Genomic DNA, 72,089 nt, shown 5'->3' with positions numbered 1-72,089 from the left:
GCCAACGTTTTCACCTGTATCTTCTTCTAAGAATGACAGATTTTTGTTTAAATATACTGTTAGATCCACTTGACCCTTCTGGTCTTGGGAATTTATAGGACTTGTAGGTACACCAAGAAACTGAGGTACCCAGAGCCAATAACTGAGCTGCATCCTGCAATGGTTTTTCATTGTGTACTGGGTATATAGCAATTCATTTCATCAAATAGGAAGAGTGAAAAATAGGTATCGAGGACACCTAAGTATTTCCAAAATGGGAACAAAATATAGAGTTTAGAAGCAGTGGCTATTTGCGTATCTCCGATATTGTGGGTACCCATACAAGCATGAGAATTATAGGACATTTTTCAAAGTGACTTTTTCTTTTACACATTGTTTTACATTGAGAAGACAGAAATGCATAGAAAGTAAATAGGTAATAACAGTTGCTCTACAAGTCTATGTACCTCTAAGTCTCCCAATACGAATGGTACATCACTTGTGTGGGTAGGCCTAGTGCACGCGACAGGAATAGACCCAAAACGCGAGGGAACCATTCCATCATGAGCAATGAAAGGGTTAAGTATTAAGTAACTGATATGATTCTGAGTGACTTGAGTGACCGGACCTCGTTGTGGACCTTTTTCCTTAATCCTAAACAGGCCTTCCATGAGAGGTAACATGACCTGCTGGTTCTTTGGGATGCTGACTGAGGGTACTCCACGGGATGCAGCTTCAAACTCCATACTCCCTGGGCCTCCCACTTCATGCCCTCATCATGCAGGTTGGGAGCAGAGGAGGGTGTGCTGCAGAACTGGGTAGAAGTGGTTTTGGATACGGTAGGTGCACTTTACATGGATGGTGTGCTGGATTCTTCCAAGATTTGTATGCAGAATTTGAACTCCCACCAGGGCACTTTCTGTTGTATGATATCATATCAGCAGCAGTTGGTAGCCTCTGGGGAGGTAGGAAGCAGAATCATAGCTGCTTCGTAGTTGTCAATTCCTAAGTGATGGCACTAACAGGCAAAGATTTGTATCGGGCTGTACAGGATACTTTGTGCGGATGTGCACTCCCCCCTTACATTACTGCTCAAACAAGTGGGATTGGATCTGGATGACTGCACCCAGGATATTCAATAATGCCCATTGCAACCTTATACATTATTATGTTTTGCACCTATCGTACCTCAAGGCCGATTTCCCGCCGGGACACGGTTCTCCGGCCCCCACCAAGCACTATTACAATTCATGCAACTCTGTCCTGATGATGATCCATAGTAACTGGATCGAAACACTGTCGGCCTTTCAGCGCAACTAAAGGCGCAGCCTCGATGGTTCCACGAAATCATTACCATTCTTTTCCCATTTGTTAAATCTGTGTTTGGAACCACCCTATTCACTGTATGTATCTGCCCACATTAGGACATTGCGCCGTTCTCGTGCGATGACCACTAATTGTCACTTGCATCGCCACTTTATGTGTCACCTACACAAACTAGCAATGACTCCAATTTGGGTTATACACGCATTTATTGTTTACAATATTAATATAACTGTATGTTCATTTTTGTCTAATTCTTTCTTAAATACATGATGCTTAATGCACTTTCTAAAAAATCAACCTAGAGTCTCCTGGCCTCTCCTTTTCATGTAAAGTATTATACTTGCATACCAAACTGTCTTCCTTAACTATACCAGTTGAGATACTGTTGTTTATTTCACATACCTACCCTAATCTTAACATGGTTAATGGGTTACACTCCTGTTGTTAAAGACAAAACCCAAGTAAATTAGGCATACGCATCTGCTTGTCCAAACCTACACCGCTGAAGATATATGTAAACAGCTACCATTGCAGCATGTAAACTGCCAACGTTTGCAATGTGCACTACATGTAAGAAGCTGGCAGGAGAGGGTGTTCAGACCGCTCCCTTCACAGATCCGGTGCTTAGCCTCGTTGATTGGAAACACCTGTCTCTGGTTTGCTCGGTTTCCCTGCTGTTTCTTCCTGTATTCCTCCTCTCAGGTTGGCACTCACAGACTCTGGATGCATCCTTTTTGGTCTTCTGCTCCCCCGACCCCTACAGCATAACCTAGAATAGAACGACAAGAGAAAACATCAAAAGCAGAACAACTTTTGAGGTAAAAACTAACCATAAGCTTGACTTTGGCTAATTTACTACTGTTCTAAGTAAAACGCGCATGTGGGAGCTTTTCTATTGAACTTGGCCTTCTTTTTTAAATGCACATTGAGAACTTATATAACAAACTTGGTTATCATTACGGTGAAAGGAAACTGTAAAATTTGTTATACCAGGACAGAACGACTTCACATCCAACCTTTCGAGACAAAGTGAACGGACACAACAATTGTTGTTAAAAGCAACAGTTTTGTAAAATTAACACAAATGCTCGCATTTTATTTTCTATGCTTTTTCTTCTACTTAGTGACATCAAGAAAAGAGCATACTCGATTCTACTGAGGTAACTCAAAAGGAGCAGTAAATATTTGCATGTTAATTGCAGATACAGTAGACATATATGTCAGGTTGGCTAATGTGATTTATGTTCTCTTTACAGTATGCTTCTGATATATTAAGAAGTCGCCTCAAGTGTTTCCTAGCTTTTGTGTAAACCTCCACAGACAGCATGGACTCTTACTCAAAACCCAAGCTTGGATATGTTCAAGAAGAGTTTGATGTTCACTAGGTGTTGATAGTCGGGTAATTATGTGCTTTTATCGCAGTGCAGAACATAACTGTGGAACACAGTAGAATTCCCAGTCACCTGAAGCAGCTAGTCATTATCTACCTCGTCCGTCTCTCTCGTCACAGTAACCATGGAGCATCCTGTGGTCAGGGTACAGGGAACGGAAGGATCTAGGGGAACACCCCTCGCCAGGGTTTCCGGCATCAACCACCAATGCAGCAGGAGAGAAACGGCAGGAGTCACAGGAACAGGGGCCTCATATTCCAGGAACATCGGATCCCAGTAGGACAGAAGGTGTTACACCAGATGGTAGAGGTGTCTGTGAGCCCAAGGGACCAGGAAGATAGAGGCAGACATGTCTCCCTGAACCTGCAACCAGGCCGTGCGGAGGATGAAGACTTTGACAGGAGGGAGTCCTGATGAGACCGGAGATGGAGGCAAAGCGGTACCAGCGCGACATCCTTCAGGGCCTTAAGGAAAGACGAGGAAGAGATTAGGCAATCGTCCAGGTAGAGAAACAACACTGAGCATGAAAAATACCCACCAGGGGAGCCAGGACCTTAGTAAATACCCGAGCCGCAGAAGCCAACCCAAAGGGGAGAACACAAAACTGGAAGTGCTGACCCAGGGCAAAGAACAGCAAATAACGCTGGGAGAGGGGATGCACAGGAATATGGTAATAAGCATCTAAAAGATCCAGAGATGAAAGGATGGCCCCAGAGGAGACAAGAGGCAGAATCTGCTGCAAACTCACCATTTTGAACCTCTGGTAAGGCACAGAGAGGTTCACAGTCTTGAGGTCCAAGATAGGGCGAAAGTCCCCAGATGGCTTCGGCACCAGAAACATCAGGGAGTAGCAACCCCATCCCATCTTTGGCTCGGGAACAGGCACAATGGCACCCTTCCGGAGAAGATCCTGGATCACCTGATGCAACCCCAACAGTATCAGAGGATTCTGAGGAGTGGGAGTGGGGACAAAAAGATCTGGCGGAGGAGAAGAGCTCACAATAGAATATCCTTCCACCACCAGGCGAAGAACCCAGAGATGGGTGACGTCGAGAGCCCAAGCGGAAGAGAACAGACCAATCCGGCCGCCCACCCTGAGATAGTCAGGACTTGGCAGAGGCATCGGGGAGGGCAGGACCAGCAGTCTGTTGCCAGGACTTGGCAGAGAAGGGGGTGCAACAGCCACAACCCCTCCCGTGAAAGGCTGGGAGGAACCCCTCGCAGCAGCTGGGGGATTCCCAAAAGCACACCTGTAGCAAAACCCCCGACCCATCAGAGAAGGCTGCAGATGCATCAGGAGATTACGATCTTCCACAGATTTTTTAAGGAGATCCTCAAGCCGAGACGCAAACAATTTGCAACCATCGATGGGCAAGTGGGAAAGAAGGGCCTTCTGAGAAGCTTCCACCTTCCAGAAGGGCATCCAAATGTTCCGGCGAGCAGAAGTAATGGAGCCAGAAATGGCAGCAGCAGCAGGCAGAGAGTCAAAGATATGTCCGATAAGAAATGAACTTGTTGTTCCATAGTTGATAGACGGGGATTAACGTCCTCCCCCTGAGGGAGGGCCTCAGCCAGGACCTGGAAATCATGTAGCAGGGACTGTACAACATACGAGGCATAGGCCACTGCACGGATTGAAAAGTTAGCAGCGGAATTGGCCCACCTGGCCGCACATCAACATTTTTATCCAGTAGGTCACTACCAGAGGTGTCCTCAGAAATAATAGAACCACTGGACGCCAGACCCACCATGAGAGAATCCACCTTAACAGTAGGAGGAAACTCAGACAGAATGTCCTGAAGAGGATATTTCTTGGTGAGGAACCGTGGAAAACCAGCCTTTTCAACATCAACCCCCTGCACAACACAGAAGATTCCTGACAGTCTTGTGAACATCAAGCTACCTACGTCGGTACTGGGAGAAATAATCATCATCCTCAGCCAGTGGAGCAATAGACGTGAAAGCCAAATTGTCCATTAAGTGCGTAAGGACCTCCTTCAACTCGATGCCTTTAATAAAGCTGCCACGCTGCTCATCCTCTGAGCCATCAGAGTCAGGAATAGGCAATGAAGGACCTTCAGGAACCAGAGGCACCGGCCCATCACGAGCCTCCTAGGCAGAAGACACAGCCCTATCAATCATGGACTGGAGCACATCACGGTCCAAACCCACAGGCTGTGGGGCCACCCGATCCGAATCAGAACCAGAAGACCGGCGAGGTCGCTTTCCTGAACGTTTACCCTCCATAGTGATACAAACACACCAGCAAGAAGGAGGGGAAGCCTCAAATAGTGTGAGAACACTGTAGCATAGCAACTGGCCCCACCCCCTAATTCAGGAAAGAAGACAAAGAGCCACAGAAATCGCCCGCGAGGACGACAGGAGACGGAGAAGCAGACGCCAAGCAGGGGGCAGGTAAGCCTATTTACTAGCACTGTGGCAGGAATTTGTGCAAGAAAAACGCACCGGCCTCCATAAACTGAGCACGGCACATGAGGCAGCCCAGCCTCATCCCAGACGCTCAGCGTTGGGAAGCGGCACTACAAAATGGGCATTAGGAAAGCCGCTGCACCCAGTGCTTAGCGTGGGAGCAGCGGCGCATGAAAAAAGAGTAAAGCAACCGCTCCCCTCACTCAGCGTGGGAGCGGTGCAAGCAAAACAGCTGCCCCACAAGAATGGGAGCGGTGGCGCAAAAGAGAAAAACAGGGATGCTATAGCAGACCCCGAAAATGATAAAATAATACAAATTGAGTCGGAGATACTAACCGCCTCCGTAGATGAAGAAGGGTGTTCCACGCGGAACAAGGAGAAAAAAAACAGGCTGTTTCCTGTCTTTGTCCCACCCTTATAGGTCAGGTGGCAGGTTCTTCCTGCTGGGCGACCATCTTGGGTGAGGACTTTTTTTGATTGGGTGAATGCTGTGTCCAGATCACAGGGTGCTCCATGGTTACTGTGACGAGGGAGACTATGACTCAGAGTATTAAACATCACCGGTAAGTAACCGAGTCAATACCCAGAATCCTTATCCAGAACACCAAAAACCTTCTCCTGACTCCAGTAAGATCACGCTGCAAGGCACATCCTTTTGGCTATGGCTAAGTTGTGAAATAAGAAAACATAAGCAAGCCTAGATATGGAATGCTCCCGAAGCATTAATTAACCCTCTAAAGATTTGATTGGGTGAATGCTGTGTCCAGATCACAGGGTGCTCCATGGTTACTGTGACGAGGGAGACTATGACTCAGAGTAATAAAATAATACAAACCGAGTCGGAGATACTAACCGCCTCCGTAGATGAAGAAGGGTGTTCCAGCCGGAACACAGAGAAAAAAACAGGCTGTTTCCTGTCTAGGTCCCACCCTTATAGGTCAGGTGGCAGGTTCTTCCTGCTGGGCGACCATCTTGGATGAGGATTTTTTTTGATTGGGTGAATGCTGTGTCCAGATCACAGGGTGCTCCATGGTTACTGTGACGAGGGAGACTATGACTCAGAGCAATAAACATCACCGGTAAGTAACCGAGTCAATACCCAGAATCCTTATCCAGAACACCAAACACCTTCTCCTGACTCCAGTAAGATCACTCTGTAAGGCACATCCATTTGGCTTTGGCTAAGTTGTGAAATAAGAAAACATAAGCAAGCCTAGATATGGAATGCTCCCGAAGCATTAATTAACCCTCTAAAGATTATAGTTTTTAGAAAAATTAACATCCACCCTCGTAGGACCATAAACATTTAATATAGGTAATCGTTTATAATTTATATTGAGGTGAAGGAGAAACCATCTTCCTTCCTCATCCTTTCTTTCTTTTTCAATTATGAGATTGAGAGATTTGTGCATTAAGATAATAACCCCCTTCTAATGGTTCTTTGATGGAGATCAAAAAACGTGCCCTACCTATTGTTTTGAGGAGGGTTGAGATATTTGTTCATGAGATGAGTTTCCTGTAGTGCGGTAAATTGACATTTCAATCTAGAAAGATGCGTAACAATTATTTGTTTCTTGTTAAGGTTACAGAACACTTTTACTTTCTAAGAGATCAAATTAACATTATTTGCCATGTCTGCATATATTTAAAAGAATATGCAAATAAGGAAAAATATAGAGCATAAAATGTACACAGAAACGTTAAAAGAGCAGCATTTCACAAAATCAAAGGGTAAGGCATAGGTATAAAAAGTGGGATAGTGCATAAGTAGATAACAAAAAAGGAGTGGATATTAAAAAACAGATAAATCAAGGAAGAAAAGAGAACATACTGTGATAAGAGCAAAGGAGTTGATAGAAAGCAAAAGAGCTTTAAATATTACAGGAAAGAATGAAAAAAACTATGGTGAAATTGAGAGGCAGTGAAACGCAGAGACAGCAAACGTTCAAAGAGAAAGTCCCTGAAGCCATAATATGAGAAGAGAAAGTGATATTTGAGAGACATAAACTGATTGAACAGCAAGATATAGGACATAGATCCATAGCAATAAACACAAATAATTCCTCTAAAGACAAAGAACAGTGCCATTGAAAACCATAAATAAATTACAAATATAATATTAAATCAATAAGTTAACATACAAAATGAGGGAATAGACTACATACACACCAACATCCCAAATTTCATGTCTTCCCCTTTTTGTAGAAGTATAAATGATTTAGGCTCTTTAGGAGATTTGAAACTTCTAGATCTTTGTATGTAAACTTGAAATTGCAAGGATGAACAATGTCAGAACGAGCATTCATGGATCTCAATACTGGATGTATTTCAAGAAATTCTTTCCATCAATTCACTGTAGCTCTAGCCACATCCTGGGTAAAGAAGACTCTTTGGCCTGATCATAACAACATCTTGAACATTGCTGGTTCGTTGTTCCATCTCCAATACTCTAGCGTCGAGATTAGATCATTTTTTAAATGGCTTTAATTTCTTGATTTCATCCATTAAATCTTGTAAGGTTAGTGGAAGAGGAGATACAGGTTCCTTTTTTGTTGTTTGTTTATATTACTCATTGACTCTTTGCAAGAAGGACCCAAAATTGCAGGTGAGGCAAATGCCTTGTGCGATTTGGGAGAGTGAAATGTTCCATGGCTAGAAAAACTGGATTGTATGAAATAAGATGAGAACAAAGAAGTACATATCAGTTGCTTCTGTTATAATAAATGTTAACATACTCCTTGAGAAGGGTGCCACAACTGTATTGTCCAGGTTGATATATGAATCTAAGGAAACATTAGATCAGGGGTCTCCAACCTTTTCTGTATTGAGAGCTACTTCTGATCAGTGAAAATCGTTGTGAGCTACTTAAGGCCAAGCAACTCACGCATTGATCGCTTTTTTAACAATGTGTTTATTATCTTGTGTGTTTTTGCTGATGATGTTTTAAGAATCGTCTCTGTTGTCAGCTCATCATAAAGTCTTGATAATAAGGCTTTTACTGCATGTCAATTGCCCAGCACATGGCGCCATCTTGATTTCACATGTATTGAAAGATGTGCTGCCGCCACAGTACAGACAGCACACAGACAAGGCTTATTCTCATTATAAAGAACTTAAAGTTCAAGTGATGGGACATAAACCAGATTCGCCGGGGGCAATATGTTTCCAAATCAGCACAAAACTGTACTGTACCCAAATGCAAAAATCGCTATTTTAGAAATCGCTAAATTGCGATTATTTGCATTTAAGGAATCTAAAATTGAGATTCCTTAAATGCAATGCATGAAAGTTTTTAAAATAGCGAATTTGCTAATAGGGCACGCAAATTACCATGAAGTGCATGTGTGTGCACAACATATGTGCACAGATCAATTTCAGGGGTGCAACAGGGTGTCCTTTGGACACCCCTACACCCTTGAAATCGCAATCTCAATTTTCGAATCGCTAATTGCGATTCGCAAATTGAGATTGTCTTCCCATTCATTCCTATGGGCCTAAAGGCCCATAGGAATGAATGGGGAGGTGTTTCTTAATTGCGACTCGGAATTTAAAGAAATCGCAATTTTTTTAGCAATTTCTTGATGCATTGCATTTTGCGATTCCTTATTTGCGATTCCTTATTTTTCGCAAATAAGGAATCGCAAAATGTATGCTTGATGCATCTGGGGGATAGTTTCCAAATGAGCGCAAAGCTGCTCCTAATCTGAAAATTTACATCAACTTTTCAGAAAACATGAAGCATCGAATTTCTAACTGCAGACAGTAAAAAAAAAAGAAAAAGAGCTGCAAAATATCAGTCCTCAAATGTGGTACATTACTGAAATAACAAGGCCTAAACAACTTCTTTTACATAGCCTTGTTTACTTTGCTTGGCGCTCCGTTTCCTTCGGTCAAGGTCACTCGGATTTTAATCCTGCTTAAATCTGTGCTCCAACCATTGGCATCAATAAGGGAGTTTTCAGACTCAACGCCTTTTCTTTTCCATTCAGAATGTGTACACAGGCCTGCTGCTTTTCAGTTACGCTACACAGAGAACACCACTTATTTCATGCCATTTAAATGTTAGAAACACCTCTGAAAACACATCTCGGGATTTTTCTAGGCAGTATTTAGTGAAAAGCAGTTTTCGGACCGTTAATGAACGATATACTATTTTAAGCTGCTATGCTGTTTTCATTATTAGCAGTTGGGTCATTTGTAATGTATGACTTGTAGAAATGTGGCAATCTACATGCAAAAAATGTGATGTGCTAGCTAGCACCACCTTTGCAGGAAGCTGAAGAAATCACTACATCCCTGATTGGCTCAGCTAAGTCAATCTGAGCAGCTGGTTAGAGTGAGGGTGGAACATCGTCTAAAAAAAGGCCTAAATGCTATAACAACATTGATTGGGCTACTAAATTGTGGCCTTACCGGCGCAAGCTACTCATGGTGCCCTGGCGAGCTACTGGTAGCTAGCGATTGACTGGTTGGAGACCCCTGCATTAGATACTCCTTGAGGTGTTTTGGTCAGTGTTGGACTTGGTCCTTTTTGCAGAGTTATCCCCAAACTTTTTGCTTTTTCCTCCTATTTTTCCCTGACCTGTGGGTGTTGGTTTTAGGACTCTGGGCATTTTACCACTGCTAATCAGTGCTAAAGTGCATATGCTCTCTGTGTAAAATGTGTTATGGATTTGTGTTTCCATGATTGGCCTATTTTATTTATGTGTCAGTCCCTAGTAAGGTGCACTGCGAGTGCCAGGGCGTATAAATCAAATTCTGTTGGTGGGCTGCAGCACTGGATTGTGCCACCCACTCAAACAGCCCGTAAAGTGTAACTCTGGCCTGCCATTGCAGAGCTTGTGCGTAGCCTGGGGCTACCATGTCGACTTGGCAAGTGCACACACTTGCACGTCCCTACATCTTCACTTTTCTACATGTGAGTCGCCCCTAAGGTAGGCTCAAGGTACCCCCATGGGCAGGGTGCATTGTATGTGAAAGGTAGGACATGCCCTGGTGTGTGTGGCATGTCCTGGTAGTGAATTACAGCCTACTTCGTTTTTCACTATTGCAAGGCTACCTGTTCCCCATAGGCCAGAATGGGCAGTATGAATATAACATCCTATAATCCTAACTGACTCAGGGAGCATGGTAGAAATTCGAGATGAATATGCTTGAACTCAGAATGATAAAATACATCTTTTAGTGAAGTTGGTTTTAACATTCTGTGTTTGAAAATACCACTTTTAGAAAGTGGGTATTTTCTGACCAAGACATCCAGCGTGCCTCTGCTAGCTTCTGTATTGTCTGTCTGGTTTGTGAGTGACAGGGGCTGGGGGAGACTCCAGGAAACAGGGTGAGTCTGCACAAGGCTGAATAGCAAGATCTACATGTAGATGGGTGGGAGAAGTCACACCTGGGTCTGAATAGGGCTGTGGATGCCTTCCACAATGCTGGCTCCACCTCCTGTGGTACGTCTGATGACCCTGGCCTACACTGACAAAGGAAGAAGGTGCACACTGGCAGAATGCAACTAGAACTGGTTTGAACTAGGTACAGGACCCTCTGCCTTCAGAGGACAAAGAATTGGCTGGTATAAATATTGGGGCCCAGATCCCAGAACTTTAGATTACTTCTAAAGGAACCTGCCAGGAAGAAGAAACGGGAAAGCTGAAAGAGGAGTACTGCCCCTATGCTGTCCCTGAGACTTCTTGAACAGGGGGCAAGCTCTACCTCAAGCCTTTGAAGAAACCCAGTACAAGTGGAGAAAGTTCAACTGAGGAGTTGCCCTGCAGTGGCTGCTTCTGTCTTGGGTAGGGAAAGGACTGGATTGTGCTTTCATCATCCTGCTGTTAGTGTTTTCTCCAAGTGCTGGACGTAGAGCTTGCCTCCTGTTGGAAGTCTCAGGGATAGAAAAGACTTCAGAGAACTCGCTGGAATCAAGGACCCTGCAAAGAAGACAAGCTGGAAGAGCTGCCAGGAGGAGTGCTGCCCCTTTGCTGTGTTGTTGCATTGTTGGGTTGGCCTGCAGCTGCTGCGTCTGCCTTGGGCTGTGAAAGAACTGGACTGAATTTTCTCTACTTGTACTGGGTTTCTTTAAAGGCTTGAGGTAGAGCTTGCCCCCTGTTCAAGAAGTCTCAGGGACAGCAAAGACTTCAAGCCTGATACTGTATTCGACGCAGCTGCCGATGCCGTGTCCTGAAGGCACCACGACCCTGGTCTCACCAACGACGCCTGCTGACGCCGCCACCAAGCCGCTGCTTGCACTGCGACCTGTGGGCATCGCACCCCACACCGCCTCACTTCACGACAATGCCGTGGTATCCCTGGTGATACTGCTTCACGCTGGACTCGAAGTCGCTGCTTGCATCATGGTTCGAGGGCACTGCTCGTAAACTTAAACAACGCACCGCCCTCATCCCGCACCGCAGACTTGGCCTACCGACGCCGGTGCCATCGACTTGATTTGTCAGCAGATGACAGCGCTTCAGCGACAGCGATGCCGCTGCTGCATCGTGCCCTGCCAGCACAGTGACGAGCACCGCCTTCATCTCACACCGCGGCCGTGGTATCACCGATGACGCGTCTGATGCCGCCTCCGAGCGCTGCTCACACCGCGACCTGAGGGCACCGCACGCCGCACCGCTGCACTTTGCACCGCCGCACCCAATGCCTGCCAGAGCGAGCACCCCTGATTCCACCAGAGAGGAGATCGACCTGCAACCGGTGTGACAACGAGAGGTCATCGATGACCTGCATCTCTAAAAGGTACTGTTGGCAGGTCTTCCCGAGACCGCAGCTGACCCGTGACGCTGCGGTCAGCCAGAACTGTTTTGATTTGTTTGTTCATGATGCCGTAATAGCCCGGACGGAGCTATCGACATCAAGAAACTGTGTTTTCAACGTATCTTGGCAATTTAAAAACATCTTGCAATGCATCTATTTTTAAAGTACTGTACTGTATCGTATTTGGTCCTGTTTAACTATAGACAAAATATTGGATATTTTTCTAAACTAGTGTGGTGTCCTTTTGTAGTGCTTACATATTACTGTTAGTTATTTGCAAATACTTTACACACTGCTCTAAGATAAGCCTGACTGCTCGTGCCAAGCTACCAAGGGAGTGAGCAGAGGTTATTTTAGGAGTGTTACTCCCTTATCCTGACTAGAGTGGTAGTTTTTACCTGGATTTGGCCCAAGCCCTAGCCTACCAAAAATCCCAATTCTAACAGTCAGGGATCACCATATGAGTCCATTAAATTTGATAGGACTTCATGCTGACTAAGACACTGAACCATTAAGTTGGAAGAGACCAGTTGGCACCTAAGAACTACAACTAAATAGGTTGTGACGTCTCTCAGGTGGATGAAAATACTTTATAGTTTTTCCATGTATCTTCATCACCCTTAAATATAACAGAATTTATATTATTGGTTATTCATAGTAAGTCTCCGTGCCAAACAATTCTGAAGATGCAGTGAGGCTAACAATGGCAGCTGCACCTGTCCGATGTGAGGCGTGGCAGTGCACAAGAATATTTATCCTTGTAGACTGCAAGGTGGTCTGAAAACTTGCCTGTCCACTCCTCATTGTTGTTGTATCTGCTGCAGACCTTACCTGTGGTCAATGAGGAAGAGAAGACATCGGGACCTCCAACGACGGCCCCAGGAGCTTTATACTCTGCCAGTGATTTTACTGGTGGCCAGGCCACGTCCTTCAAACATTAGAAATTGAAAATGTATACTTATATCTTAAATTTATAATTTACACACCACCTTTAAATCACTACAACTTGCCTTCTACCAAGCACTGTGCTCTCACAAATTATATGATTTGCAATACCATAAGGGTTGCAAATGCTGTCATTTCAGATCATATACGTGATATAATATAGAAGGGTTTGAGCAGTCCGTGGAGAAGCTGAAAGTTATAGTTAATGTAATGTAGCCACTGAGTTCAATACACTGTGTATGGAGATGCACGAGTTATAATAATTTGAAGGTCTTGCATAGATTATAGATTTCAGGGACCCATATAATTTTACAATTTCTAATATTCTAGTGACTTTGTCAGGATGTCACCAGAGCATTAATACCAACAGCCACATAGCATGTGTAGTTTATAACACCATTCAAATTAATGAAAACAATACTGCCAGTCATAAGAATTAATTACAATGGTAAACCTAAATTGTTCAATATTCACGCTGTTAAGAAATCATTTAATGTCAAACCAACCTGCCCATCAGAGTCTTTCTTCACATGCTAAATACTCCATTATGTAATCATTGAAAATATTAGGGGGTCCGAGAGCTCCAGAGCTCAAGATCAACAGCTCCAATCCTACATGGTTGAAAAGCAATAACAACCTTTCCTTGGGTCATGGCAATAATGCCCCAGAAAACTTAAGCTTAATTTGCTTTCATTTATATTGGGCCATTGCAGTCCTACAAACTCCCAAGCACTTCTCTTTGAATGTTGGAGGTATGTGCCCTGTCCCTCCTGGTGCACTATAGGTTCTCGCTGGATACTATGCTGCAAATGGCAACTATGTGACCAGTGCAATACTGATACCTGCAATTTCATACACTTGATTTGATGCCCTTGCAACTTGCTTTATATAGGTGTGTGCTTAATTTGAGCCAGTGGTTTCCGAGGTGAACACCGGCACTTAATTATGAACTTTGGCACTTTTCATGCGCACTAGTTAAGGACATTAACCAGTAAAGCAAGGGGAGATTACATGATTTGCCCAGAATGTTGAACAGATGCCGATACTCTAACCTGGTTTCCTAACTTTGAGGTCTGCAGCTCTAGCCGTTACATCACATCTTCTGCCCAGTTTGATGATTAGTAGTTTATTCTGTATTAGTCAGCACTAACAGGAAAAATGCTGGTGGAAGCTGCCTCCTCCCAAAAAGCCACATCACTTATTGTTTTTACACATTAACCACTGATACAGGTAAGTAACAACCAGGATTAACAAGCACAGAAACATGATTCAATGTCAGCATATAGCAAAAAAATGAACCTATCACTACTTTAGAAAAAAACACACCTTAAATGATAGGAAGTGGATGGTCCTAGAAGAAAATCAAGTTGAGCCAAATTAAAGACAGGCTGCTGAAGATAGAACAAAGCAGGGTGTTTCAATTATGCACAGATATCAATGGCCTAAATAACAAAATACAATGGACACTCCTCTTCAAGAAGTATTTTCATATCCTGGGCACAGCAAACTTTTCTGTTTTGAACGAGCAACATTCATCTTACCAAGATATATGGCAAAAACAATTAAACGTTCTGATCATTCCTCAAGATATTGACCACTTCTACTCTTCGGATTCGGTAATTACATAGTGGCATAGTGCTATGGAGCATCACAGATAATTTGCGTATCAACAAATTAGAGGTCGATCCCGTACATATTTAAATTCTTCAATAAGATCCAATAATTTGGAGAGTGAAGAGACATTGAATTCCGTGAACAAACACCAAACAAAAGAAGCACATAAAGATTAATACATTACCTTGCTTTAATCAAGATTCCATTGCATAGGTTACTCTATGTGGAAAACTTACTTGCTGAGTATAGTCACATACTTAATTACCCTATGTTTAATGCATTTCCATAATAATTATTTGTGGAATACATCAGAGTATGCATTGAACCCCACACTCTATTTGGATAGAAACATTAATGAGGTTATCTAGCACCTTACATTAAGAAAAAAGGGTGTACATACGCCACCCTGTAGTTGTACTCGTAGTGAAATAGATGGGTATTTCTCAACTTGTCGGATCATTTGAAAAAACTCTTGTTTTATGAATTTGATGAGACCTATCCAATGAATGTATGACATAATATCGACAGACAGAATATCTACATACAAAAATATCGACACAAAAATATCGAAATCAAAAATATCGGAGTCATATCTTCATAAAGGTAAGTACAAAAATATCGAAAAATTAATATCGTAGTACAAAAATATCGAAATTAAAAATATCGTTTTTTAAATGTATTAATAATAATGTAAAAATAATTTTAAAATACATATAATTCAACAAATATTAAATAAAAACATTAAAACATAATTAAAAAATTAAAACTAATACATATACATTTAAAATAAATTAAAAACTTAATAATTTAATGTAATTTTATTTTTTTAATTGCATTTAATTGATTTAAATTAAATTTAAATTTATTTTATTTTTACCCTGTACGCCTGTACCCCAAAAACCCAAAACTGACCCTGAACCCTAAAAATACCCCTGTACCCCAAAAACCCAAAACTGACCCTGAACCCTAAAAATACCCCTTTACCCAAAAACTGAAAACTGACACTGAACCCTAAAAATACCCCTTTACCCAAGAACTGAAAACTGACCCTGAACCCTAAAAATACCCCTTTACCCAAGAACTGAAAACTGACCCTGAACCCTAAAAATACCCCTTTACCCAAAAACTGAAAACTGACCCTGAACCCTAAAAATACCCCTTTACCCAAAAACTGAAAACTGACCCTGAACCCTAAAAATACCCCTTTACCCAAAAACTGAAAACTGACCCTGAACCCTAAAAATACTCCTTTACCCAAAAACTGAAAACTGACCCTGAACCCAAAAAATACCCCTTTACCCAAGAACTGAAAACTGACCCTGAACCCAAAAAATACCCCTTTACCCAAGAACTGAAAACTGACCCTGAACCCTAAAAATACTCCTTTACCCAAAATTAATTAACATTATTTAATTACCAATTAATTAACAATAACAATAAAGTAAATATATTAGCACATTAGCTATAATTAATTGAATTTACTAATTAATATTAATTTTCCCCAAATAATTAATTAACAATAACACAAAATTATATATATTAATAAATTACTCTAATTAATGTAATTAACTAATTAATATTAATTAATTACCAATTAATTATTAATTAAAAATATGTACAAAATTATATTAATTAATTAACTAATTAATTACCAATTCATTATTAATTAAAATATGTACAAAATTATACTAATTAATTAACTAATTAATATTAGTTAATTACCAATTAATTTTTAATTAAAACTATTTACAAAACATATATCAATTAATTAACTAATTAATATTAATTAATTACCAATTAATTATTAATTAAAAATATTTACAAACATATATTAATTAATTAAATATTATTAAATTACTTCCCACCCTATTCCCCTATAAACCCACAACCCGCTCTAATACTAAAACGCAAAATGTTAACAAAATTACTAATTTTCAAACATACATTTCTAAACATATTTAGCAAACATATAAACAACAAAATAAAATACATAACACTAAACAACAAAATTTCGATATTACTAACATACATACCTTAATCTCGATATTCTGTCTGTCGATATTATGGGACAAGAATTTAACAAGAGGGGGGAGAGAGAGAGTCAGTGGATTCGGCCTCCCTAGTTATATGAATAAACAAAGTAGAATCCACTCAGAGTGGTGGTGATCCCTAACAAGATGGGGAACACACAGTGTTGTATAAATGCCCCTCACACACCAACAGGCCCCTTGGTGTCATGCTTCATCATCGGGGCCTTCGCACCCCTCTACGGGATGCGGCGTGCTACGACTCGCGAATACGCAGGAGCACTTGAAAGTGAACTATGTGAGGGGGTGTGTCTACAAAAGTGTGAGTGAGGTGAGGTGAAAAAATGGTTAAAAATACCTGGCGCGTGGGTGAAACAAATTTATTAAATCCCCGGCTGGTATTATTAAAAAAGTGCAAGGCGTGGTTGAAAAAATACAAATTAAGGTATTACAACCACTGTGAAAAGTGTCAACATGTTTCGGAACTCAGAGGCTCCTTCTTCAGGACAAGGATAGCACTTACCCTCCCCTTACTCACATGTAAATGTAAAAGTGTAAAATTTAATTACAACAATGTGTAATGTACCTAACAATGTTATATATGTAGGTGGGTGTCGTTGCGCCCAATTGGCGATGAAAACATAAAGTTCTCAAAAATAAGACCTCATGAGCCTGTGCGTGTTATTGGGGGATCCTTCCTTTCTGTTCAGAAAATGACGGTTACTGCAATGGCTAGTTGCCTGCCTTCCCTCAACGCGGCTCCGATGTCGATATTATGGCACATCGATATACTATACCATCAATATTAAAACATCGATATTATTGTATATCGATATTTTAATTTCGATATTTTGTCTGACTACCCTATCCAATATGGTACTGATTTACCACGATGTCTTGTTACATCACTTATGGTCACCTGAACCACCACGAGTAAGAGTTTAGAATCTGCGCCTCCATTGAGAGACCAAACCAAGATGGCACCAATGTAAACCGATGCACCTCTTCTGATAATTTGCAGTGATCATGTTTGTCATGTGATGGGGCACCTTTTTCAAATACATGTTTGTCCTTGTTTACATATATATGTTGTTTGTCACATTTTTCAACAGATGACAGGGGATCAAGAACTCCAATGTGAATCTACTATCACAACCAATGTGACAATAAGCACTGGTAGGATAAATTACAATTCTCACTAATACATTCAACTCAGTGTTGTTTAGGGCATCAACTATTGGTCCTGAGAAATTGCACTGGACTCATTTAAACATGTTAGACAAGAAACATGTTGGCCGTTTCACAGAACCTAGGGCCCATTACTCTCCTATTGGTTCACAGGTCATTGTAATGCTGATACAAAATATTCTTTGTATGAGTTATTGCATTTAGGCAAACCATTGGCACTTTAAGTTTAATCACCTTCCTAATCTACCACACGCCACCCCCTCCTGGATTTAATGAAGGGCACTACTCTACTATCTGGCCAGCACCGGATAGAGTGACTAGAAGATCTCCAGAAAAGAGCACCCAAGAGATGCCCTCTGGATATTGCACAGCCCACTCAGTGAGGAACACTTGATGATGAAGCATGCCATTTTAGTGTGTGAAGTTCAATGCATCCTACAAAGAATGCCCTTTTGACTATGTAGAATTACATTATCATGAGTGTAATATTGGTGGATTGACTAACAGCACACCCTAGTTTTTTATGTTTTCCAGGACACCTGTGGAAGTAATTGGTGTCCAAGACTCTTTACCCTACTGGTTCTCAGGGGGCATAGGGGATCCTGTGCCACTGGCACTAGAGAGACTGATCCTAGTTTTAGGGGTTAGCTGGAGTCAAGGTCCAGTCCATCCTTGCAGAGCATCAGGTGGCTTCTCCTTCTAGCTGGGCATTCTTTCCACCATTGTTGCCTCCCAGGTACAGGGTCTTCCTAAATGTTTCTCCATTGTATAGGGCTTTTTAAGTAGGGGTGGAAAGTTTTAGGGGATAGACAGCCCAGGCCAATCCTGTGATGCCACATCATACCTCCACCTCTGTTCCAACCCTCTTTCACGCCATTGTGGGTACAATCCAAAATGGCTACCTCAACTTTTCTCTAGAAAGAGCTCCTATGAGGGCCTTACCTCTGCACCGTACCAGACATCACTTCCTTATCCCTTCCCACCATAACTTTAAAGGCAAGCCTGTACTGTGTTGGCTCCATACATCTGGTGAAATTCCTTTGTTGTAGTGGGCCTTGGCTGTCCCATCTAAGTTGCAGTATGACAAGCTATCTATTAGATGCAGATTTCCTTCACACCCATTCCTTTCCCTGGAATGGAATTGGTCCTTTTGTGTGGGGAAGCCTTTGTCCCAGAGTCGTTAACTTAAAGTATGAACGCCCACTCATAATATAAGGCCTATCGAAGGTCAACAACAATCCTTGCAGAGTCCTTTCTGTTACAGGATACCTGTCCACAGATCCTGGGCTGTGCATGACATTAGTCTCACACCTGAAGCCCACACACATGTCCACACATAAGTGCTCACCTGTTTACATGTAAATAGCCTGGTGCCCCTTACTCTAACTTCACTGCAGCAGCCTTTTCTTAAAAGGTTGATACTGGTGGCTAAAATCCTGATAGTCTAAATGGGCAGAACCTATTTGCTACAATGTTGTGATAAAGCTAAGAGAACTATCTGACTCATCCCCACCTACCTTCCTCAATGCACCCTTCACCTCCAATATCGAAGAGCATTAATCAATTAAGACAGAGGATAAAAATATGAAAACCTAATTTGTCATTGACTAGGGCTAGAAGATGGGGACATTTAACATGAAAATTGATCAAAAATAGAAAAAAGTCATTAAACAATTCAGTGGCATCATGAACCTTCCACTGTATCAGTTAAAATGTGTAGGTCTCTGTTAGCTGCATGTCTGAAGACAAACGTTATTTAAAAAAGTTAATAAATAAATGAAAATGAGGTGTTGGAACTGAAGGCACAGTGAGTGAAATAGAGAAACAATAAAAATGAAAAAAAAATGTGGAGCAGAAGCAAGCAGAAACAGTAAGTGTTAGAAATGGGGGGTCCCTAGTTAGCATAGGTGGGTACATTAGTCCAAATAGGGACCCTTGCTTCTAGTCAGGATAAGGGGGATACATACTTTAGATAAACCCTGCTCACCCCCTGGGTAGTTTGGCACAAGCAGGCAGGCTTATCCCAAAGGCAATTGTTGCATCCTCGTGCATGTAGTTGTCCATTCCGCCGCATGCACTGGAATGTGGAATCCTATGCTTAGGTATTCCAGAGATTCCTGTGCAGCGGTTGGCGTGGGCTCTTGTAACATCCAACTCGGTATCTCAATAAATCCTCACTTACTACTTTATCCTGATCAGACTGCTTCTTTCCAACGAGGGTACTTCACTGGCGACTTGGTGAAAGTGAACCTACGCGACTTGAGAGCCCGCAGCCCCGGTATCTCCGGACCATGATTACCGTTGCCGTCGTGATGTGCTAAATCTCCTCCATTATTTCAGCGGAGCCTCCGTGATCAAAAAGATGTCATTTTCCTGAAAACCCCGCTTTTCCCACGGCAAGCGGTGAGAACAATTTCATTTTAATCCTTTTTGCCACTGAAAGCTTCATTTCCTGTGCGCGAGTTAACGCGTGCGCACTGTCACGCGCCTGGAATACTAACTCCAGCGCGAGCAAAAGCATGCGCTCAAACTTCCCCGCATTCTAACCTAGCAACGTCAGCACAAGCAAACAACGTCTACACAGAAATATCATCCACCTGCCTACCATTGTGACGTCACAAAGCCCTTCTCCAAAGAAATTCTCGTTTTTTTTTCTTTTCTATTCTTTCTCCCATCCAAGACTGCAATTCCTCACAATAGGTTGTATTCTTCAAGAAATAATTCCATTCAAGAACTTATTCACAGTTGTTTATGACATCACAATATTCCTCAAAGACATTTTCAGCACACAAGTAAAGTTATATTTCAGCACTTATTCTCAAGTATTCATTACCAAGCACAATGGAAAATTTCAATGCACCTCCCCCATTTTTGGCAAGTCCTGGCGAACCACCCCTAGAATGGAAACAGTGGCGCGAAAGTTTTGAAGCATACTTAGAAGCCATTGGGGGTGAGAATTATACCGACAAACGCAAACTTGCAATCCTCAAACATTCACTAGGTGCAGAAGGAAGACAGGTACTCTCGCATCTTCATCCCCTAAATTTAGACAACTCCTCTGAAGACGAAGCCGACGTATATGAAAATGCTATTATGCAACTGGATAGACAATTTATCAAAAAAGTCAATGAGGTCGTGGCACGTCATAAATTTCTAAGTAGACAACAACTACCCATTGAACCAATTGATTCATTTGTCAAAGATTTGAGGATTTTAGCTGCCAAGTGCAACTATCAACAATTTCACGATCAAATGGTAAGAGACCAGCTTGTACATAACGTCTCGGACGTGAAACTCCAGGAGAAATTGCTTAATACAAAAGATTTATCTCTCGCTAAGGCACTCGACATTGCACACCGATTTGAAGATATGAAATTGGGAATCAAAGAATTATCCGAAAAGAAATCTAAAGAAGCTTCTTTGGAAAAATCCAATGTCTCGACCATTCAAAATGTCAAGAAAAATACATCTGAATTTCCTTCCAACAAACCAATATTTCCTTCTACCTCACAGCAAAATATCAAGAAAGAAGTAGTTTGTTTCAAATGTGGTTTTCCAGGCCACGTGGCTACAGACAAGAGATGCCCCGCCATAGGACAATTTTGCAACTACTGTAAATCCAGGGGTCATTTCGCTAGAATGTGCAAAAATCGCAACAGAACAAGATACTCTAATCCAAACTATAGACGTCCTAGATTCTCGGAGGTTCAACCAGTAGACATTGATGACGACGGGTACGATGATGTTTACACCATCTATGAAGTTGGAGAAGAAAAAAAGGACTCACCTTTCTGCATGCTCCAGATTGGATCCAAATCTATAAAAGTTATGACAGACTCTGGTGCTAAGTACACTTTAATAGGAGATGATGTGTTGTTAAAAGAATTTCCTGAAGTCATATCTTTATTCCCCTCTGACATAAAATTAAGGGGATATGGTAAAAAACCTATCGAAGTATTTGGATATTTTCCCTCCACTTTGTCATTTAAAGGCAAATCAATACAAGCTAAGGTATATGTTGCCAAAGACGGGTCATGCCTATTAGGTTGGCCACAACAAAGAGAATTAATGATGAAACTTGATCCCAATCATCCAGATCAAGTGTTAGGATATTCTGATTTCATTAATTCAGTTGATGATAACTCTGACGACAAATGGGAAACCTTGTTTCCGCAAGTCTTTTCCCCCAATTTGGGTTTACTCAAAAATTTTAAGCACAAAATCATCCTCAAACATAATGCCATTCCCAAAGTACACAAAGTACGCAACATACCTTTAGCATTACGTGAATCTGTAAAGAAAGAACTTCAGAGATTGTGCGATTTAGAAGTAATCGAGGAAATCGAATCTTCAGAGTGGCTTTCGCCTGTAGTCGTAGCCCACAAACCCAATGGGAAAATTCGTCTATGTGTAGATATGCGTGATTTAAATTCCAATGTGTGGGTTGATAGACATCCCCTACCCAATATTGGTGAGATGTTCTCTAAACTTAAAGATGCATCTATTTTCACCACATTGGATTTATCCAACGCATACCATCAGATAGCCCTTCATGATGATAGTAAACATCTGACCTCGTTCATAACCACTGAGGGTGCATACAGATATAAAAGAATGCCTTTCGGTTTAGTGTCCGCATCCTCAGTGTTTCAGCGAGTAATGCACAATATGTTTAAGAATGTCTCTAATGTGTTATATTTTCAAGATGACATTTTGGTTTTCGGAAAGAATGAATGTGAACACTCTGAAATTTTATTTAAAGTCCTGTCCATTTTACAAGACAATGGTCTTACCTTGACCAAGGAGAAATGTAAATTTGGAAAAAACTCTGTGGATTATCTAGGCCATTCCATCAGTAAAGAGGGCATCTCTCCCAAACTTAGTTTAATTAAAGCGATTGAAAATGCACCAGAACCTGTCAACAAGGACCAGCTCAGATCCTTTCTCGGCTTAGCCGAATATTATGCCAGATTCATCCCTACTTTCTCTGATAAAACTTCTCACTTGCGTAAATTGATGAAAAATCAACAACAATTTGTATGGGATGACAATTGCAAAAGTCAATTCAATTTTATAAAAAAGTGTATTATTTCTGCTCCCGCCTTATCCCCGTTTGACACCAATTGCAAATCATTTATAGTCACAGATGCAAGCAACGTTGGCATTGGAGCGGTTCTGATGCAGAAGCAAAACAGCGGCTATGTCACAATTGCTTTTGCATCAAGACCGTTACGAGGTGCTGAAATGAAATATTCCACTCTTGAAAAAGAAGCATTAGCTTGCTGGTGGGGGATTGAGTATTTTCGCAGATATGTATACGGCACAGATTTTATTGTACGTTCTGACCATCGTCCTCTTGTAGATCTTTTTACGACCAAAGGTTGTGGCAAAGCCACTTCCAGGATTGCAAGATGGCAGTACAAATTACAAGATTTTCACTTTTATATTGAATATATTCCCGGTGCAAAAAATGTCCTTGCTGATTTTCTTTCTAGACTACCTGTAGAAGATGACAATCAAGTTACTCCTGATGATGATCCTGACAAAGTGGTATCAATTTGCGAAGTTTCCAATGGGTGCATCCGCGAAGATGATTGGGTTTTAGCTTGTGATAAAGATCGTGATTACTTAGAGGTCATGTCTTTTGTCAAAAATGGTTGGCCTTCCAAACAAAGTTTATCCCCTAATGTTTTACCGTACTTTCATGTAGCTCAAGAATTATCCATTCAGGGTGAAATGTTGTTGAGGGGTTTGCTTTTGGTTGTGCCACACGATTTGAGAAACACCGTTTTAGACATGGCACATGAGGGTCACCCAGGCATGTCTAGTATGAAGAGGAGAATAAGAAGTGAATTTTGGTGGCCTGGGGTCGACAGGTTGATTGAAGAAAAAGTAAAATCTTGCGTTGAATGTTGTGTAAGTGATAAATCACAGAAGCCCATAAAATATCAACATGATTCTGTCTCCAGACCTTCAAAGCCTTGGGAATGCGTTTCAGTAGACATTGCCGGTCCGATGTCTCTAGGTCATAGTCCAGTTTATGCTATAGTATTAATAGACCAGTTCTCCAGTTGGCCTGAGGTGAAGTTTGTACCTCATGTGTCTTCTAAAGTAGTTATCGATTTTTTAAAATCTATTTTTGAGAAAGAAAGCTTCCCGACTTCCATCCTATCTGATAATGGCACACAGTTCACCTCTACAGAGATGAAATCCTTTTGCAGCAACCACGGTATATTACACAAACGATCTTCAGTATATTATCCCCAGGGTAACGGCATGGTAGAAAGGTGGATCAGGGTGCTCAAGGAAGCTTTACAACTAGCTGTATGCAATGGTGAAAATTGTTACGAAGCTGTTAAAAAACTTTTGTGGAGTTATCGGAATACTCCAAAATCCGATGGAGATCTATCCCCTTTTGAAAAAATGAGAGGGAGGAAGGGTGTATGTAACTTAAGCCAACCCTGGATGTGGGATATTATAGATGGTAAACGTGTCAGACGCCGTGCTCCGATGGAGTCTGCCAACTCCAACAATCCTTGCAAAGTTGGTGATTGGGTACGTGTGAGAAAGTCTGGTTTTCTTAGATCTGGTGTATCACATTTTTCTGACCCATTGTTGGTAGTTAGAGTAGGTAGACAAGTTGTAGAGTTATCTGACGGAAATGTGTGGAGTCTTTCCAAGGTTGTCAGAGTCCCACCCCACCTAGGTAGTTCCTTCCCTCATAATCAACCAGGGACCTCACTTCCTTTTTCCAGTATATATCGCCCTCCTGTTTCCTCTCATACTCAACAACCTGTTCCCAATTACACCCGAGATATATGTTCTCCCCGTATAAGGAGAACCCCTTTTTGGCACAAAGATTACAAAGTTAATGTATAATTTCTCTCTAACAAAATGCTATGTAATTTTCTTTCGTTAAGGACAGTCACCAAATTGTTATCAATTTATTCTTTCACAGTTTACTCAAAATAAATCTTATATTGTGATTAATTCTTTTCTTTTCTAGAAAGGGGGATGTGTTGCATCCTCGTGCATGTAGTTGTCCATTCCGCCGCATGCACTGGAATGTGGAATCCTATGCTTAGGTATTCCAGAGATTCCTGTGCAGCGGTTGGCGTGGGCTCTTGTAACATCCAACTCGGTATCTCAATAAATCCTCACTTACTACTTTATCCTGATCAGACTGCTTCTTTCCAACGAGGGTACTTCAGCAATGTGTAGAGTAGTTGTATTCAAAACACACAGTAATACAGTGAGAACACTACAAATGGACACCACACCTTGTTTAGCAAAATAAAGTATCTTTATCTTAATTCAACAAGATCAAAATGACAAAATCCAATATACAGGTAATAGGATATGACTTCAGAACAATTATTGCAAAAATATTGTAAAAAACAAACAGCTCCACCTGGGCTAGTGTGACGTTGTGACAGCAATAACTCCAAAGTCCGACGCTGACCGCGAGGAGCGCGGTTTATGCACCAAGTCACACGGCCCACCAAACAAACTGTACCTTGGAAACAAAGTCAAATATGATGCATGGCGCCGTAGAGGTGAGGCGTCGGTGCAGAGGTCAAGGCCGGCTCCCTGGCTTCCACGATGGAGGTGAGAAATTGTGTCCTCCAGAAGGCAACGTGTCGAATCCAGGATAGGTGAAGATGGTTGCGTTGGCTGTGAGGTGTTGGTTCCAATGACGATGCGAAGTCTGCGAGTTCGTGAAGTCACCCTCAGCTTTGATCGGTGCAGCAATACCAGGATACAGGTCCTAGTGATAATGGAGTTGATCTGAATGCTGGTGTCGGGAATTGATGATAACTGCAGGCTTTAAAGGGCACCAGAGGTGTGGTGCAAGACGGGTGGCACACCTTGCCCTTGGAGATTCTTCTTCAGGCAGGTTCATTGCAAAACTCCAGTCTTTGTCTTTTCCTTGGCAGAAAAAGCAACTGCAGGCCAACCCCACAAGGCACACTTGAAAGGGGCAGTACCCCTCCTCAAAGCTCTTCAGCTCTTCTCCTTGGCAAAGGTTCCTCTTGGGTCCAGAAGCGATCTGAATTTCTGGGGTTTAAGGTCTACTACTAATGCCCCATTTTGTGTTTGTTCTCTTTGTGCAATAGTCTCTGAGCCCAGTCCAAAACCTGTTATGTTCTCCCAGGTGTAGTATGACCACAGGGGGTGGAGACAGCATTGTGCAACTGAGACAGGCCCTATTCAGGTGCAAGGAAATCTCCTCCCACTACTCTAAATTCAGCCAAGCCCAATTTAGGAAGAGCCAGGCGCTCCTCAACCCCCCCCCCCCAGTGGTTGTCTACAGTAAATGCACATCCCCAGCCCCTGTCACTCCAAAACCAGACAGTAAATCCACAACCATGCAGCGGCACACAGAATGGTTAAAGAAGAAAACACCTACTTTCTAAAAATGGCATTTTCAAAAACACAATTTAAAAACCATCTTTACTAAAAGATGTGTTTTTAAATTCTAATTTCAGAGAGCCTACACTTCATTTCTTTATCTTGTCCCAATGGGAATTAATACTTGTAAGATGTTACAAAGTATTTCCCATTCTATCCTATAGGACAGATAGCATTTCAATAGTGAAAAACAACATTGGCAGTATTTCTCTATCAGCACATGCCACACACTCCAGTACATGTTTTTCCTTTCACACACGCTGCACCATGCCCATAGAGGTACCTTTGGCCTACCATAAGGGTACCTGACATGTAAGAAAAGGGAAGGTTAGGGCCTAGCAAGTGAGTGCACTTTCTAGGTCGACATGGCAGTTAAAGACTGTGCACAGACACTGCAATAGCAAGCCTGAGATACCTTGTTAGGGCTACTCATGTGGGTGGCACAATCGGGGCTGCAGGCCTACTAGTAGCATTTGATTTACTGCCCCGAGCACACTCAGTGCACTTTTCTAGGGGCTTACCAGTAAATCAGATGTGCCAATCAGGGAGAACCAATTGTAATCACAATTTATACAGGGAGCACTTGTATTTTGACACTGATCAGCAGTGGCAAAGTGCCCATAGCATCTAAACCAGCAAAATGGAAATCCAGTACAGCTTCAAAAATACAGGGGGTATAGGCAAAAAGTCAAGGGAAACCACGCCAAAGATGCAAAGACTAACAGTAAGCATAAGAGAACATTGTAAGATAGAAAAGATATGGCAAAGAGAGAAAAATAAAGGCTCATGGGGAGGAAAGGAGGAAGGGTGATGGATGGATAAAGTGGTCAAAGGATGCATAAAATTATGGATGTAAAATAATGCATGATTGCAAGTGTCAGGTGATGCATGGATGGAAGCATGGATGGAAGGCCATAATGACAGATGAAAAACATGGATGATAGAGTAGTTGGAAGGGTTAAATATTGTGAACTGTGACAGAAGGGTGAAAGGATGGATGAAAGATGGATCTATGGAGGAGAACGTGGGTGGATTTTTCAGTGGATGAATTAAAGGTGAAAGGTGAGAAGATAGATATGGAGGTGGGTGTATGGAAGGAAGGATAAAATATATGGATGGATTGAAAAGTTAAAGGAAGGATGCACAGGGTAAATAGATCACTGGATATGTGAAAGTAGGGATGTGTTAATAAATGTATTGTTACAGGGATGGATGACTTGATAGTAGATAGCTATAAGGTGGTATGGGTGGATGGATGGATGGATGGAAAGATGGGTAGATAGATGGAGGTATGGCTGACAGTCTGAGAGGCACCCTTCTAGGGAGAATAGGGCTTAAGCCAAGTGCTACTAGAAGAATGATTCAAAGACAGGGTATTTTCATTTCCTCACTACTCCCTTGGAGCAATGGCTAGCCTTCTTCACCGAAGAGTCCACTCAGGTAAAGCGGCCTTTGTTGTTGCGCACACTAGCAGTGACATGTCTGTGCACTAAAGAAAGAGACATTTACAATTTGTATTTTAATTTCTATTATACATATAACTTAAATTACCTGCTTTGTTTTAGAGTATTTTCTCGAGGTTTTAGAGTGAAAGTCAATCTTTTAGCCTATTTCTGATATGTATGCAGTTACTAATTTTTTGGGGGGTAATCAGACGTTACAACATCAACGTCATTAAATTGTTTTTCCATTCAGCTCATCATATTTTTTGAAGTGACCGTCCTGAAACCTTCAGAAGCGGTCGCTCCCCACTCAGCTCCCAGCACTGTTGCGGTATCGTAGCGCTTTGGACTGCCAGACTGCCTTAGCCGCATTGCAATTGTTGCCTGCTTGCCATTAATTATTGCAGCGTAGCGCTTTATCTGTTAAACGCGCATTAGTGCCTGTCTGCTGCTCTCTGTTGAAATATTGATCGTAGCGCTAGATTTCGAAAGCGCACTTCCATCAACATTGTATTGTGATTGTCTGCCTTAAGCTGAATAATTTCCTTTGGGCATAGCGTTATTAGAAGGTTGGATTGTGATTTGTGAATAGCGTTTATTTTACCTTGTGCCCCAATCCAGTTTCGCTTTTGGCCTTCAGCCATTTTGTTGTTTGTTGTTTTGCATCCCTGCCCGGACCTCCACCCCGCTACCGCCTCCCAGCTGCTCCACCCTCGCCCATCCCCCCTCCACTACCCACATATGACAGATGCTTTTGCGCGCAGCGTCCACGCGCAGCGGACGCGCCCTATGCGCGCCGAAGGTGCGCCAAAGGTAAGCCCGTCTATGCCCGTCCGCGCCTGGACCGCGGCCAGTGCAATACCCCCTGGCCCCCGCAAAACCCACTCCGCCCGCATAACGAACGACACCGCAACCCTCTCAGCACTTAACCTCGGTCGACTCCCAGATTGCCACCAAGCCGCCCCAGGACAAACACATGGACCCTTCACCTGCAATACCTGCAAGTTCGACTGCATCAGGACCCACACCAAATCCACTAACTCCAAACAGAGCTCAGACAACAACCACCTAAAATGCATCCTGCTCAACACCCGCTCGGTCCACAGACACTCCATTGAACTTTGGAACCTACTCGACACTACATCGCCGGATGTCGCCTTCCTTACAGAAACCTGGATAAACGCCTCATCAGCGCCCGACATTGCCATTGCTATCCCGGACGGCTACAAGATCATTCGAAAGGACCGCATCAACCAAACTGGAGGAGGCATCGCCATCGTTCACAAGAACACCATCCGCATCACGACCAGCTCCGACGATAACCTCGCTACCGCCGAACACCTTCACTTCCAGATCCACACCGACCCCAGGAACACTCTCAGAGGCACCCTCATCTACAGACCTCCTGGACCCCGCACACAATTCAGCGAAGACATCACAGACTTCATCAGCCCACATGCCCTCCTCTCCGAGAACTACATCCTACTGGGAGACCTCAACTTCCACCTAGAAAAGAATAATGACTACAACACCACGACCCTTCTGGACAACCTGGCCAATCTCGGACTCAAACAACTTGTTGATACCCCCACCCACCTTGCCGGGCACACGCTTGACCCAATCTTCACCTCCAGCAAACACATCTCCTTCGATCACACCACTGCCCTCCATTGGACGGACCACAGCTGCGTTCACTTCATCTACAAAAAGACCATGACCCACAACCCCTCACAACCCATTCCCCGAAGAAATTGGAACAAAATCACCACCGACCAGCTCTCCTCTTCGCTTCACCTAAACCCCCCTGCCAAATCATCGTACCCAAACCAAGCAGCCAACAACCTCACTCAATGGATCACCCTCAGCGCAGACGAACTAGCACCCCTGAAAAACCATCAAATCAAACAAGGCGCCAAAAAAGCCCCCTGGTTCAACGATGACCTTAAGAAATCCAAGAAGTTCTGCCGCACCCTCGAGAAAGCCTGGAGAAAAAACCCAACCAATGACAACCTAACCTCCTTCAAGAATGCCACCCGCAAACACCACCAACTGATCCGATCCACCAAGAAATCAGCATTCAAAGTTCGACTCGACAACAACGCCCAAAACAGCAAGGAACTATTCAACATCGTAAAAGAATTTACCAACCCCACCGTCGGCACCAACGACATCACCTCCTCCCAAAACCTCTGCAACTCTTTATCCTCTTTCTTCCACAACAAAATCCCCGACATACATAACAGCTTTGGAAACCAGTCCGAAGAACAGTCCACTCCACCCACCTCCGAATCAAAACTGCACCCTAACAACCTTTGCGCCTGCAACCCAATCAGACACTATCCGACTGATGAACTCCATCCACTCAGGATCGCCAACCGACCCATGCCCCCACCACATTTTCAACAAAGCAGACTCCATCATCGCTCCCCATCTCCACGACGTCATCAACTGCTCCTTCAACTCCGCTACCTTCCCGGAAATCTGGAAACACGCTGAACTCAGCGCCTTTCTGAAGAAACCCACAGCAGACCCCTCTGAACTTAAAAACTATCGCCCCATCTCGCTCCTCCCATTTCCGGCCAAAGTCATTGAGAAAGCCGTCAACAATCAGCTGGCCGCCTTCCTTGAATCCAACAAATCTCTCGACCCCTCACCGTCCGGCTTCCGAGCCAAACACAGCACCGAAACCGCCCTCATCGCAGCTACAGACGACATCCGTACGCTACTGGACAACGGAGAAACAGCTGCCCTCATCCTACTTGACCTCTCCGCCGCCTTCGACACAGTCTGTCATAGCACCCTCATACAACGCCTCAGCAACGTCGGAATACAAGGAAAAGCTCTAGACTGGATCATCTCGTTCCTCGCCGGAAGAACCCAGAGAGTCCGCCTCCCCCCATTCAAATCAGAGACCACCAAAGTCATCTGCGGCGTACCACAAGGATCATCACTCAGTCCCACCCTCTTCAACGGCTACATGAGTCCCCTCGCATCCATCGCGCGACAACACAACCTCAACATCATCTCTTACGCAGATGACACCCAGCTGATTCTCTCCCTCACCAAAGACCCAAACACCGCCAAAACCAACCTACACGAAGGAATGAAAGAAGTAGCCGAGTGGATGAAGAATAGCCGTCTAAAACTAAACTCGGACAAAACGGAAGTCCTCATCTTAGGATCATCCCCCTCTGCCTGGGACTATTCATGGTGGCCACCGGCCCTGGGTACAGCACCCATACCTACAGATCACGCACGCAACCTGGGCTTCATCCTACACTCCTCCCTCACGATGACCAGACAGGTCAACGCTGTCTCATCTTCATGCTTCAACATCCTACGCATGCTCAAAAAAAATCTTCCGTTGGATCCCCACGGTCACTCACGCACTGGTCACCAGCAGACTGGATTACGGAAATCCCCTTTACGCCGGAACCACAGCCAAACTACAGAACAAACTCCAACGCATCCAAAACGCCTCAGCAAGACTCATACTGGACATCCCCCGTCAAGCTCACATTTCCGGTCACCTGAAAGACCTCCACTGGCTCCCCGTCAACAAGAGAATAACTTTCCGTCTCCTCACCCACGCACACAAGGCCCTATACGACCTAGGACCCGAATGCCTCAACACTCGACTGTCATTCTACACTCCCACCCGCCAACTACGATCTTCCAATCAAGCCCTCGCCGCAATTCCGCTCATCCAATATTCCACCATGGGAGGAAGATCCTTCTCCTACCTAGCGGCCAAAACCTGGAACTCTCTCCCCACTCACCTCCTCCTTACTCAGGACCACTTCTCCTTCAGAAAGCAGCTAAAAACCTGGCTATTCGATAAGTAAAGCACCCTCCATCTCTCAAGCGCCTTGAGACCATCTGGGTGAGTAGTGTACTATACAAATTTCTGAACTTGAACTTGAACTTGAACTTGAAGTGTCCAATACCTAGTGAGCCAAGGTTAAATTAAACAAGGACAAACTGGGCTATAAATCATCAATATTTAATCCTAAACTACTGACTTGTTCTCATAATTCATATGTAGATAACCAAGTACCCCAGACAACCTCTGACTGTACATGGAGCAAACAGATGCCTGGTTAAAGAATATTTGAACTAATAGCAAACATTTGCAGGAAGCTTGAATGGAAATTGAATGAGAGAAAGAAAGAGATATGTAAAGTGAAGGTGGGAGAATTAAAACGCTTGTCATGGACCTTGTACAATTTGTATTGATTTGAGTTGTCAGATCCAGGTGAGGCATTGTGTGGGTACCAATTTATCATGGGTGTAAGAGTCTGTGCTGTGAAAAAAAGGTGCGCAGCTAAGACATTTGCCCAAACTAGAGCTACAGAGTATGTATGGTCACTGGAACGGAAGGCGTCATGTTACTACCGGCTCCACCCTGCAAGCCATTTGGCACCCATCTCTCAGAGGTTACAGACTTGGTACACTGTATCAGACACCTGGTGATGGACAACAATGTCTTATAGTCTTTAGTGGTTCTATTCATCTTCCTTGACTTCCGTGTTAATGTTTTATACATTTTGCCTGATGGCCACAGTAACCATCTGACTGGTTAACACTTGCGCCTTTCTGGGGTTTAAGCCAACCTGATTAGCAGCCCCGTGACCAATACATTGTTGTTCTTTAGCTCAAACTGGATGTCCTTGACTCAAGCCGACCTGATTTGAGTGCAGTGATTATATTGGTGGGTTTGCCCACAGCCTTCTTGGACTGACTTTGATACCCAGCAACGGCATAAGACTCGGGGGCATATGTACAAGAACTGGCGAAAACTATCGCTAGCGTTAGTTAGCGATAGTTTTCTTACTGCCTCGTACCGCTGAAAATAATGGCCATGTTAGCAACGTATTTACAAGCCATCGCTACATGGTGATAGCTTCAGGGATCGGTGGTGAAAATTGTTGCTAACATGAGCTCAAGGGCAACTAAAAACCTGCCTGGTTAAAGAATATTTGAACTAATAGCAAACATTTGCAGGAAGCTTGAATGGAAATTGAATGAGAGAAAGAAAGAGATATGTAAAGTGAAGGTGGGAGAATTTAAACGCTTGTCATGGACCTTGTACAATTTGTATTGATTTGAGTTGTTGGCCCTGCACTGGAGAAGATATTTGCCATGTTCAGATGTTCTGAAGAACTCAGGAGTGACAACGGGCCACGGTTACAAGGGCACGAATTTCGGGATTTTGAGCAACACCATGGTATCAGGCACAGACCCATCACCCTGCAATGGCCCCAAGCCAATGGCAAAATCCAACACTTTATGTGGACCATCAACAAAGCTCTTCGCATTGCAGTAGCTGAGGATGCTGACCCGGAACAGCACCTGCAGACATTCCTGCGGGAATACCGGAGCACCCCTCAGAGCTCCACACGTCAAGCACCCTGGGCGCTAATGTTCAATGGCACGCACCGGTCTGGCCTTCCTACTGCACCGGGGTGGACACCCCCTCCCTTTGACAAAGACAGCGCCCTCAGGAGATGGGAGAAGCGTAACAGCACCGCCAGCTGAGCCAGGAGAGCCATATCTCGTTAAGTGCATCGATGGGATACTGTCATCATGAGGGACCGGAGACCCGGAGGGAAGTTCAGGACTCACTATGTACATGGGTACTGGACAGTGATCGATGTGAAGGGAACCATGGTGACCATCAACAAGGAAGGGGAGACTGTAACCCGTAACATCTCCTGGTTCAAACAAGTGGTCAAACGCAACCACTGCACTGAAGCAAGCGCCAACCCCGAAGACACAGGAGTCAGCCAAGCGGAGCCCAGAGAGGCGGAGGACCACCATCCAGAGCCAGCCTCATTACAGTGGGCTCCGGAAGCAACCCAAGCGCCCCCAGGAATGCCTCCCTCACCCAGCGTACTAACCTTGGAACCCAGCTCCAGCCGTGGCCAGCCCAGGTATGCTCTGAGAGACAATCGCCAGCCGAGCACTCGCCTGAAGGACTTTGCCTGCCAAGTAAGTGAGCTGTGAGACTCTTGAAGACCAGTGGAGCTGTAGGAATCTTGAGGACCAGTCAAGGACTAAGTTGGGATAGGATGTGACAGTTAGCGGTCCAGTTTTGTTGCCGGCACCCGTGCTGGACATGTCCTACCCCTGCGCATAGTTATAATAAAGGTGGGCCAAGCTGCATTAGGCAGGCCGCGTCTGAACACTGACCCGGTGTGAGCGTCCCGTTATTTGCAGCAGCGCTCATGAGTATGGCCCCCACCCCCGCCAGCTAGGGGGCCTGATATGTAACACAAGGCATGTTAATGAAATTCAGCAATTTTCGTGTTTTCACTTCTACAAATTTCATCAAACTAAAGTCAAAAGTCTAGCTCTGCCATTATAAGAAACACAACTTCACCTCGAGTTGCTATGGTAAACGACAAACTTCAAAGAATGAATTTTAATTTCGCTAGGGATTTACTGGCTTTCACGGTGCCCATCTTTGAGAGGGAGGACAAGTTAATAGTTTAATTATTGCCCCGTTGTGCCGTAAAAAGGGCTCATGTTAGATGTATTGCCTTTTAGCTTCTATGCAATATATAAGTACATCGTTCACGTGTCCATACTGTAAATGTCTCTGGTAAATTAAGTACATTCAAAATTAGATGGCTTTGCGAGTACTAACAGCGAGTGCACTTTTTAAAAAGTACAACCACTACAAAAATATACACATCAAAGAATGAATATTTGATTAACACGAGCCGTAAGACAAACACTATTATGTTTCAACGAAGCAAGATTACTTAAAGCAAATGTCAGCCTCTCTGTAATGATATGGTTCCTCCTACAAACATAGCTCAAAATGGTTCGACCTGCTAATTCAAAACCGAGCAGGAGACGGTGCGGGCTGACTGGAATCCCAGCTGCGGCTAGTACACCTCCGCGCGCCCAGACTCAAAGGGCAATGCATTAAGGCCATTAAGTGGTATGCAGGCCGCAACAAAGACCGAGCGGCACGAAAGAAAGAATCCCTTCTGAGTGCGCACCGAGGAATATTCTGTGCCAAAGTTCTGCTTAATTATCAGGGCCGGAAGAAAGCATGCAGCATAGGATCATGCTGTTTACTAAATTGAACTCCAGAGCCATAATTTGTTATTATTGACTTTCAACTTGTCTTTTTGGCAGTTGTATAAGTGTTGCCTCCATCTTAACGAATCCCAGGTGTCCTTTGTTACACCACTATGCAGTTTTTACAAACCTGCAGTGGCTCTGAATTGACTTATGAAGTCTCGTTAAGTGTAGGCAGGTGCATGCGTGTCACCATGGAGTTGTAAAGTGTAATGAATGTTTCAATTAACGTAATTTACATAAACGTGTACAGCAATGTTCAGTAAGAACTAGCATTGCAATTATTTTGGTCATATATTTTAGGTATTCTATCAGCTGTCTAAGAGTAACTACACATTACATCTGCATATAAAATGTAATAGGATATTCAAATGAAGCTTCTTTCAGTCACATTACGTCAATAAGAATTCTCATAACTATTCTCAGAACTCAATAATCTTAATTACTTCATGTAAAATATTTTCCATTCTCAAAGGAAACTAAACTGACTTAATGACTCACGGCTGACTCAAGTTGTGTTTTGTGGGCATTGCTGGTATTTTCGTTTTTTTTTACTCCATCGTGTACAGCGATTGCAATAAGAGACATTTTGAAGTCCAAAAACAAGATTTAGAGTTATTTGGAATTTGATAATAAAGCTGTTATATTCTTGCATTAAGTCCAGTACCTCTACCAAATGTATTTATTTTATAATGTTAATAGTGCAACTGATACTCATTGGTACTAGGTCGCTTACAGTGAAAAGTCTAAGGCAATAGAGATACATTGAGATGGGGACGTACACAGAACTTCAAATAGTTACCAAATGTATTGTACATTGTCTATGGAACATTTATCTGCAGAGGTGGGCCTTTAATTGCTTCCAGAAAGGGGTGATTGGAGTCAGAATTCGTGTGAAAGAGTGTTCCAGGCTGAAGGCCCTGCATCAGAGTGAGATTGCCTTTGAGCCATAACGGTTCTTCATTTGGGTGGGCTCAAGGTAAAGAGAACTTGGTAGACCAAGAGGCAGCCTAGCCATTGATATCACCTCAGACCTGGACATCGACACTGAAGAAATTGCCCTTCATAAATACTGGATCATTACCTCATTAGTCCACAATGGGGGGCGCAACCTCGTGTCCCTCTTGTATTAATAAATATTTACATTCACCCACACCCTCACTCAAAACACAAGATCATACAGAAGCTAAAGTCAATAATAACATAATTCAGCCAAAAATGCTGATTTACTAATCAACAACCAAGGAGATGAGACCATGTTACTACAGGATGATCTACAGTATGTTCCAGATCCGGGTCTGGTGGCTCAGTGGACTAATGCGTCTACTGCAGGAGACTGTGTTCGACCTCATGGTCAAAGGTTCAAATCCCGGTGGTTCCATTCAGCCTTTCATCCATCTGAGGTCGATAAAATGAGTACAATTGAGTTGGGTAACTACAAACATCTATTATTCAGCGTCAAGATACCCGTAATAGTGAACGTGCGCTTTACAAATACATATATTATGTTTTATGTTATGTTATTCCCCATCAAGTGATTCCTCCCACCAAGAGACATGAAGTTTTTGGGGAAAAAATCCTGGGTGTATGTTATGTTATGTTATGTTAGCCAGATTTATAGAGCGCACAGATGCCCCAGCAAAGGGGCGTCCCGGCGCTAACAGAACAGAAAACCAGGCAAAAGCGAGACAGGAACTAACAACACAACAACACTAGAGATCTAGGGGAAAGAGGAAAGTTTTTACAGCTTTCCTGAATGGCAACAGTCCTTCAATGGCACGGATATGGACAGGAAGGGAATTCCATAATTTAGCAGCAAGCACTCTAAAAGACGGCTGCCGATCCTGGACCTCTTGAAACGCGGCACCACAGCCAAGTGGAGACCAGAGGACCTCAGAGACCGTGATGAAACATAAAAGGAGATGAAGTGCTCCAAGATCTGAGGGGAAGAGTGTTTAAGAATTTTGAACATCAAACAAAGGGACTTAAACTGAATTCTCTGAACAACAGGGAGCCAGTGGAGCTTTTGAATGGTTTTTTTGGCTGAACAAAATCTGGGTAAGCCAACCAGAGCCCTGGCGGCAGTGTTCTGAACGCGTTGGAGTCGAGAGAGTTCAGCCAAATTAGCTCCCAGGAGAAGAGAACTGGCATAGTCTAACTTAGACAGAATCATGGCTTGAACAATGAGCTGTCTAGTAGACGCATCAAAGAATTTAAAAGTGGATCTAAGCTGACGCAAAGTCCCGAAGCACGTGGCAGTGACCTTTTTTGTATGAGTGGAGAAACTGAGTTTGGAATCGAACCAGACTCCTAGGTTTTTGACCTCGGTAACAGAGATAGGAGTAGGACCAAGCTTAGAAGGCCACCAATTGTAGTCCCATAGGTGAGTCTGTTTCCCAACAATGAGCACCTCGGTTTTCTTGGCGTTCAATTGAAGGAGGTTGTCAGTCATCCAATGCTCGACTATAGACTACACCTTTATGACCAGTCCCTTTTTGGCTACCTGGTGCACTTTACGATCGGTGTTTGCCAAGAAAGTGATCATAGTCCGCAGGTCCGGCATCTAAGTAGTGCACAAGTCCTAAAAAAGAAGTGAGGGGACCCTCCAAGTTAGTTTGTGTCACAGGAAGTGACGTCACGGAGGGTAGTCCCCTCTTATTACAGGGAGACCCGCTTCACTCTGGGGGCCACGTTAACACACTGTGGAATGTAGCATCATTCTCTGTGTGTTTTTGGGAGCGATTTTGTGCAAAGCACTGTGAATTGACCCGGAAAGGATTACACGTCGATGGGGGCAGGCACAATTCCGCTACATTTCAGCTCTCCCAAAATCTACAGTACATTCACCAGATCAGGTGCTGGCCATTGGCCACAGTTCACTCTTTCCTAAGGGGCCTTCTTGTAGCCTAGTACACCTGCTACCACCATGTGCCCCCTGGCAGTTGCCATGCTCCTTCCCAGTGTAATCCATGATCCGCCATACTTAGTTGTAAAAGTATACACACCACCGAGAGGGGAATCTTGAAAGCCTCTGCAATCTTTCCATACAGCTCGTTCACGTTGGTGAAGTCCTCAATGCGGCCAGCTTTTGGGCAGGGGGGATGGCGTCCACCCGGTAAAATAAGTGGGGGTACACCATCCACCCAAGTGGTACCCCGACTTGAGCCCTTCATCTAAGTAATAAATGCCCACTCCTGTCGACAAGTGTTGACTCGGGCTCTGCATCACCAACCTCCAGCCTACAGAAATCAAGATGGAAAGGCTTCTCAGCGAAGGATATCAAGGAGACTGTTGACAATCCATAGAAAATCGAGCATTAGGAGGCCTGAGCCCGACTACAGCCTGGGAACTCACAGGAAAAAAAAGATTATGTTGGAGGCTACCACCACATGCAAGCACCCTTGAAAAAGATCTATACAAACTGCTTAAATCCCTTAAAAGCAACCCAACTGAGCTGGGCATATCAGCAAGCACATTCTAAAAGAAGGAATTGTTGGCACTGAGACACACTGCTCATAATAACATGTGGAGTATATATAAGGGGGTTTACCCATAGTCACTGGGACCTGGGTTCTGAAAGTACTAGGAGGAAGGGGTCCCAGTGTGAACAAGAAGTAATAAACACATATCACAAACTTGATCTCACAAAACACTTAATGTATCCACACTGTTTAATTCACAATGGGATAAAGTATATTCAATATACAAAACAATTTATCAAGCACTAATAGGCGGTTGTGCTGTGCCCCGGGGGAGGAGAGGGAAGGGAAGTGATAGTCAAGTGAGGATGCGGGGATGGAAGGAATTAGTGACAATAAAATCAGTCAGTTGGCAACACTATATTGACGAATTAAATGCAAAACAAAATGACCAAAAGTTCGGCATTTAAATCAAGACGGCAGACTTCACAAAATACAATTAATGTAACAATGGTGGCGTGAAGTTGACATAAAGAAAGGTGGTTGTCGACATTTCGACCCTCTGATATACGCAGGGATAAGTTGTGCCCTTGCTGTGGGGTCTTCTTCAGGACCAGAACAGATGGGGCAGGCAACCTGATAGAAGAGTGTAAAGGGAAACTATATTATTCAAGGAGGTCTGAATCTTCCCAAAGTAAATTCAAGGTAGGCACACAATGGACAATTGGAAAATCATCGTTATCTGCATGTATTAATTACTCCACAAGAGTAGACAAGTAGTGCCACGACAGAGCATAGATAGTATTGGCACACCTGTACAATTAAAGAATGTAACAATGAGTCACCTCCTAATGGCTTACAGGAATTGTAGACCGGAGTGTTGCGGTCAGACAGCTGGCGTAGGAAAGGATGGGGGACACCCTCTAAACCAAGGTTTGGGATAGTGAGTAAGTCAATGGTACCTGAATGATTAGAATCGCAAGGTGATACGTGATGACATCACATGGAGTTCTTATAGTTGGTACGTGTCTGCAAGGAAACACGCAACATTTAAAATAGAATCATTTAGCATTGTGCAATGTAAAGGTTTCACCGACATATGGTTGAAATGGCTTACCCGCTGGATGAAAATGGTGGAGGATGTATAGGTGTCGGTAAACCGATCGCGCCTGAAAATAAGCGGGCGAACTGATCACTTTAGGATAATGCAAATGGACCAATACAGACATCTGTGTAAATAGACCATTTTAACAAACTGGCATGTTGTCGGGGAGTCACCGTCAATAATGCGGTATCGGGGCGACTTCGCCTGTAGACCGCGGGTAATGAAACTCCGTGGTGTCTATTGGAAAGAAAGTGCGGGGATTTGGTGTTAGACGCCCATGAGTAAAAATCGGATGCATTTCTAAAAGGGTAGATAAGGAAGGGAGCAGACAAGTACTCACACGCACCGAATCAATCGGGACTGGAAACGCCACACGAACTAGCCGTGACGGGGCTGGTTTCCTGATAGTAAAATCACCTTGGCAACTGAGCCACGTGACACTCGTTGAGAGCTAGAAGAAAGACTACGATGGTTCTCGTGTGAATAATTCAATGACACATTGAAATCAATGTTAAATTCAATAAAAATAATGTGATAGTTGTAATTCCCGAGGTAGGGCCGGGCGCGATATAGGCTCGATACATATTATGATGTCTTGGGACATAATGCAGTGCAAGTCATGGATAAAAAACATTTAAAAGTCATACATGAGACAATAGAATACATCATAATCAGGACAATACAGTGTCAGTATTGTGATGCACATCAACAGTAGAATTCATATTAGAATGCTGTGTATCGGGATCTCATAGGAGATGAGCTTCAACAAGAAATAGACATTACATTGTCAATGTGCGGCACCTAGATGTTTGTAAATATAGGCACAAAAATATATGGCGTGCCTCCCGAGCATGGGGGTAAAGGCCATATCACTGGTTATGGCAATGGTGTAGTTACCATGGCGTGTCTCTCGTATGAGGGTAGGGCCAGTCAGGAAGGTGTTTGACAGTAATCTAATATGGCATATCACTTCCAGCCGGGTAGGACCAATCAGAATACAGTAATACATTGCATATTGAATACAGAGGGGCCTCAAGGTAGTGTAGCCAGTTGTGAAAACGAACTGTCATGCTCATTAAGACCAGTGTCGATAGAGTCAAAAAAGTACATCCACTTGAGTTTGCGTGTGTTAAGGATACTATATATGTCACCCCCGCGGGGTCCCAGACTAGCATTTTCAATTACCACCCATCTAAGGCTATCTGGAGAATGTGATGCCAACTTAAAATGGTCCACTAGGGGGGCGCCCTGTACATCACACCTGATCCTGCTCATGTGCTGTAAAATCCTTACTTTGGCTTTTTGTTGAGTTTGCCCAATGTAGATCTTGTGGCATGGGCAAATTATAGCATAGATAATGTTAACAGAGTTGCAGTTGCTGAAAGTCTTTAACTTGATTTTGTGATGACGGTATTGGAATTCCGTTGGAGGCTACCACCACATGCAAGCACCCTTGAAAAAGATCTATACAAACTGCTTAAATCCCTTAAAAGCAACCCAACTGAGCTGGGCATATCAGCAAGGACATTCTAAAAGAAGGAATTGTTGGCACTGAGACACACTGCTCATGATAACATGTGGGCAATGCTCCTTCTAGCTAGTAAATGTAGAAATGTGAAAAAATTCTGGAAGATCGTGAACAACAGTCAACAAGATCACCCAGTGGCAAAAACTGTAAACATAACAGTTCACCAGTGAGAATAATACATTACATTCTCGTAAGTCTTCCTTGCCACATGATTAACAAAGTGAGCTTCAGCTCTACACCAGAACCCTCCAAAGCAAAAAAGTTAGCCTCCCATGCCTCCCAACCATTCCCACTATATGGCCGATCCATTACACCCTTGACCTCTATTAGAGACAGGCCAGCCCAACCCTTCAGCTTGTTTTTTTAGTTTTGCGCTGACTCTCCAGGTAAGTGTGTTCCTGCTTTAGCATGTACTTGGATCCCTGGATGTTGGCCCTGCTATAGAAGGCCCGTTTGCTTGGGTATCCTCCCCCTTCCTTCCTCTGTTTCCTCTCTTCCCCCGTTGTCTGTGGTGTTTTTTTGCCTTTTTGGAGTCTCGCACTGTTGCTGTTCAGTCTGTGGCGAGGTTTTGCTGACTGCCTGTGGTGTTCCAGCTGTACTTTCCCTTTTACATGGGGCAGATCCTCCGGTGTGACTGGCGCTGGTTCTTGAATCCCCACTGGGCTTTTTATCCTGTCCTTTGGCCTCTGTTTTGGGCTGCGATGACTACGGCCTTTGCTGTTCTCCTCGGGGGGCTGGGTCTCTTTCCCCCAATGTCCATGCCTTACCCCCCACTGGTCTTCATTTGTTAATGCAGGGGTTATGGTCCTAGTGGTATTGGTGTGTGTTCACACCTGTTGTGTGTCCTGGCGCTCTTTATTGCGTTATTTTTATGAGGTTTCCTCCGGGGTTGGTTTGTCTAGAGGCGGACACTACGTGTTGCCCTACTGTTCGTTGGAAGGTCTGGGCGTGTCCGTCTCCCTCGGATTGGTGTGCTTTTGGGGTTTCCTCTTGCAGTTCCGGGGCAGGTTGCCTGAATCCCCTCTACTTTTCTTCATTCCAGTTGGTGTTAGATTGTAAGTTGAGGATGGTCAATATACATGCCTTTACTCTGTTACTGTCCATTCACTGCACCATACTGGTCTTGGCTTCTGTGTTCCCTACCGCCATGCAGGTGGTCTCGCTCGTGGCTGGTCTGGCCTCCCAGGGCTCCTTCATTTCCGTGGTTGTTTCTCCTTCGAACCTGATTGACATATGGGTGGTTAAGCGTCTGCCTGGGGTTTCCAGGGGTTGTTGGCTTCTGCTTGTCTGTTGAGGACAGGCTGCTGTTGGCGCCTGCTCTTTCATTCCCTGGGCTGCTTCTGTGGTCGCTGTGTGTGCTTTTGCTTCTGAGACTGCTCCAGGGGGGACTTGCCTTTTCATGACCGGGGCTGTAGCTCACTGGTGGGTCTTCGGCCTCTGGTGGCGCAGGCTCCCACAGCAGGTGGGTTCTCCTCCTGCCTTTAATTTCTGTGTATCCCATTGTGGTTTATGTTTGGGCGATGCTTGATAATGGAGCCTCTTTCTCCTCTAGCTCCCTGCTCAGCTGGCAGCTGCTGCACCCCCGTCCAAGTCGAGCTTCTCCTCGGCTCCTGGCAGTTGGGGGCCGTCAGTTGCCTATCCTGATGTTCTGGGTGTCCTCTGTCTTGGTTTCGTGGGTCCTGCCTACTGCTGTGCCGCCCTGTTGTCCCTGTTTTTGGTGGTTGGGCTCATCTGCTTGTGTCCTGAGTGCTGTTGCTCTTTGATTGGTCTTCTGCATTTGGTGGTGGCGGCTGGGTCAGGCCAGGGGTTCGGCATGCACCTCTTCTACAGGGTACGTATATGTCTGTGCTTGCTGGTTCGCCTTGACAATCTTTCAGGTTCTTCTCTAGCAGGGCCTGTTCGTCCGATTTTTGTTTACCTGTGTGGTCTTTGTGTTTGCCCCATCCTGATTCTAGTTCTTCAGGTTTTTGGTTGCCTACATCCTTTTGCCTGTTCCTGTTTGTCTGGTTTCATTTGTGGCCCACAGGACAATGGCTCAATGGTAGATGTTGTGCCTATGGTGGCTCGGCTCCCACTTCCCAAGGGTTCAGATCCCCCCTGTGCTTTCTTTGTCTATCAATATGGTGAGTGTTCATGCCGTGCTTTGCAGTGGTGTGCTTTACCGTTTGCAGGTGCTCCCCTTTAGTTTATCCTCTGCCCCTTTGACTTTTGTGTTGGGGTTCTTTACCTTGGTCGGGGTACTCCGCAGGAAGTGGTTCTGGTGTTGTTGTGCTTTGTTGCCAGCCGCAGCTCGGCATTACTTTTCTCTTGGGGGCTCTTCACATCCCGGGAGTCTCAGTGCCACTGGGCCGTTGAAGGACTGGACTTTTAAGAACCAGCGGTGCCAGGGAACAACACCTGAAACCTTCGTAGGATACCTGTTCGGCGCACAAGTGACAGAGACACGGGACACTTCCTTTGGCGTCAAAGATCAGCGTTTATTACTGCAGGGATGCAAAAGTCATGGGAAGTACAACAGAGTGTAGGTTCCAAGAGTCTGCTTCAAATTGCAAATGTGCGTCGCTCCTTTTATACACATTTTCAGCATTCAATAACGTAACAAACAAAAGGTTACAACTCAGTTCCCACAATAAACTTAAAAGGCTTCATTCATGGTGTCGGAAACCCGGAACATAATCACAGTAACATTTGTCGGTTCCCAACTGTAAAAGCACATTATCCTGCTGCTATGCACATTCCACTCTAGTTGTAAAAGGACGAGAGTAAGAGACAGGAACAGGTGCAAGGAAGTCAGACAACAGAAGGAGAAGGAGTGTGGAGGTTGTATCGGAAGCGTAATCCCAGGATCAAAGGATTCGAGCCGAGCGCATGCAAGGCTGAAACAATAGGCCAACGTGGGAAGATTACCCAGCTGCGGAGCCATCTGTCTTTGCCGTGCCATCCCCCAGTCTTGGGAATCACAGGATCATGAGGCCGACATTTGCCTGTTCGCTGACTACGTGAGGGCAAGAAACAAAATGGATGCCGTATCTAAAATGGAACCCGAGGGTTCAAAGTGAAGAACCTGTAAATAAGACGAACCCTTCTAAGTAGCGTAGCGAAAATGCGCACACCTATTAATCTCGTCATTTACGGTTCATAGATACCACACTCGCTAGCATCGTAACGGTTCTCATTGGTCCTCAGACGCTCCTTTTGCCCTCATGTAGGCAAGCACTAGTCGGAATCATAATCAATGTCGATATTCATCAGATCATTCAAGTGTTGTTGGAACATCATCTTATTCATCAATGTCTCGCCGGTAACAGATGGCCTTCTTATACACGCTGTAGCACAAAGGCCACATAAGGCAGGACCACACTGCACACAAAGACAACACGTGAACAGAAACGTCACAACAACCCCTATAATCATCAGAATTTTCCAACCCCAAGTTGACATCAGACCCCAAAACCATCCTAGAAGCGTTCAATCTCCCTCGTCCACGTGTATGAGATTTTATGCAACTTCGAGATGGCTTGATAAACCGTTGGAGCGTTATCAGGTATGAAAATGCAGCAGCTCGAATGGATGACCTTGCACACACCACCTCTGTCTGCTAGTACTACGTCTAGAACCATACGGTTCTGTAACGTCATAAGCCTATCCGCTTGAAGCTCTGCTGTCAGATTACCAAGGGCGCTTGCAGTTATGTTAGCAGTTGCTTCCACTACACGAGTTAACTGTCTCAGATTCCTGCTATTGACCATAGGACCCCAAAACGGTAGGAAACCCTTAAAGAAATCTCCTGCTTCTTGACCGGCAGTATCTTCTTTACTAATGACACCTCTCACAACTCTAGTTTTGTGATAATCTGAGGCAACAGTGAAAGTTGGAGGCGAAAGATTCGCGATATAGCAGGTACCCGAGAAGTCATGAGGTAACCACGTATATGCGCGATCATAACATACAAAATAGGTACCCTTGGCAGTCAGAAAGACAGGGGAAGAGAGCATTGGCAAAACGTAAGTATCAACACAAGCACTCTTCCCAAGCTGAGCTCTCGGATTGCGACCAAGACCTTGCAGACAGAAATGACCGAGATGAGGTACGATCCAGATTGGAGATGAGCTTTTAAACTGCCTATTTTTCACTGATGTACTATACTCGACCTCACTCAGATCCTTATAAGCTCGCACCTCTTCCTCTGGGATAAGTGTTGCGTCAAAAATATCTCTATTTAAATCTGCAATTGCTATCGCCAAAGACTTGTGGTACGGGCCAGGACCAAGGTCTGCAGAGCGAGGCTCTCGATGGGGGTAGGAATCTAGTGCACTACGGAACATGGTCTGGAATGCTCGAGCTGACCCCTGGGGGCTATAAGGAAGGACAAAATACGGAATACCCTTATCCATGGTATGTGGCATTAACCCACATACCCAACAATTGGTAGTGTTCATCACCAACTGATGCTGATGTAGAAGTTGAACAAAAAAATTGTTCATAAATTCCGCACGTCTGACCTGTTCATGTTGGGGCAGAAGATGAAAGGAATGTGGAGACATAGTGGAAACAGAATTTAAATCATGAGAAGGAGGAGTAGGTAAAGTAGAAGGTAGCAATGATTGAAAACCAAAATATACTCCACCCACCAGCAGCATAGAAACAGTTAGGAACAACATAAAAACTTGTAACAAAAAACATTTTTTTCGAAATGTCTTGTACAATTTTGATCTTTGCGCCACCATTTTCTCAATTTCCAACAGCTTAAAAGACTTCATCTTCTAAAACCGTCCGTGACGTTCTTGACGCACTTCGTTCTGAGTAGCGATTATCAATCCCCAGGAGTTCCCAGAAATCGACAAAAGTAATCGACCTAGTGTCAGATACCTGCTAAACAGGAGGAAGTACCCGCACGGCCCTACGGTTAACCCAGATGAAAAGGTTTTTAATCAAGAGTTCATTGAGTTCAATATACGCCTCCTAGCTGTAAGGAAAAAGGTACACAATATATATATATATAGTAATGTCCACAATTTTTATGGCAACAATAGAGGTGATGTAAATTCGAAAAAATAAAAAAATAATTTATTAGTCTGTTAGCGCGGTCGAAGAAAGTATCGACTTCTTCCGGGGCGAGTCTGCTCTTCAAACAGTGGATCAGACGGCAAAGGAGTGTTCGATTTTCCACGCAATTGTTCAGAACTTGAATTCTCCAATGCTGCTGAAAGAGGGTTAACTCCGGATGGTTCAACAGGGGTGTCGGGTCTTACTGTGTTATCTCCTACAAGCTGCGCGTCACTAAACGGCACGTAACTTAGAGGGACGTAAGCTTCAGACGAGCCAAATCCTTTTCTGATCCAACTATCTGCTGGCAATGGGAGCGGAATTTTCTTGGTGTGGGTGGCATGCACCCAGTGTTTTCTCCCTTCCAGCCGAACCGCAGTCCTCGTTGCCAGCAACACCTGGTAAGGTCCCACGAACCTTGGCTCAAGATTTCGTTTTCGTCCAAAGTTGCGGGTAAGAACCCAATCACCGGGTTGGAGCCGATGACCAGGACCCTCTGTTTGTGTCGGTAGAGCCTCAAAGATCTGTTGATGAATCAATCTCAATTTAGCAGTCAGATCATAGAGATAGTCAATTAACATTGGATATTCAAGTCTGTCAAATTCTTTAGGCCTCGGAACTCCCCAAATGTTCGCAGGACGGCCGAACACAATCTCATATGGGCTGAGCCCTACTCGAGAGTGCACAGTCGCTCTGGTCGATAAGAGAGCTAAAGGCAAAGCGTCGGGCCATGATGGACCAGTCGTTGCCTGGATTTTGGCAAGTTTCAGTTTCAGAGTGCCATTATATCTTTCCACTAAACCCGCAGACTGAGGATGATTAGCACTATGAAATTTCTGATTTATGCCAAGACCACGACATACACTCTTCATTACACTTCCCACAAACTCACTTCCAATATCTGACCATACAATCCGTGGCATTCCATACCTGGGGAAATACTCTTTGAGTAGGACCTTTGCTGTGGACAGGGCAGTATTATCCTTTAGGGGGTAAGCCTCAATCCATCTGGAGAACGCACAAACTACAACCAAGACGAACTTCAAATTATTGCATCTCTCCATGTGGATAAAGTCTAACTGAATAATTTCAAAGGGACATGTGGGAGGAGCAAAATGACCACGTGGAGTGGGGGTACCCTTGCCAGGATTATACATCAAACATACCATGCAATTTTTAACCACTCTCTCCGCACATTTAGTAATTCCATCATTCTTCCACACGGGCGACAGCAACTTACATACGCCTTTCGTACTAATGTGTGATGTACCATGAGCCATAGTAACAACAGCAAGCACGTATGCATCTGGTAACATCCATCTCTGCTTTTCCGACAAATCAACCCAACATCCATTCTCGTCTAACTTTCCCGTACTCTCTTTCCACTGAGTCTTTTCCATCTCAGTAGCTTCATCCTGTATCTTCTTCACACTCTCAACTGTGTCCTCACACATACTAGTCTCCGCTGGCCATCTTACTGAACTCGCAACGTACATTCGATTTGTCAGATCTCTAGCCGTCTCCTTCGCAATCTCATCCGCAAACGCATTACCGCGGCCAACATCATCCGTCACCTTCCGATGCGCACTACATTTGATTATTGCCACCTCTTTAGGCAATGTAAGTGCGTCCAAAAGGTCATTCACAAGCTGTCCGTGTTGAATCTTCGTACCATGCGACGTCAAAAATCCTCTTTCTCTCCACAATCGACCAAAACTATGCGCCACACCAAAAGCATACTGGCTGTCTGTAAACACATTCACCCGCTTCCCTCTGGATAACACACACGCTCTCGTCAAGGCGATCAACTCAGCCGCTTGGGCCGAATTCTGACTCAATCTCGCAGATTCCACAACCGTACTCAATGTTACTACAGCATACGCAGTCGTCACATCACCATTTGGTAACTTAAAACATGAACCATCCACATACAAGGTACCATCGGGATCTACCAATGGAGTGTTTTTCAGGTCAATACGACCCTTCGTCTCTTCTTCAGTTCTCAAATAGCAATCATGTGGTGTTACATCATTTAATTCCATGTCGATCGGCAACAACGTTGCTGGATTCAACACATTACACCGTTTTATCCGTATGTGACTTGCCAATAACGTCAACTCATATCCAGACAACCTTGCGCTCGTCAAATGTTGAGTTTTCGTTCGGTTCAAGAGAGTGTCGTCTGCATGCGGGACCATCACCGTGAGCATATTATCCATGACCAGACCTGCGGACTGTCGAATGGACGCCGCAGCTGCCGCTGTTGCTCTCAAACAACTCGGCAAGGCTCTAGCTACTGGGTCTAAGGTCGAAGAAAAATATGCGCATGGACGCTGTTTGTCGCCAAATTGTTGTGTCAGCACACTCAACGCACAACCGTCCCTCTCGTGAACATAAAGTGTGAACGGCTTATTGTAATCAGGAGTACCCAACACAGGAGCCGAACACAACGCATCACGCAATTCAGAAAAACTTTTCTGACACTCTTCAGTCCATGGCAAAGGAGATGAAACATCCTTGCACGTAAGGGCTATCAATGGTTTCGCCAACAATGAAAAATTTGGAATCCATTGTCTGCAGTATGACGTAATACCTAGAAAGGCACGTACATCTCTCTGAGTCTTTGGCACAGTCATTCGAGCAATCGCTGCAATTCTCTCTGGGGTCAACCTTCTCCCATCCTTTGACAGTAAGTGACCTAAGTAGGTTACTTCTTGACAACAATATTGTAGCTTAGAAGGTGACACCTTGTGATGTAAGTCACATAGGTGCTGCAACAATGATACTGTAGCGGTTTTGCAAATAGCCTCTGTATCAGCTGCCACTAATAGGTCATTTACAACAAGGGGTGGTGATGGACAGAGTCTCTGAATTAAGCAGAGTACTCTCACCCAGTCAAGAGATCAGGGCTAGATCCAACACCGTTTTTTAGCTCATTGCACCATCCCAGTTTCAGAACCTGGCTGTATGCAAATTAGTCTGTCCCTGGCCCAGTGCATCATGGGAACAGGGCAGACCAGACTACAAAAGCCAATTCTTACACTGGGAAGGAAACAAGCTTCCGGGGACCGGTTTCTGCCATTTCAGGCGTCTTCGGCCCGGCTTGCTTGAATCCTGATGGTGCAATGAGCAAGGGACTCACATCTGAGTATACCCTTCCACGCTTAGGGTGGACAAAATAATTTACAACAAGGGGTGGTGATGGACAGAGTCTCTGAATTAAGCAGAGTACTCTCACCCAGTCAAGAGATCAGGGCTAGATCCAACACCGTTTTTTAGCTCATTGCACCATCCCAGTTTCAGAACCTGGCTGTATGCAAATTAGTCTGTCCCTGGCCCAGTGCATCATGGGAACAGGGCAGACCAGACTACAAAAGCCAATTCTTACACTGGGAAGGAAACAAGCTTCCGGGGACCGGTTTCTGCCATTTCAGGCGTCTTCGGCCCGGCTTGCTTGAATCCTGATGGTGCAATGAGCAAGGGACTCACATCTGAGTATACCCTTCCACGCTTAGGGTGGACAAAATAATTTACAACAAGGGGTGGTGATGGACAGAGTCTCTGAATTAAGCAGAGTACTCTCACCCAGTCAAGAGATCAGGGCTAGATCCAACACCGTTTTTTAGCTCATTGCACCATCCCAGTTTCAGAACCTGGCTGTATGCAAATTAGTCTGTCCCTGGCCCAGTGCATCATGGGAACAGGGCAGACCAGACTACAAAAGCCAATTCTTACACTGGGAAGGAAACAAGCTTCCGGGGACCGGTTTCTGCCATTTCAGGCGTCTTCGGCCCGGCTTGCTTGAATCCTGATGGTGCAATGAGCAAGGGACTCACATCTGAGTATACCCTTCCACGCTTAGGGTGGACAAAATAATTTACAACAAGGGGTGGTGATGGACAGAGTCTCTGAATTAAGCAGAGTACTCTCACCCAGTCAAGAGATCAGGGCTAGATCCAACACCGTTTTTTAGCTCATTGCACCATCCCAGTTTCAGAACCTGGCTGTATGCAAATTAGTCTGTCCCTGGCCCAGTGCATCATAGGAACAGGGCAGACCAGACTACAAAAGCCAATTCTTACACTGGGAAGGAAACAAGCTTCCGGGGACCGGTTTCTGCCATTTCAGGCGTCTTCGGCCCGGCTTGCTTGAATCCTGATGGTGCAATGAGCAAGGGACTCACATCTGAGTATACCCTTCCACGCTTAGGGTGGACAAAATAATTTACAACAAGGGGTGGTGATGGACAGAGTCTCTGAATTAAGCAGAGTACTCTCACCCAGTCAAGAGATCAGGGCTAGATCCAACACCGTTTTTTAGCTCATTGCCCCATCCCAGTTTCAGAACCTGGCTGTATGCAAATTAGTCTGTCCCTGGCCCAGTGCATCATGGGAACAGGGCAGACCAGACTACAAAAGCCAATTCTTACACTGGGAAGGAAACAAGCTTCCGGGGACCGGTTTCTGCCATTTCAGGCGTCTTCGGCCCGGCTTGCTTGAATCCAGTGTAAGAATTGGCTTTGGTAGTTTGGTTTGCCCTGTTCCCATCATGCACTGGGACAGGAACAGACTAATTTGCATACAGCCAGGTTCTGAAACTGGGATGGTGCAATGAGTTAAAAAACGGTGTTGGATGTAGCCCTGATCTTTTGACTGGGTGAGAGTATTCTGCTTAATTCAGAGACTCTGTCCCTCACCACCCCTTGTTGTAAATATTTTTGTCCACCCTAAGCGTGGAAGGGTATACTCAGACATGAGTCCCTTACTCATTGCACCATCAGGATTCAAGCAAGCCGGGCCGAAGACGGCTGTAATGCCAGAAACCGGTCCCCGGAAGCTTGTTTCCTTCCCAGTGTAAGAATTGGCTTTGGTAGTTTGGTTTGCCCTGTTCCCATCATGCACTGGGACAGGAACAGACTAATTTGCATACAGCCAGGTTCTGAAACTGGGATGGTGCAATGAGTTAAAAAACGGTGTTGGATCTAGCCCTGATCTTTTGACTGGGTGAGAGTATTCTGCTTAATTCAGAGACTCTGTCCCTCACCACCCCTTGTTGTAAATATTTTTGTCCACCCTAAGCGTGGAAGGGTATACTCAGACATGAGTCCCTTACTCATTGCACCATCAGGATTCAAGCAAGCCGGGCCGAAGACGGCTGTAATGCCAGAAACCGGTCCCCGGAAGCTTGTTTCCTTCCCAGTGTAAGAATTGGCTTTTGTAGTTTGGTTTGCCCTGTTCCCATCATGCACTGGGACAGGAACAGACTAATTTGCATACAGCCAGGTTCTGAAACTGGGATGGTGCAATGAGTTAAAAAACGGTGTTGGATCTAGCCCTGATCTTTTGACTGGGTGAGAGTATTCTGCTTAATTCAGAGACTCTGTCCCTCACCACCCCTTGTTGTAAATATTTTTGTCCACCCTAAGCGTGGAAGGGTATACTCAGACATGAGTCCCTTACTCATTGCACCATCAGGATTCAAGCAAGCCGGGCCGAAGACGGCTGTAATGCCAGAAACCGGTCCCCGGAAGCTTGTTTCCTTCCCAGTGTAAGAATTGGCTTTGGTAGTTTGGTTTGCCCTGTTCCCATCATGCACTGGGACAGGAACAGACTAATTTGCATACAGCCAGGTTCTGAAACTGGGATGGTGCAATGAGTTAAAAAACGGTGTTGGATCTAGCCCTGATCTTTTGACTGGGTGAGAGAATTCTGCTTAATTCAGAGACTCTGTCCCTCACCACCCCTTGTTGTAAATATTTTTGTCCACCCTAAGCGTGGAAGGGTATACTCAGACATGAGTCCCTTACTCATTGCACCATCAGGATTCAAGCAAGCCGGGCCGAAGACGGCTGTAATGCCAGAAACCGGTCCCCGGAAGCTTGTTTCCTTCCCAGTGTAAGAATTGGCTTTGGTAGTTTGGTTTGCCCTGTTCCCATCATGCACTGGGACAGGAACAGACTAATTTGCATACAGCCAGGTTCTGAAACTGGGATGGTGCAATGAGTTAAAAAACGGTGTTGGATCTAGCCCTGATCTTTTGACTGGGTGAGAGTATTCTGCTTAATTCAGAGACTCTGTCCCTCACCACCCCTTGTTGTAAATATTTTTGTCCACCCTAAGCGTGGAAGGGTATACTCAGACATGAGTCCCTTACTCATTGCACCATCAGGATTCAAGCAAGCCGGGCCGAAGACGGCTGTAATGCCAGAAACCGGTCCCCGGAAGCTTGTTTCCTTCCCAGTGTAAGAATTGGCTTTGGTAGTTTGGTTTGCCCTGTTCCCATCATGCACTGGGACAGGAGCAGACTAATTTGCATACAGCCAGGTTCTGAAACTGGGATGGTGCAATGAGTTAAAAAACGGTGTTGGATCTAGCCCTGATCTTTTGACTGGGTGAGAGTATTCTGCTTAATTCAGAGACTCTGTCCCTCACCACCCCTTGTTGTAAATATTTTTGTCCACCCTAAGCGTGGAAGGGTATACTCAGACATGAGTCCCTTACTCATTGCACCATCAGGATTCAAGCAAGCCGGGCCGAAGACGGCTGTAATGCCAGAAACCGGTCCCCGGAAGCTTGTTTCCTTCCCAGTGTAAGAATTGGCTTTGGTAGTTTGGTTTGCCCTGTTCCCATCATGCACTGGGACAGGAACAGACTAATTTGCATACAGCCAGGTTCTGAAACTGGGATGGTGCAATGAGTTAAAAAACGGTGTTGGATCTAGCCCTGATCTTTTGACTGGGTGAGAGTATTCTGCTTAATTCAGAGACTCTGTCCCTCACCACCCCTTGTTGTAAATATTTTTGTCCACCCTAAGCGTGGAAGGGTATACTCAGACATGAGTCCCTTACTCATTGCACCATCAGGATTCAAGCAAGCCGGGCCGAAGACGGCTGTAATGCCAGAAACCGGTCCCCGGAAGCTTGTTTCCTTCCCAGTGTAAGAATTGGCTTTGGTAGTTTGGTTTGCCCTGTTCCCATCATGAACTGGGACAGGAACAGACTAATTTGCATACAGCCAGGTTCTGAAACTGGGATGGTGCAATGAGTTAAAAAACGGTGTTGGATCTAGCCCTGATCTTTTGACTGGGTGAGAGTATTCTGCTTAATTCAGAGACTCTGTCCCTCACCACCCCTTGTTGTAAATATTTTTGTCCACCCTAAGCGTGGAAGGGTATACTCAGACATGAGTCCCTTACTCATTGCACCATCAGGATTCAAGCAAGCCGGGCCGAAGACGGCTGTAATGCCAGAAACCGGTCCCCGGAAGCTTGTTTCCTTCCCAGTATAAGAATTGGCTTTGGTAGTTTGGTTTGCCCTGTTCCCATCATGCACTGGGACAGGAACAGACTAATTTGCATACAGCCAGGTTCTGAAACTGGGATGGTGCAATGAGTTAAAAAACGGTGTTGGATCTAGCCCTGATCTTTTGACTGGGTGAGAGTATTCTGCTTAATTCAGAGACTCTGTCCCTCACCACCCCTTGTTGTAAATATTTTTGTCCACCCTAAGCGTGGAAGGGTATACTCAGACATGAGTCCCTTACTCATTGCACCATCAGGATTCAAGCAAGCCGGGCCGAAGACGGCTGTAATGCCAGAAACCGGTCCCCGGAAGCTTGTTTCCTTCCCAGTGTAAGAATTGGCTTTGGTAGTTTGGTTTGCCCTGTTCCCATCATGCACTGGGACAGGAACAGACTAATTTGCATACAGCCAGGTTCTGAAACTGGGATGGTGCAATGAGTTAAAAAACGGTGTTGGATCTAGCCCTGATCTTTTGACTGGGTGAGAGTATTCTGCTTAATTCAGAGACTCTGTCCCTCACCACCCCTTGTTGTAAATATTTTTGTCCACCCTAAGCGTGGAAGGGTATACTCAGACATGAGTCCCTTACTCATTGCACCATCAGGATTCAAGCAAGCCGGGCCGAAGACGGCTGTAATGCCAGAAACCGGTCCCCGGAAGCTTGTTTCCTTCCCAGTGTAAGAATTGGCTTTGGTAGTTTGGTTTGCCCTGTTCCCATCATGCACTGGGACAGGAACAGACTAATTTGCATACAGCCAGGTTCTGAAACTGGGATGGTGCAATGAGTTAAAAAACGGTGTTGGATCTAGCCCTGATCTTTTGACTGGGTGAGAGTATTCTGCTTAATTCAGAGACTCTGTCCCTCACCACCCCTTGTTGTAAATATGCCACTAATAGGTCGTCAATGTATTGAACTAAGGCTGCCCCTGTCGGCAACACAAATGCATCAAGCTGACTTTTAAGTGCTTGGCTATAGATTGATGGACTCTCACAGTAGCCCTGTGGTGCGCGTTTAAATCTAAAACTGCGACCACCCAGTGAAAATCCGAATAGGTCTCTGCTTTCCTCAGCGATCGGAATACTAAAGAAAGCATTCTTTAGGTCGATTACCGTGAACCAGGAGGCCGAAGCCGGAATCAGGGTCAACAAAGCCGTGATGTCCGGCACCACAGGAAACTGGGGAATCACGATTTTATTTACTTCTCGTAAATCAATTACAAAGCGGTATACAGGAGGTTTAGTTGGATCGGTGCGTTTCAAAATCGATAACACAGGACTATTACACACATTGCCTCTAGTTTCTTCAATGACATCTTTTTCGATCAGGTCATAAATGATCGCTAATAGTGCTCGCTCACCATCAAAAGAGATACGATACTGTGGTATACGTGGAAAACGCACGTTCGATTTCAACTGAACCACTTAAGGTGGGATGTTCAATAAGCCTACATCATTGGGACCCGTAGCCCATAACGACGCAGGAAGGGAACTCAATTCCGGTGGGAACTTATCAATTGATAAGTACATAGGAGAGATCGTTCTCTGACCTAATGTAAGCTCCACTCCCGCAGGAGAGCAGTACAAAGTCGCATATAACCGTTTTAACAAATCCAAGCCCAAAAGATTCTCACCACAACCAGTAGATAAAATCAATGGGGCCTCTAGCTCATGAGGACCAATCGTAAGGGACAAAGGGCTAGAGACAGGATTGCTAACAGGGGCGCCAGAGAATCCAATGGAAACATTTGTTAAGCCGGACAAAGGTGCGCCAGGGAGTTTCAAGTGCATGATGGAACTTTTCGTTGCACCAGTGTCTAACAGAAAAGGCTCAACTACGCCAGATGTACCAACTGCGACGTAAGGCCCACTCTGATCAACCGGAACTGATACTACTCCCTCTCTCTGTCGGTGGCTGTCCTAGTAGTGGTTACCTGCATCAATCTCGTGTTCGACGTAATAATCGTCCACATGATACTGTGCTGATTTATCGGACCTCACATTTCGTTGGTCAAAATAATTATTCGCGTCTGATGGGGTATGAGGGCGCTCATGATTTTGATTTTGAGGGGCACCGCGGCCTCTACCTAGGGGTGCTTGTTGAGGACCACCACGACCCCCTCGTGCCGACACACCGTTAAGCCGGTCACGCAAGGCTGGACAATCATATTTTATATGGCCCTCTCTTCTACAATATGCACACTGATTATACCCAAGCGTAGATCTAAAGTCGGAGAAGTCAGATCGTGACTGCATTCTAGTGGACTGGTCTCGTGGTCGATACTGCTGTTGTGAATCATTTTGATTCGAACGTGGAGGATATGCCTGCTGTAACAAAACCTTTGTTTTGAGCTCTTTCGTTTTCTTATCTGAACGATCACTTTCTTCCTTTTCCCTATTCTCATAATATTGAGCCGTAGCTAATATCTGTGCAGTGGTTGAAACAGCCCATGCACTTTCTGAATTCTTCAATTTGTTGCACAGTTCAGGCAACAAATTTAACACAAACTTATCAACAAATAACCGTTGACCACCTTCGGTGCTCATGTCCTGACCACTATGATCGACAAATGCCTCCTCAAATCTAGTAAAGAAATCGGAGACACTCTCGTCTTTCTTTTGCTTACAAGCCGATAATTTATCCCAATTTACCTTCATCGCTGGCATGAGCGTTTTCATAAGTGTAATGATTTTCTGAGGCAGCTCCGTAATTAACTGCTCAGGCTTAGCCCCACCAACTTGTCGTCCATCTGCCGCTACTAGTGTAGCCCAGTCACCACCTAACTCAACTAAATGATTCTCTTGGCGAATTTTCGCCCAAATCGGTTGTGGTACGACATTGCCAAACAGCATGTCGATGTCCGCAAGATTCATAACAGTAGCGTCTACCAGTTGAGACAACTCTTTATAATAACCTGCCGGATTCTTGCGTGGATCAGGTAAAGATTGTTTCACCTGCAAAACTTCTGATCGCTTCCATGGGAGGTGTATCCAAACTCTCTGAAAGTATGGCAGAATCACAGGATTAGCTTGCGGGTCACCTGGCATGTACACTGGCGGGACCTCTCTCATAGGATACTGACCAGAGTTCGTTTTCTGAGTATCGGAATCGTCATCAAACGACACTCGAGAAAACACTGTGCACCGTAAGGCTAATAATCGCTCTAATGCACGTCGTACATCTCCACCTACGATCATGCCGTTCAAAAATTGACTCTGAAGTTCAGTCATATCGGGCGGTACATTATCTAAATCATCATTATACCATTCTTCTCTCAAAAAGTTACACATTTCTTCAAACACAAATCTCTGAGTGGGCTCATTAAACTGAGAAAACGTATCAAAGACCACACGCGGCGGGTAGTTAGCAGGGTGTCTTATCCATCTACGCGCCATAGTTACCAACGTGGCACTCTCCCTTCCACCAGGGATTTGACTGTGCCTCTGAGGAGTTTCAGAGACATCGGGTCGAAATAACGATCCAGAAAGTGGGGAGTAAAGAGTAGCGACAGTATTAGGGATACGATTACGAACAGAAGGAGAAAAAAGAACAGGAGCAACAACATTAGAAGTGAACGTAGGGACAGCAGAGGTAGCCGGGACGGCTGAGGTAACAGGAACAATTGACTGAGGAGGTACAGGCAAAGGAGCAGTAGGAATAGGACCAGGTGGTAGGACAAACGCAGGACCAACAACAGGCTGACCAGCAGCCGCTGGAACTACAGGAGGAACTACAGGAGCTGTAGCACCCTGTGCATAAGGAGGTGGCGATTTCATCAAATACGCTAACAGAGGATCCTCCTTCGAGTCCTCTTCTGTCTTATCAAGACTAGTTGATAATACCGGATAACATTTGTCTATCCTCATGTGATGTAGTCTAGTAGAAACTTCTATTTCTTTTTCTTCTTTATCTCGCTGACATTAATGTACAACTTGCATTATCGGGACGATACCTTCTTTACGATTCTTTTTAAGCTGTTTGATTTCTTTCTGTTTGGCCTCTTTACGCCACAACCGAAGGGAATCAAACATAGCTGGCCTAGCTTTCTTCTTAAATAATTTAGTTTCTAGATTATCTAAAATCTCCATTCCAAAACTTCCGTGTGGTGGCCAACTAAGGACACCATCCTTTCTCGTATAACGGACCCAACAGTCATTATATATAATAGGGCCCACACCATGTCGACTATAGAGCTCATATATCGGAGTTCCAACTGGAGGTATCGGACACGAGTCCTCCAACCGGGAATCCTTGTTGCAACATTTGAAGAAACCAATGAAACCACTACGGCTAGGCATCATGCACACTAACCAAGTATCAAACTTCAAGGGTTACCAAAGTACTAAATCTTCGTGAAAGACAAAACCCTCGGTTTTTGGCAATTGCAACTGTCAAATAACAACTAAGGACCAACAATTAAGCACCACGAATGCAATGGAACCATGCAAACAACTAAGCACCAACAACTAAGGACTGGGAGCGACCCACAAATACTTAACTGAGAGCTCGATGGCGTCACCAGGAAGGCCCGTCTATCGTCTCGCCATACAAAGGACTACGCCAGGCACCAAACAGGTCGACAGTCAGAGCATCGATCCGTTGCAGCCGTCAGGAGGCGGGAATCTTCGCGGGAAAAATCTTTGGACCACTTATTTCGACAACAGGATCGATGAAGCGGGGTGCACCTTTTCCTCTGAGATTTCACACGAAGTTCCTCGCAATCGTCAGGGTTTGGACCGGTACCGCTGATGTCGCCCCACGTTGGGCGCCAACTGAAGGACTGGACTTTTAAGAACCAGCGGTGCCAGGGAACAACACCTGAAACCTTCGTAGGATACCTGTTCGGCGCACAAGTGACAGAGACACAGGACACTTCCTTCGGCGTCAAAGATCAGCGTTTATTACTGCAGGGATGCAAAAGTCATGGGAAGTACAACAGAGTGTAGGTTCCAAGAGTCTGCTTCAAATTGCAAATGTGCGTCGCTCCTTTTATACACATTTTCAGCATTCAATAACGTAACGAACAAAAGGTTACAACTCAGTTCCCACAATAAACTTAAAAGGCTTCATTCATGGTGTCGGAAACCCGGAACATAATCACAGTAACATTTGTCGGTTCCCAACTGTAAAAGCACATTATCCTGCTGCTATGCACATTTCACTCTAGTTGTAAAAGGACGAGAGTAAGAGACAGGAACAGGTGCAAGGAAGTCAGACAACAGAAGGAGAAGGAGTGTGGAGGTTGTATCGGAAGCGTAATCCCAGGATCAAAGGATTCGAGCCGAGCGCATGCAAGGCTGAAACAATAGGCCAACGTGGGAAGATTACCCAGCTGCGGAGCCATCTGTCTTTGCCGTGCCATCCCCCAGTCTTGGGAATCACAGGATCATGAGGCGGACATTTGCCTGTTCGCTGACTACGTGAGGGCAAGAAACAAAATGGATGCCGTATCTAAAATGGAACCCGAGGGTTCAAAGTGAAGAACCTGTAAATAAGACGAACCCTTCTAAGTAGCGTAGCGAAAATGCGCACACCTATTAATCTCGTCATTTACGGTTCATAGATACCACACTCGCTAGCATCGTAACGGTTCTCATTGGTCCTCACCGTCATGGGTTCTGGTTCATTCTCCTCTTTACCAGTTCTTGTGGGTGTCCCTTCTCCGACTGGTCTGGGTTGGTGGTGTTCGTTTTCTTCCCCTTACTTTTGTTCGCTGGTCGGGCACCCAGCTCCCTTTTACCGCCCTGTTTGCAAGTGTGGCCTGCGGTCTTCCTATTCTGGTGTCCCCCTGCCGGGTGGTTGCGGCCTTTTCCGCTATGTGGGGTGTGCTTCAGTTTCTGGTCGGTGCAGGGTCGATTGGTCCCCCTGCTGGTGGGTTTCTCGTCTGGCTTCTGTTGGCCATTCCTTGGCTTGTCTGGGGTTTGCCCCTGCCCTGCCTGGGCACCTTGTTTCTGGTCTGGGCGGTTTTTCACCTGCCTCGTTCTCCCGGGTTTACTGGGTTGTCCCCTTTGGCTTTTTGGCATGGTTGTGCTGTCCTTGACTGGGTCTCTTTGTTCCGGTTCCGGTTAGAGTCCCCAGTAGTGGCTCTCTCTGCCTTCTCATCCAGGCGCCCGGTTTTGCGCTTTCCTCTGGCCGTTTGCTTACGAGGGTCTGGGCTTTTTCTAGCCTGGACAGGACTTTTGACCTGTTGGTGGTGCTCACCTGGGTGCTTCTCTCTTATTTTCTGCTCCTGCGAGAGTTGGACAGTGAAGCTCTGGCTCAATGGTATGTGATGTGCTTCTGGGGGCACAGGCTTGCACAGGACATGGGTTTGTCTGCTACCACTTCTCTCGAAGTATCCCACGTGGTTATATGTGCGAACTGTGCTTTTACTTTTCCGGGGATGCTGGGATGACCTGGTCTCTTTCCCCAGTTCGGGCCTGCGGTCCTGTGCGGTATTTGCTTTCTGTTCTTCTCTGTCCCTTGTTTTGGGGTGATGTGGCCTGCTGGCTCGGGTTGACTCCCTGGAGGTGTTTACGCTGCTCTGGATCTGTTTGGCCGGCTCTTCTGTCCTTCTCGCCTTTGGTGTGTTTCTGCCTGTGGCCTTGCCTCCCTGTCTGCTCCTGTTCCTGTTGGCTCTTCATCATTCGGCTGGGTCAGGTCTAGTTGTTGGTTGGCTGTCTGGCCTCCTGGGTGCTTGCTTCGGCGGCTCACTTACTACTTGTGGATCGTTACTGGGGCAGTTTGCTTGCCCCTGAGCGGGGCAGTCTCACTCCTCAGTGCTGCCTTCCCCTCCCTGCCTTGTTTTCTCTGCTTTCTTGTGAAGGGTGGCTACTGATGGGCATTTGTTTCCTTTCTAGTGGCTTGACTTTGGTCCTGGTCCTCTTCGGGCTCCATGGGCGTCCTTATGGTGCTTCCGCTTTTCGCTGTTGGCCGGTTGGGTTCCCTTGGGGCCGGGATGTTCCTGTGGCTTCCTGGGTCTGTTTTGCCTTGTGCCTGCCTGGGTTCTCTCATTTATGTTGCGTTCCCTTCCGGGGGTCCGTGTCCCACCTATTTATCTCCTTGCTGGTGGGGTCTTGGTGACATTCTTCTTTTTTGTTGTTCGGTTGGCGTGCTGGGTTCCTTTCTGCACCTCATTCTGTTCTTGTGGCTCTTGCCAGTCTGTTTTGTTTCATCTGGTTCCGCTGCTTTGGTCCTCAGGTGGATTTGTCTCTCTAACTGTTGGCGGTCCACCGTGCGGTGTTTCGGTCGGCCTGCGTCTCTTACTGCTGTGGCTTTTTGTTGGGTCACTGTGGTAGGGTTGCCCTCTGTTTCTTTGGTGCCGGTATCTGGGCTTTTTGCTTACCTCTCGCTGTTTGTTGGGCAGTCTTGGTGTGTTTGGACCAGCTTGCTGCCTTCTGTTCGGGATGTATTTGTTGTTGCTTTTGGCCCCTCTATGGTCTGGTTCTGTGCCTTCTCTGTCTTCCTTCGGTTGCTGGTTTGGGCGGATTCTCTGGCAGCCCTCAGGGGTCTGGGTTCTCGGACCTCCTGGTGTCTCTCCGTCCCGGGCTGGTTCTTCCTGCTCTTGGTTGCCTCTCTCTTGGGTGTGTCCTTCCACTCGTCTGGTCTTTTGGGTTTGCCTGCTTCGTTGGCATCCCCTTCTGGTCCATTGGTTTCTTGTGAGTTTCCATGAAGCCGCTTGGCTTTGGTATATGCTCACTTTGTTAATCATGTGGCGAGTAAGACTTAAAAGGAGGTAATGCCCCTGTTACTTACCGGTAATCTCTCATGTGGTGAGGAAGACTATGCGCGGAGTAATGAAGATTACTCCGCGTATAGTCTTCCTCACCACTTGAGTTCCCATCCCTCCCACCCTATCTGGCTAGTGGCTTCATGTTTATGCTTGGTAGTTTCAGGCTGAAGGGTTGGACCGGCCCGCCTCTTCTAGAGGTCAAGGGTGTAATTGGTCAGCCTTATTGGGAAGGGATGGGAGGCATGGGAGGATAACTCTTTTGCTTCGGAGGGTTCTGGTGTGGAGCTGAAGCTCACTTTGTTAATTATGTGGAGAGGAAGACTATAATCAGAGTAATGAAGATTATCAGTATGCACCCAGTACATCTGCATGGCTCAAAGTACCCAAGTAATGGGAATTATCAAGGCTGAACTCTCCACAGAAATTGTTGCATCCAACAGGCAAACAAAGAGCAGTTCATTGATTTAATAAATAGGGGCAGAAGAGAAGGCACCCTAGAACCAAGTGGCATACCACAATAACTGTTCAAAGACAACCCAAAATACTGGATGTCACTATTAACACCTTTATTTAATCACTGTATTTCAACAGAACAAATCACTGAGTCATGGAAAGATGATAATTCACGCAATATAAAAAGGAGGGAAGCCCTCTGATCTGGGAAATAATTGCCATGTCTCAGTTGGACAATAAGGCCAAATACTATGCCATTCTGCTGCTATGAGACTTGGAGTTGGGGGTGAATGAAAACAACATAGTCCCCCCCACATAAAACAGGGTTTAGCTGAGGGCTGTGAACCACAGTAAACCTACTTGGATTGTCATCTTTGGTGAATAAAACAATCAAGAAGAAATCCTTGTTATATGCCTGTTTTATGGACTTCCAAACGGATTTTGAATAAGTCCTGTGCAACATATTACGAGAGAAGCTCACTGCAAGGAACCGCCCCTCCTACTGAAAATCATCATTACCCTGCATTCAAAGACCTGGCTCCAAGAAAAACTGAGGGATGGCACAGCCTTGTCTGAAAAATACAGACATTGAATACTCACAATCAAGGCCGTGTCTTTACTCCCCTTCTCTTTATAGTATTCTTGGAGGATCTTTCTACAGCCCTCTGTGAAGTGAATGCACACGTCTTCAAACTAGGAAATAAACCATCATGTTCCCTACTTAATGCAGACAATGCCCTCCTATTGTCCAGAACAAAAGTGGGACTACAGCGGCTTTTGGATGCACTTTGTTCCTATATCAATCAAAATGGCCTCAGCATCAACCTTGAAAAAACAAGGACAATTAACATTGGCAGGTAAAAAAAATAATTAGCCTACTGGCACCTAAATGCCTTGCTGTTAGCACCACTGTGGAATGCAGGTATCTGGGCTTGATCATGGAACCTTTATACCCCACAAGGAGACTTTAAAGTCGAAATCAGTCACTCTGCTACAGGCATTTCTTAGTACAGGAAACAAGTGGTCCTAGACAATTATTTTCAAACATCAATAAATGTGTCCTTTCTCTCTAATCATACCTATGTGGTTATGACCTGTAAAATAGGAAGAGAAAACAAACGAAAACAAGCCTGATACATGTAAAAACATAAAGCAGTACCCACAGGTTGAGTTTCACCTCAAACAACTAATGGCAATTTATTCTTGATAATTGTAATACATGTGAGACTTACAGAGGAATTATTTTAGGTTACTCACAAGTAGTGATTTTAGGAAAGACGTGCAAAGAGATGGTGCTTATGTGGTGAGGCAAAAGAGGGATAGAAAGAATGAAAACTATGCAGGTATTTTCATTATTTGGCATGCCAAGGTTGATAATCCTTAGCTATGGATGAGGCCTGCCCCGGATATTATTTCAGCAAAACCATATTTACTACTTCGTCACAACACAGTGATTACATCAACTGTAAGGTTTTCAAAATCGCAGGGGGCGGGGGTAACAGGAAGGAGCAGGCCCCAAGATGTGGGGTGGGGATTATCGTCGACGTTTCGACCCTGACGCTGCAAGGGTGGTTTATCTCCTCAGTTACGGGTCTTCATCAGGACGGGGGAAGGGGTGGAGACATAGAGAGTAACCAAACAATTAAAAACAAAGCTCCACAGCTATGTGATATATCCAAGTGTATGTATATATGGGTACTGACCTAGTTAAAATTCTGATGAGCCCCCAGCAGATCGGTGGGCAACCTGAACGGAATTAAGCAATGCATAATGCTTACAGTCCACCACAGTTAGACGATATGGGAACCAATAGTTCCAAACATTAACAGAAACTCACCAATGAATGGTGTGCCATGGACATAAATTAGTCTCGAAAAAATAATCCAAACAGCTGTAATAAAGACGTCCGTTTTAGTTGGAAATAAATCCGCAATTCAACTGAAAAGGTAACAAACATGAATATCAAAATTAAAATAAAGATCATCAAGATCGTGTGAAGAAACAAAGAAAACGTCATGTTTACACACAACACTCACCCACTACGATTGTGAGAAATTGTTCAGAAATGGGCTTCAAACCGCGCTAATGTCACTGCTTCCTGGGGAAAAATACAGAGGAACAGGACCGTGAGGGTTTTTTTAAACGGAAGCCAAAATAAGCCCGAAAGTTATACACGATCACGCAAACACGCGTCAACATACCTGCGTGTTGAAATAGCGCAGGCTATGTTGGGGGCTCCGTTCAGAAACGAGCTTCAAACAGCGCAAATGTCACACATTTCTTGGGCTTAGGCTTATGCTTCAGTCCACAGAAAACTCCTGTCCTGAAGAGACCCCATTATCCTCAGCTTGGTCGAAACATCATCGACAATAAATAAGGATAATCTTTAAGCACTAGAAAACAAATCCGAAAACTGATTCAGTATCTAAAGACTTCCTTTAATTCCAATAACCTTTTGTAAATAAAGTTTCCTTTTTTAAATAACATGTTGGTTATGGTCACTTCACTGAGGTCACACAAATATATGGAAAATGTTCTGTACTGTAGACATACATGTTGTGCCTAATTTTCTTTTTATAAAAAATTACTTTGTTTTGTAAAAATCCAATTTCTAAATTAATACATTTGTTACTCATTTCGGTTGAAGTAAGTGAAACCAGTTAAACTTTGCAGGCTAATACTGTCCTGATCATGTGAATATTGAATGATACTAGATGTCCAGATTACATTTTGTTATCCAATACTTGTAGCATTTCAGGATTGAATCCATGCAAGAACATACACTTGTTCAATTTAAATTTCTTATGAATGAGTTCTTTGTGAACCATTGTAGAAAGCTATATAGCTAATACCCAGTTCACAGGGACATATGGGTCGCACACATAGAAGTTACAAAGCGGTATTTAAAGATTGTTTATGTGCAGGAATGAGGACCTTCCTGCACATAAACAATCTTCCACAAACACAGATACCACTGCACTATTGTGCAAGGGTGCCTGGTTTGGTGCTAGGCAGCTCAACTCAGCACCAACGCTAGGGGAAAAGCAGGGATGCGCCTCAATCTTGTGAATAGGGCACATGCCTGCATTTTCAGAATAGAGAAGCGTCGCGTTAGCAATGTTTGCTTAATGCCACACGTCTCTATTCTGCTGTAAATATGCCCCTTGGGGTGGCTCAAGGCTGTTGAAATCAAGCTCTTCGTGACCACAAATGGGGCATTTCGAACAACACCTTGTCCACCACAAATCAGCGCAATGCTCCATCAGCCTGGCTATTCGCACTATAGCATCGACTGCTCACATGGACCACCAACGAAAAGCTCCAACAAAACCAACCTGCAACATCGGTCGGCTCTTCGCAGAAAGCCTCCTGCAACGGTCTCCCTGCTCCTTGCAGCATTCTACAACATAAAAGAGACTCTTGGCACGTATTTAAGAAGATAAATTTCAGTGGGCCTAACAGAGTGACTGTATCCGACTTGCACTCCATCATGATTGGCCTGAAAGTGTTACTTTGACCTGGTCTAGCATGGCCAGATGTCCCGATTCGCGTTGTGTGATTTTTACCACTATATTCACTCTGGGCCAGATGTACAACCATTTTTTGCAATCACAAATGGGAACTCGGCCTGTTTCTGACCACAAAAAAGGGTGGTGGTATTTACAAATGCTATTTTGCAAGTTGGTGACTCACAATATATTGTTGAGTCATTATTAGGAAGGGGAATGCCAAGGGCGTCCCTTGCTACTACAGATTCAGAATGGTATGTCCCATTGTTTTGCAACCGCATTTGTGGTCACAAAACCCTTGCAGTTTCCCACCTACTTCAAGTTAGGTGGTTAGCTACTCGCAAACGGGAAGGGGTCCCCAGGGGCCCATTCCTCTTTGTGAATGGGATTGAAAATATTTTTGGAGAGCAACAGTGGTCCGAAGGACCACTCACTGCCCTTAAAAAATAAAAAATAAAATGGGCTGCATTTGAAAAAAAAAGTTGCTTTATTGAAAAATCAAACACAGACATGGGGTTCTGCTATCGCCAACAAGCCTCCAACCCTGTGTTTGCAGGCCATTACCAATGGCCATATTATTGAGGCAAATCCCTTGCGACCCATGTGAGAATCGCAAACACTCTCTGAGAAACTATTGCATATTGGAGTTTGCGAGTCGCAAAACATTGCAATTTGCAAAATGGAATGGGCATATATCTGGCCCTCTATTCTTTCATATCTCTGGTTCTACTGGTTGGATTTTAGTTGGTTGTTATTTTGGGCTTGTTTTATTTATTAGATGTTGCTCTATTTTTCTAGCTTGCCGTGGTATCTTTTTGTGTGTTGTTTTCACAGTTTTACTGTTTGAAGTTTTGCACAAATGCTTTACACATGGCCTCTAAGTAAAGCCTGCCAAGCAACCGGGGGATGAGCCCAGGTTCGTTTGGAGTTTGCATGTGCCTTACTCTGACAAGGTTTGTGGTTGTTGCTTGAACAGGGCTCACACCTCAGTCAACCGATAACCTAATTTCTCTCTGTGAGAGAAAGCTTAAGACATTATGATTAGGGCTACAGGTTTTATGGTATTTATTTTTTTAACATTTCCGTCTGTATTTATCCATATTTATTTTTTGGGCTTTTTTTGGCATTTTATCTGTATATATCTGTATTTATTTTTGTTGCAAGCAAAAAAAGATGTTGCAGCTAGTATTTTTCCTCATTTATTTAAATAGACAGTGCACACAGTTGTTATAGGTTTAGCTATATGTATATATGTGCCAAATTAAGTAAACACAATACAGTCCAGTGGTGGCTCGTGAAATTTCAAAGTGGTGAGGCGTAAGACAAAACCATGAATTTGCTTGAGAGAGTGCAGTGACTGAGCACATCTCTCCCCAGGGTGGTGCTAGGGGTCTCTTCCTAGAGAGAAAAAATATATATATAATGGAACAAAAAGGTGTCTTTTTTAGCATAGTTTCTTTAATAAAATGACCTAAAAGCTGTAGTTTTTACAGGAGCACTCATACAATGTCTGAGAAAATTCCTAGTTGCCTCCCCAGAGGTGCAGTTACCAGGAAAATTACTTGGGATCTCCCTTATAAAACATTTGTAAAACATTTTTGTTTTACCTCCATGTGCATGCAGATTTAAGTGGCATGTGAGGACAAGGGGAGCTGGTCAGAAAGGCCTGGACTGCTCAATGCATTAGTGACCTGCACAAAGAGGCCAGAGCTGCCTAATGTGCAAGTGAGGTGAGAATGAAAAATACCTTTAGGTTAGTCCTAAATATTTAGGTCATATTTATTGCACTAATTACAGATATTGCATTTTCAAGCCTATGAATTACCACATTGCCCAAAACTTCATGCATTGCTATTCCAGTTTACTCATTGTTGCAAACTGCATGCACAAATGTGCAGCAGGTTAACTAATTCTCTTGAGCAATGCTACGACCTTCGAGTTTTAGTGGATCCCTGGGGATGGCCTACTATCCTGCTGAGCTAGTTAGTATGTTAACCTTTGACCTGCAGTTTGCAAGCAGATTACTGCAGCAGGAATGTTAACCATCTGATCTATGTTACCTGCATTTAATTTGTGACACACATATATGTTCGCAGAACTCAGCTCATTCATTGATTAAGTTCAGTGCTTAATTTATAAAAAGCATAACTGAAGGTTGGCAACGTTTTTATTTACAGCCCACTTCAAGTGTTGCCAAATGCTGAGATTGCCCAATAAAAAGATTTCATCCACCATTCTACTCATCCAGTATCAATATCCCACCGTTGTTTTGGTTCCTTTTCTATTCCTGCTTTATCCCCTTGACTCTGTTTTCCTATATGTCATGTCCTCCTTTCTCCCTTTTCTTCATTTTTCTATTTAGCTCTGGGCCATAATGTGTCGTATAATTAGCCCCCATCCCAAAAACGAGCGCCACTGCCCACCACCTGCAACCACAGAACAAATTAAGTAGTGCCAATTACAGACCGTTTAGATGAAAAACGGTGCACACACAATAAATCAATAGGTATTTAAAAAATAAATGGAAGAAAAGTCCCAGCCAAGGAATGCCACTCAACGAATTATGCACGCACCTTAATATGTTCAAGTTCAAGTTCAATAATTTGTATAGCGCACTACTCACCCAGAGGGTCTCAAGGCGCTTTAGGGCGGGAGGTGATTTACTTATCGAATATCCAGGTTTTTAGTTGTTTTCTGAAGGAGAGGTGGTTCTGGGTGAGGCGGAGGTGGGTGGGGAGAGAATTCCAGGTCTAAGTAGGAGAAGGATCTTCCACCCATGGTGGATCTGTGGATGCGCGGAATTGCGGCGAGGGCTTGATTGGACGATCGTAGTTGGTGGGAGGGGGTGTAGAAGGATAGACGCCTGTTGAGGCATTCGGGTCCTAGGTCGTAGAGGGCTTTGTGTGCGTGGGTGAGAAGACGGAACGTTATTCTCTTGTTGACAGGGAGCCAGTTTAGGTCTTTCAGGTGGTTGGAAATGTGAGCTTGCCGAGGGATGTCTAAAATGAGTCTGGCTGAGGCGTTTTGTATGCGTTGGAGTTTTTTCTGAAGTTTGGCTGTGGTTCCGGGTAAAGGGTGTTGCCGTAATCCAGTCGGCTTGTGACCAGTGCGTGGGTGACTGTCTTTCTTGTATCTGTGGGGATCCAACGGAAGATTTTTTTGAGCATTCGTAAGATGTTGAAGCAGGATGATGATACGGAGTTGACTTGTCTGGTCATCGAGAGGGAGGAGTCAAGGATGAAGCCACGGTTACGTGCGTGGTCCGTAGGTGTGGGTGCGGTTCCGAGGGCCGGTGGCCACCAGGAGTCGTCCCAGGCAGAGGGGGAAGATCCTAAGATGAGGACTTCTGTTTTGTCCGAGTTTAGTTTTAGACAACTGTTCTTCATCCATTCGGCTACTTCTTTCATTCCTTCGTGTACGTTGGTTTTGGCGGTGTTTGGGTCTTTGGTGAGGGAGAGGATCAGCTGGGTGTCGTCCGCGTAGTAGATGATGTTGAGGTTATGCTGGCGCGCGATGGATGCGAGGGGGCTCATGTATACGTTGAAGAGGGTGGGGCTGAGAGATGATCCTTGTGGTACGCCGCAGATGACTTCGGTGGCCTCTGATTTGAAAGGGGGGAGGCGGACTCTCTGGGTTCTTCCGGAGAGGAACGATATGATCCAGTCCAATGCCTTTCCTTGTACTCCGATGTTGCTGAGGCGTTGTATGAGGGTGCTATGACAGACTGTGTCGAAGGCTGCGGAGAGGTCAAGTAAGATGAGAGCAACTGTTTCTCCGTTGTCCAATAGTGTTCGGATGTCATCTGTTGCTGCGATGAGGGCGGTTTCGGTGCTGTGTTTGGCTCGGAATCCTGATTGAGAGGAGTCGAGGGATTTGTTGTATTCGAGGAAGGTGGTGAGCTGACTGTTGACGGCTTTTTCGATGACTTTGGCTGGTAATGGGAGGAGCGAGATGGGGTGGTAGTTCTTAAGTTCATTTGGGTCAGCCGTGGGTTTCTTCAGAAGGGCGCTGAGTTCGGCGTGTTTCCAGATTTCCGGGAAGGTGGCGGAATTGAGGGAGCAGTTGATGACATCTCGGAGATGGGGTGCAATGATGGAATCTGCTTTGTTGAAGATGTGGTGGGGACAAGGGTCGGTTGGCGATCCTGAGTGGACGGAGTTCATCAGGCGGATGGTGTCTTCGGTGGTGATTGAGTTCCAGGCGTAAAGGTTATTGGAGGGTGTTGTTGGTTCGGAGGTGGGTGGAGTGGGCTGGTCTTCGGATTGGTTTTGAAAGCTGTTGTGTATTTCGGCGATTTTGTTGTGGAAAAATGAAGAAAAGGAGTCGCAGAGATCTTGGAAGGGGGTGATGTCGTTATTGCCTGCGGATGGGTTAGTGAATTCTTTGACGATGTTGAATAGTTCCTTGCTGTTTTGGGTATTGTTGTCAAGTCGATCCTTGAATGCTGATTTCTTTGTGGATTGGATGAGTTGGTGGTGCTTGCGGGTGGCGTCCTTGAAGGAGGCCAGGTTGTCAGAGGTAGGGTTTTTTCTCCAGGTTTTCTCGAGGGTACGACAGAGCTTCTTGGATTTCTTAAGGTCATCGTTGAACCAGGGGGCTATTTTGCTACCTTGCTTGATTTGATGATTTTTCCAGGGTGCCAGTTCGTTGGCGCTGTGGGTGATCCATTGAGTGAGGTCGGTGGCAGCTTGGTTTGGGTCCGATGCATTGGTAGGGGGGTTTTGTTGAAGCGACGAGAAAAGCTGGTCGGAGGTGATTTTTTTCCAGTTTCTTCAGGGAATTGGTTGTGGGGTGTTGTGGGTCTTGGTCTTTTTGTAGTGAAGTAGTGTGGCTCACTATTTAGAGGCGGCAGACCCGAGAGCAGAGGACGGCCCGGGACCAGGGTTCGATTCCCGGCGCGGCAGGTTTCTGGACCAGGGTCAGCGGACTCGATAATTCTCTCGCCTCGGTGCCCACTCTGATCAGCGTTCACACTCGGCAACTCTGGGCATTAGCTTGCCTCATCTTCACTAACGGCCCCACCAGACCGCCGGGGATGCCTGGTCTCACCCTGGAGATACCCATTAAGGGACCATCTCTCAGGGAAGCCAGGAAGGGTTTCGCAGCGTTCGAAGCGCCTTGGGACCCTACGGGTAAGTAGTGCGCTATATAAATGCCTATACATTTACATTTACATTTACATTTACATTTGTAGGTGAAGTGGACGCAGTTGTGGTCAGTCCAATGGAGGGCTGTGGTGTGATCGAAGGAGATGTGTTTGCTGGAGGTGAAGATAGCGTCAAGCGTGTGTCCGGCAGAGAGGGTGGGGGTGTTAACGAGTTGTTTGAGTCCGAGATTGGCCAGGTTGTCCAGGAGGGTGGTGGTGTTGTTGTCGTTTTTCTTGTCCAGGTGGAAGTTGAGGTCTCCTAGTAGAATGTAGTCCTCGGAGGTGAGGGCATGTGGGCTGATGAAGTCAGCGATGACTTCACTGAATTGTGAGCGGGGTCCTGGGGGTCTGTAGATGAGGGTGCCTCTGAGTGTCGTTTTGGGGTCGGTGTGAATTTGGAAGTGAAGGTGCTCGGCGGTAGCGAGGTTATCGTCCGGACTGGTCGTGATGCGAATGGTGTTCTTATGGACGATGGCGATACCTCCTCCTGTTTGGTTGATGCGATCCTTTCGGATGATTTTGTAGGTCTCTGGGATGGCTATGGAGATGTCGGGGGCTGATGAGGCGTTCATCCATGTTTCTGTGAGGAAGGCGACGTCCGGTGAAGTAGAGTCGAGTAGGTTCCAGAGTTCGATGGAGTGTCTGTGGACTGAGCGGGTGTTGATCAGGATGCAATTTAGGTGGTTATTGTTCGTGCTTTGTTTGGGGTTAGTGGTTGTGATCTGGTTCCTGATGCAGTCGAACTTGCAGGAGTGGCAGGTGAAGGATCCATGGGTCTTTCCTGGGGCGGCTTGGAAGCAGTTTGGGAGTCGGCCGGGGTTAAGTGCTGAGAGGGTAGCTGCGTCATATGTTATGCGGGTGGAGTGGGTCTTGCGGGGGCCAGGGGGTCTGGCGCTGGGCGCGGTCCAGGCGCGGACGGGCGTAGACGGGCTTACCTTTGGCGCGCCTTCGGCGCGCATGGGGCGCGACCGCTGCGCGTGAACGCTGCGCGAAAAAGCATCTGTCATAAGTGGATGGTGGAGAGGGGTGGGGCGAGGGAGGAGCAGCTGGGAGGTGGGAGCGGGGGGGGATATCCGGGCTGGGAGGCAAACAAACAAACAACAAGATGGCTGCAAGCCACAAGTGAGAACAGGACGAGATTGGGGCACGACCTTCCTTAATCAATATCAGCTGGGCAGCACAAACAGGCAACTATATGCAAAGCGAGTGGCACAGCAATTGAAAGTGGTACAGTTGAAGATAAATCATGGACAGCTCAAAAGTGCTACTATGATTCTAATCACGGGTTGCTCATAAAGCGCTATGGTGATTCTATATTTAGCAGAGCGCTCGAGTCTGGCAATAAGCGCTTCTATGACAGTGCAGTATAATAGCAATGCGAGGCAATTATAGCGCTACGATACCACGTGGGTGAGCAGGGAGCAGCGAGGGGAGCGACCGCTTCTGTGAGGCTCAGGACGGTCACAGCACTGAAGCTGCGAAGGTAGAGCCTACACTCTCTGTGGGAGGGAGGAGCAGCTGGGAGGTGGGAGCGGGGGGGGATATCCGGGCTGGGAGGCAAACAAACAAACAACAAGATGGCTGCAAGCCACAAGTGAGAACAGGACGAGATTGGGGCACGGCCTTCCTTAATCAATATCAGCTGGGCAGCACAAACAGGCAACTATATGCAAAGCGAGTGGCACAGCAATTGAAAGTGGTACAGTTGAAGATAAATCACGGACAGCTCAAAAAGCGCTACTATGATTCTAATCACGGGTTGCTCATAAAGCGCTATGGTGATTCTATATTTAGCAAGGCGCTCGAGTCTGGCAATAAGCGCTTCTATGACAGTGCAGTATAGTAGCAATGCGAGGCAATTATAGCGCTACGATACCACGTGGGTGAGCAGGGAGCAGCGAGGGGAGCGACCGCTTCTGTGAGGCTCAGGACGGTCACAGCGCTTAAGCTGCGAAGGTAGAGCCTACACTCTCTGTGGGAGGGAGGAGCAGCTGGGAGGTGGGAGCGGGGGGGGATATCCGGGCTGGGAGGCAAACAAACAAACAACAAGATGGCTGCAAGCCACAAGTGAGAACAGGACGAGATTGGGGCACGACCTTCCTTAATCAATATCAGCTGGGCAGCACAATCAGGCAACTATATGCAAAGCGAGTGGCACAGCAATTGAAAGTGGTACAGTTGAAGATAAATCACGGACAGCTCAAAAAGCGCTACTATGATTCTAATCACGGGTTGCTCATAAAGCGCTATGGTGATTCTATATT

The sequence above is a fragment of the Lissotriton helveticus genome, chromosome 3_1 (genome assembly GCF_964261635.1).
Source record: "Lissotriton helveticus chromosome 3_1, aLisHel1.1, whole genome shotgun sequence".
Taxonomy (NCBI): domain Eukaryota; kingdom Metazoa; phylum Chordata; class Amphibia; order Caudata; family Salamandridae; genus Lissotriton; species Lissotriton helveticus.
Note: the sequence above shows the minus strand (reverse complement) of the source record.